Here is a 72,089-nt window from a genome sequence, read left to right on the forward strand (position 1 = left end):
AGTAATGCTAATGCTTCACATGTTGCTGCACCTCCTACTATTAATGGTAACATAATTGGTGTTGGCAATGTTTCCACTTCTAATGCAAAGCGCGAAAAACTGCCTGAAACTGCTAAAACTGCTGAAACTGCCTGTGATAAAACTGCTGAATTTTTTTCCAACATTGGGGATAATGATCCCATTTCTTTAGATCATAATGGTTTGGATTTTGATGATTGCCACATCTCTGAAGTTATGAAGTTCTTACAAAAACTTGCTAAGAGTCCGAATGCTAGTGCTATAAATTTGGCTTTCACGAAACATATTACAAATGCTCTCATAAAAGCTAGAGAAGAGAAACTAGAACGCGAAGCTTCTATTCCTAGGAAGCTAGAGGATGGTTGGGAGCCCATCATTAAGATGAAGGTCAATGACTTTGATTGTAATGCTTTATGTGATCTTGGTGCAAGTATTTCCGTTATGCCTAAGAAAATCTATAATATGCTTGACTTGCCACCATTGAAAAATTGTTATTTGGATGTTAATCTTGCTGATCATTCTACAAAGAAACCTTTGGGGAGAGTTGATAATGTTCGCATTACCGTTAAAAATAACCTTGTCCCCGTTGATTTTGTTGTCTTGGATATTGAATGCAATGCATCTTGTCCCATTATATTGGGAAGACCTTTTCTTCGAACTGTTGGTGCTGTTATTAACATGAAGGAAGGTAATATTAAATATCAATTTACTCTCAAGAAAGGTATGGAACACTTCCCTAGAAAGAGAATGAAGTTACCTTTTGACTCTATTATTAGAACAAATTATGATATTGACACTTCGTCTCTTGATAATACTTGATATACACTTTCTGCGCCTAGCTGAAAGGCGTTAAAGAAAAGCGCTTATGGGAGACAACCCATGTTTTTACTACAGTACTTTATTTTATATTTGAGTCTTGGAAGTTGTTACTACTGTAGCAACCTCTCCTTATCTTAGTTTTGTGCATTGTTGTGCCAAGTAAAGTCGTTGATAGTAAGGTTCATACTAGATTTGGATTACTGCACAGAAACAGATTTCTTTGCTGTCACGAATCTGGGCCTAATTCTCTGTAGGTAACTCAGAAAATTATGCCAATTTACGTGAGTGATCCTCAGATATGTACGCAACTTTCAATCAATTTGAGAATTTTCATTTGAGCAAGTCTGGTGCCTCAATAAAATTCGTCTTTACAAACTGTTCTGTTTTGACAGATTCTGCCTTTTATTTCGCATTGCCTGTTTTGCTATGCTTGATGGATTTTTCGATTCCATTGACTTTCAGTAGCTTTGTGCAATGTCCAGAAGTATTAAGAATGATTATGTCACCTCTGAACATGTAAATTTTAATTGTGCACTAACCCTCTAATGATTTGTTTTGAGTTTGGTGTGGAGGAAGTTTTCAAGGATCAAGAGAGGGAGATGATACAACATGATCAAGGAGAGTGAAAGCTCTAAGCTTGGGGATGCCCCGGTGGTTCACCCCTGCATATATCAAGAAGACTCAAGCGTCTAAGCTTGGGGATGCCCAAGGCATCCCCTTCTTCATCGACAACATTATCAGGTTCCTCCCCTGTAACTATATTTTTATTCCATCACATCTTATGTACTTTGCTTGGAGCGTCGGTTTGTTTTTGTTTTTGTTTTGTTTGAATAAAATGGATCCTAGCATTCATTGTGTGGGAGAGAGACACGCTCCACTGTTGCATATGGACAAATATGTCCTTAGGCTTTACTCATAATATTCATGGCGAAAGTTTCTTCTTCGTTAATTTGTTATATGGTTGGAAACGGAAAATGATACATGTAGTAATTGCTATAATGTCTTGGATAATGTGATACTTGGCAATTGTTGTGCTCATGTTTAAGCTCTTGCATCATATACTTTGCACCCATTAATGAAGAAATACATAGAGCATGCTAAAATTTGGTTTGCATAATTGGTCTCTCTAAGGTCTAGATAATTTCTAGTATTGAGTTTGAACAACAAGGAAGACGGTGTAGAGTCTTATAATATTTACAATATGTGTTTTATGTGAGTTTTGCTGCACCGCTTCATCCTTGTGTTTGTTTCAAATAACCTTGCTAGCCTAAACGTTGTATCGAGAGGGAATACTTCTCATGCATCCAAATCCTTGAGCCAACCACTATGCCATTTGTGTCCACCATACCTACCTACTACATGGTATTTCTCCGCCATTCCAAAGTAAATTGCTTGAGTGCTACCTTTAAATTTCTATCCTTTACCTTTGCAATATATAGCTCATGGGACAAATAGCCTAAAAACTATTGTGGTATTGAATATGTACTTATGCACTTTATCTCTTATTAAGTTGCTTGTTGTGCGATAACCATGTTCCTGGGGACGCCATCAACTACTCTTTGTTGAATATCATGTGAGTTGCTATGCATGTTCGTCTTGTCTGAAGTAAGGGAGATTTACCGCTAAAATGGTTAGAGCATTGCATAATGTTAGAGAAGAACATTGGGCCGCTAACTAAAGCCATGATCCGTGGTGGAAGTTTCAGTTTTGGACAAATATCCTCAATCTCATATGAGAAAATTAATTGTTGCTACATGCTTATGCATATAAGAGGAGTCCATTATCTGTTGTCTATGTTGTCCCGGTATGGATGTCTAAGTTGAGAATAATCAATAGCGAGAAATCCGATGCGAGCTTTCTCCTTAGACCTTTGTACAGGTGGCATAGAGGTACCCCTTTGTGACACTTGGTTAAAACATGTGCATTGCGATGATAATCCAGGTAATCCAAGCTAATTAGGACAAGGTGCGGGCACTATTAGTATACTATGCATGAGGCTTGCAACTTGTAAGATATAATTTACATAACACATATGCTTTATTACTACCGTTGACAAAATTGTTTCTTGTTTTCAAAATCAAAGCTCTAGCACAAATATAGCAATCGATGCTTTCCTCTTTGAAGGACCTTTCTTTTACTTTTATGTTGAGTCAGTTCACCTATCTCTCTCCATCTCAAGAAGCAAACACTTGTGTGAACTGTGCATTGATTCCTACATACTAGCATATTGCACTTGTTATATTACTTTACATTGACAATATCCATGAGATATACATGTTATAAGTTGAAAGCAACCGCTGAAACTTCATCATCCTTTGTGTTGCTTCAATACCTCTACTATGAATTATTGCTTTATGAGTTAACTTTTATGCAAGACTTATTGATGCTTGTCTTGAAGTACTATTCATGAAAAGTCTTTGCTATATGATTCATTTGTTTACTCATGTCATTTACATTGTTTGGATCGCTGCATTCATTACATATGCTTACAATAGTATGATCAAGGTTATGATGGCATGTCACTCCAGAAATTATCTTTGTTATCGTTTACCTGCTCGGGACGAACAGAAACTAAGCTTGGGGATGCTGATACGTCTCCGACGTATCGATTATTTCTTATGTTCCATGCCACATTATTGATGATATCTACATGTTTTATGCATACTTTATGTCATATTTATGCATTTTCTGGAACTAACCTATTAACGAGATGCCGAAGAGCCAGTTGCTGTTTTCTGCTGTTTTTGGTTTCAGAAATCCTAGTAAGGAAATATTCTCGGAATTGGACGAAATCAACGTCCAGGGGCCTATTTTTCCACGAAGCTTCCGGAAGACCGAAGAGGAGACGAAGTGGGGCCACGAGGTGGCCAGACACCAGGGCGGCGTGGCCCAAGCCCTGGCCGCGCCGGCCTGTCATCTGGGCCCCTCGTGACGCCCCCTGACCTGCCCTTCCGCCTACATATAGTCTTCGTCGCGAAACCCCCAGTACCGAGAGCCACGATACGGAAAACCTTCCAGAGACGTGATGTCTACGGGAGCTTCTATTCTTGTAGACAGTGTTGGGCCTCCAAGAGCAGAGGTTTGTAGAACAGCAGCAAGTTTCCCTTAAGTGGATCACCCAAGGTTTATCGAACTCAGGGAGGAAGAGGTCAAAGATATCCCTCTCATGCAACCCTACAACCACAAAGCAAGAAGTCTCTTGTGTCCCCAACACACCTAATAGGTGCACTAGTTCGGCGAAGAGATAGTGAAATACAGGTGGTATGAATAAGTATGAGCAGTAGCAACAGCACCAGAAAAGTGCTTGCTGGCGTGTGGTTGATGGTGGTAATATTGCGGACAGTACAGATGCAGTAGAACAGTAAACAAGCAGCGATAGCAGTATTGGAAACAAGGCCTAGGGATTATACTTTCACTAGTGGACTCTCTCAACATTGATCACATAACAGAATAAATAGATAGATGCTAGACTCTACACCCTCTTGTTGGATGATGAACACCACTAACTGTGTAGGATTACACGAACCCTCAATGCCGGAGTTAACAAGCTCCACAATATTCGATGTTCATATTTAAATAACCTTAGAGTGCATGACAGATCAACATAACCAAACCAAGTACTAACATAGCATGCACACTGTCACCTTCACGCTACGAAAGGAGGCATAGATCACATCAATACCATCATAGTAATAGTTAACTTCATAATCTACAAGAGATCACAATCATAATCTACGCCAAGTACTAACACGATGCACACACTGTCACCATTACACCGTGCAGGAGGAATAAACTACTTTAATAACATCACTAGAGTAGCACACAGATAAATTGTGATACAAAACACATTGCAATCATAAAGAGATATAAATAAGCACTTCACTATGCCATTCATAACAGTGAATAAGTATTCTGTGAAATATAGCCTAAGAGACCTACACGGTGCACACACTGTCACCTTTACACACGTGGGACAAGGAGTCTCCGGAGATCACATAAGTAAAATCCACTTGACTAGCATAATGACATCTAGATTACAAGCATCATCATATGAATCTCAATCATGTAAGGCAGCTCATGAGATTATTGTATTGAAGTACATAGGGAGAGAGATGAACCACATATCTACCGGTACAGCCCCGAGCCTCGATGGAGAACTACTCCCTCCTCATGGGAGACAGTAGCGGTGATGAAGATGGCGGTGGTGTCGATGGAGAAGCCTTCCGGGGGCACTTCCCCGTCCCGGCGGCGTGCCGGAACAGAGACTCCTATCCCCCAGATCTTGGCTTCGTGATGGCGGCGGCTCTGGAAGGTTTCTCGTACCGTGGCTTTTCCATCTCGAGGTTTTAGGTCGAGGACCCTTATATAGGCGAAGAGGCGGCGTCAGGGGGTCGAAGAGGCGGCGAGGAGATAGGGGGCGCGGGCCACCCCCAGGCCGCGCCGGCCACCCTCCTGGGGCCCCTGTGGCCCAACTCTGGTCCTTCCCGGGTGTTCTGGAAGCTTCGTGGAAAAATAGGATGCTGGGCGTTGATTTCGTTCGATTCCGAGAATATTTCCTTACTAGGATTTCTGAAACCAAAAACAGCAGAAAACAGCAACTGGCCCTTCGGCATCTCGTCAATAGGTTAGTTCCGGAAAACGCATAAATATGACATAAAGTGTGCATAAAACATGTAGATATCATCAATAATGTGGCATGGAACATAAGAAATTATCGATACGTCAGAGACGTATCAAGACGCCGCCGCCGCCAATCCCATCTCGGGGGATTCAGGAGATCGCCTCCGGCACCCTGCCGGAGAGGGGATTCATCTCCCGGAGGACTCTACACCGCCATGGTCGCCTCCAGAGTGATGAGTGAGTAGTTCACCCCTGGACTATGGGTTCATAGCAGTAGCTAGATGGTTGTCTTCTCCTCATTATGCTTCATTGTCGGATCTTGTGAGCTGCCTAACATGATCAAGATCATCTATCTGTAATGCTATATGTTGTGTTTGTTGGGATCCGATGAATAGTGAATACTATGTTATGTTGATTATCAATCTATGTGTTGTTTATGATCTTGCATGCTCTCCGTTACTAGTAGATGCTTTGGCCAAGTTGATGCTTGTAACTCCAAGAGGGAGTATTTATGCTCGATAGTGGGTTCATGTCTCCGTGAATCTGGGGGAGTGAGAGAAACCTCTAAGGTTATGGATGTGCTGTTGCCACTAGGGATAAAACATTGTTGCTATGTCCGAGGATGTAGTTATTGATTACATTACGCACCATACTTAATGCAATTGTCTGTTGTTTGCAACTTAATACTGGAAGGGGTTCAGATGATAACCTGAAGGTGGACTTTTTAGGCATAGATGCATGTTGGATAGCGGTCTATGTACTTTGTCGTAATGCCCAATTAAATCTCACAATACTCATCATATCATGTATGTGCATGGTCATGCCCTCTCTATTTGTCAATTGCCCAACTGTAATTTGTTCACCCAACATGCTATTTATCTTATGGGAGAGACACCTCTAGTGAACTGTGGACCCCGGTCCATTCTTTTACATTGAATATAATCTGCTGCAATACTTGTTCTACTATTTTCTGCAAACAATCATCATCCACACTATACATCTAATCCTTTGTTACAGCAAGCCGGTGAGATTGACAACCTCACTGTTTCGTTGGGGCAAAGTACTTTGGTTGTGTTGTGCAGGTTCCACGTTGGCGCCGGAATCCCTGGTGTTGCGCCGCACTACATCTCGCCGCCATCAACCTTCAACGTGCTTCTTGGCTCCTACTGGTTCGATAAACCTTGGTTTCTTACCGAGGGAAAACTTGCCGCTGTACGCATCACACCTTCCTCTTGGGGTTCCCAACGGACGCGTGCTGTACGCGTATCAAGGAGCTTGAGAGGATGTGGATTTTTCTTTGTTCCTCTTGGAGAAGACTAGAGATGGAAGGAGAGCCGCACCATCAGTCGCTTTGTCTCTTTCATGAAGAGGGGATTGTCTGTCCTCATCAGTCGCTTTGTCCGGTCCTTACATGATCCAACTTCACCACTTGACCTCTCGCAACATAACCTATATGGAATGCTTCAATGCTTTATGGGAGGGTTACTTTAGAAGAGGAAGAAGAGCATGCATGGAAGATCATTCAACGATCAGGTGACAACCAAGTTGTCATGATGTCACCTTGAGAAGACCAAAGAGAGCCTGATACGTCTCCGACGTATCGATAATTTCTTATGTTCCATGCCACATTATTGATGTTATCTACATGTTTTATGCACACTTTATGTCATATTCGTGCATTTTCTGGAACTAACCTATTAACAAGATGCCGAAGTGCCAGTTCCTGTTTTCTGCTGTTTTTGGTTTCAGAAATCCTAGTAACGAAATATTCTCGGAATCGGACGAAATCAACGCCCAGGTTCCTATTTTCACCGGAAGCATCCAGAACACACGAGAAGGACCAGACGGGGGGCACTGGGCCCCCAGACCATAGGCCGGCGCGGCCCAGGCCCTGGCCGCGCCGCCCTATGGTGTCGTCGCCCCTTCGACCCTCCTGCGCCGCCTCTTCGCCTATATAAAGCCCCTGGATCAAAAACCCTGATACGTTCGACGAAAACCACAGAAACCTTCCAGAGCCGCCGCCATCGCGACGCCAAGATCTGGGGGACAGGAGTCTCTGTTCCGGCACGCTGCCGGAGCGGGGAAGTGCCCCCGGAAGGCTTCTCCATCGACACCACTGCCATCTCCACCGCCATCTTCATCACCGCTGCTGCTCCCATGAGGAGGGAGTAGTTCTCCATCGAGGCTCGGGGCTGTACCGGTAGCTATGTGGTTCATCTCTCTCCCATGTACCTCAATACAATGATCTCATGAGCTGCTTTACATGATTGAGATTCATATGAGTTTGTATCACAATTTATCTATGTGCTACTCTAGCAAAGTTATTAAAGTAGTCTATTCCTCCTGCACGTGTGTAAAGGTGACAGTGTGTGCACCGTGTTAGTACTTGGTTTATGCTATGATCATGATCTCTTGTAGATTGCGAAGTTAACTATTGCTATGATAATATTGATGTGATCTATTCCTCCTACATATGCATGAAGGTGACAGTGTGCATGCTATGTTAGTACTTGGTTTAGTCTATTGATCTATCTTACACTATAAGGTTACTTAAACATGAGCATTATTGTGGAGCTTGTTAACTCCGGCATTGAGGGTTCGTGTAATCCTATGCAATGTGTTCATCATCCAACAAAAGTGTAGAGTATGCATTTATCTATTCTGTTATGTGATCAATGTTGAGAGTGTCCACTAGTGAAAGTGTAATCCCTAGGCCTTGTTCCTAAATACTGCTGCGTTACTACTGTTTGTTTACTGTTTTACTGTGTTACTATTGCTGCAATACTACCACCATCAACTACACGCCAGCAAGCTATTTTCTGGCACCGTTGCTACTGCTCATACTTATTCATACCACCTGTATTTCACTATCTCTTCGCCGAACTAGTGCACCTATTAGGTGTGTTGGGGACACAAGAGACTTCTTGCTTTGTGGTTGCAGGGTTGCATGAGAGGGATATCTTTGACCTCTTCCTCCCTGAGTTCGATAAACCTTGGGTGATCCACTTAAGGGAAAACTTGCTGCTGTTCTACAAACCTCTGCTCTTGGAGGCCCAACACTGTCTACAGGAAAAGGAGGGGGAAGTAGACATCAAGCTATTTTCTGGCACCGTTGCCGGGGAGGAAAGGTAAAAGGTACTCACACTCCGGATCTCGGCTACTAAGCTATTTCCCGACGCTGTAAGTACTCGAAGCTATTTCCTTTAGATCCTGCAATTGCAACTTTTTGTTTCTTGTTTACACTAGTTTGGCATAATGGACAAGAATGAGCTTCTATTTCTATTTCCTGATTTAAAACATGGATTGTTTGATGCGAAAATTAAAAAACCTATGGAATCTTATTTGCATGCTGGTAGTAATATTAGTATGAATGCTTTGAACACCATTGTTGATAATAATATAGAAAGTTCTAAGCTTGGGGAAGCTGGTTTTCATGATCTTTTTAGTCCCCCAAGCATTGAGGAGAAAATTTTCTTTGATGATACTTTGCCTCCCATATATGATGATTATAATAATAGTGGTATTTTGGTGCCACCTACTATGGAGAGTAAATTTTGTTGTGATTATACTATGCCTCTTACACTTGATGAGAATAATAATGATAGCTACTTTGTTGAATTTGCTCCCACTACATCTACTAATAAAATTGATTATGCCTATGTGGAGAGTAATAATTTTATGCATGAGACTCATGATAAGAATGCTTTATGTGATAGTTACATTGTTGAGTTTGCTCATGATGCTACTGAAAGTTATTATGAGAGAGGAAAATATGGTTGTAGAAATTTTCATGTTACTAAAATGCCTCTCTATGTGCTGAAATTTTTCAAGCTATACTTGTTTTATCTTCCTATGCTTGGTACTTTGCTCTTCATGAACTTGTTTATTTACAAGATTCCTATGCATAGGAAGCATGTTAGACTTAAATGTGTTTTGAATTTGCCTCTGTATGCTCTCTTTCGCTTCAATTACTATTTCTTATGAGTGCATCATTAAAACTGCTGAGCCCATCTTAATGGCTATAAAGAAAAGAACTTCTTGGGAGATAACCCATGTGTTATTTTGCTACAGTACTTTGTTTTATATTTATGTCTTGGAAGTTGTTTACTACTGTAGCAACCTCTCCTTATCTTAGTTTTGTGTTTTGTTGTGCCAAGTGAAGTCTCTAATCGAAGGTTGATACTAGATTTGGATTTCTGCGCAGAAACAGATTTTTATCTGTCACGAATCTGGGATTTTCTCTCTGTAGAAAAATCAGAAAAATATGCCAATTTACGTGCATGTTCCTCAGATATGTACGCAACTTTCATTAGTTTTGAGTTTTCTGATCTGAGCAACGGAAGTATTTATTAAAAATTCGTCTTTACAGACTGTTCTGTTTTGACAGATTCTGCCTTTTATTTCGCATTGCTTCTTTCGCTGTGTTGGGTGGATTTCTTTGTTCCATTACCTTCCAGTAGCTTTGAGGAATGTCCAGAAGTGTTAAGAATGATTGTGTCACCTCTGAACATGTGAGTTTTTGATTATGTACTAACCCCTCTAATGAAGTTTATGAGAAGTTTGGTGTGAAGGAAGTTTTCAAGGGTCAAGAGAGGAGGATGATATACTATGATCAAGAAGAGTGAAAAGTCTAAGCTTGGGGATGCCCCGGTGGTTCATCCCTGCATATTTCAAGAAGACTCAAGCGTCTAAGCTTGGGGATGCCCAAGGCATCCCCTTCTTCATCGACAACATTATCAGGTTCCTCCCCTGAAACTATATTTTTATTCCATCACATCTTATGTGCATTACTTGGAGCGTCTGTGTGCTTTTGTTTTTGGTTTTGTTTGAATAAATGCTTGTGTGGGAGAGAGACACGCTCCGCTGGTTCGTATGAACACATGTGTTCTTAGCTCATAATATTCATGGCGAAGTTTCTTCTTCGTTAAATTGTTATATGGTTGGAATTGGAAAATGATACATGTAGTAATTGCTATAATGTCTTGGGTAATGAGATACTTGGCAATTGTTGTGCTCATGTTTAAGCTCTTGCATCATATGCTTTGCACCTATTAATGAAGAAATACATAGAGCATGCTAAAATTTGGTTTGCATATTTGGTTTCTCTAAGGTCTAGATAATTTCTAGTATTGAGTTTGAACAACAAGGAAGACGGTGTAGAGTCTTATAATGTTTACAATATGTCTTTTATGTGAGTTTTGCTGCACCGGTTCATCCTTGTGTTTGTTTCAAATAAGCCTTGCTAGCCTAAACCTTGTATCGAGAGGGAATACTTCTCATGCATCCAAAATACTTGAGCCAACCACTATGCCATTTGTGTCCACCATACCTACCTACTACATGGTATTTTCCGCCATTCCAAAGTAAATTGCTTGAGTGCTACCTTTAAAACTCCATCATTCACCTTTGCAATATATAGCTCATGGGACAAATAGCTTAAAAACTATTGTTGTATTGAATATGTAATTATGCACTTTATCTCTTATTAAGTTGCTTGTTGTGCGATAACCATGTTTACTGGGGACGCCATCAACTATTCTTTGTTGAATTTCATGTGAGTTGCTATGCATGTTCGTCTTGTCTGAAGTAAGAGCGATCTACCACCTTATGGTTAAGCATGCATATTGTTAGAGAAGAACATTGGGCCGCTAACTAAAGCCATGATCCATGGTGGAAGTTTCAGTTTTGGACATATATCCTCAATCTCAAATGAGAAAATTATTAATTGTTGTTACATGCTTATGCATAAAAGAGGAGTCCATTATCTGTTGTCTATGTTGTCCCGGTATGGATGTCTAAGTTGAAGAATAATCAATAGCGAGAAATCCAATGCGAGCTTTCTCCTTAGACCTTTGTATAGGCGGCATAGAGGTACCCCTTTGTGACACTTGGTTAAAACATGTGCATTGTGATGATCCGGTAGTCCAAGCTAATTAGGACAAGGTGCGGGCACTATTAGTACACTATGCATGAGGCTTGCAACTTGTAAGATATAATCTACATGATACATATGCTTTATTACTACCATTGACAAAATTGTTTCATGTTTTCAAAATCAAAGCTCTAGCACAAATATAGCAATCGATGCTTTTCCTCTATGGAGGACCATTCTTTTACTTTCATTGTTGAGTCAGTTCACCTATTTCTCTCCACCTCAAGAAGCAAACACTTGTGTGAACTGTGCATTGATTCCTACATATTTGCATATTGCATTTGTTATATTGCTTTGCATTGACAATTATCCATGAGATATACATGTTACAAGTTGAAAGCAACCGCTGAAACTTCATCTTCCTTTGTGTTGCTTCAATGCCTTTACTTTGAATTATTGCTTTATGAGTTAACTCTTATGCAAGACTTAATTGATGCTTGTTTTGAAGTGCTATTCATGAAAAGTCTTTGCTACATGATTCACTTGTTTACTCATGTCATATACATTGTTTTGATCGCTGCATTCACTACATATGCTTTACAAATAGTATGATCAAGGTTATGATGGCATGTCACTCCAGAAATTATCTGTGTTATCGTTTTACCTGCTCGGGACGAGCAGAACGAAGCTTGGGGATGCTGATACGTCTCCGACGTATCGATAATTTCTTATGTTCCATGCCACATTATTGATGTTATCTACATGTTTTATGCACACTTTATGTCATATTCGTGCATTTTCTGGAACTAACCTATTAACAAGATGCCGAAGTGCCAGTTCCTGTTTTCTGCTGTTTTTGGTTTCAGAAATCCTAGTAACGAAATATTCTCGGAATCGGACGAAATCAACGCCCAGGTTCCTATTTTCACCGGAAGCATCCAGAACACACGAGAAGGACCAGAGGGGGGCACTGGGCCCCCAGACCATAGGCCGGCGCGGCCCAGGCCCTGGCCGCGCCGCCCTATGGTGTCGTCGCCCCTTCGACCCTCCTGCGCCGCCTCTTCGCCTATATAAAGCCCCTGGATCGAAAACCCTGATACGTTCGACGAAAACCACAGAAACCTTCCAGAGCCGCCGCCATCGTGACGCCAAGATCTGGGGGACAGGAGTCTCTGTTCCGGCACGCTGCCGGAGCGGGGAAGTGCCCCCGGAAGGCTTCTCCATCGACACCGCTGCCATCTCCACCGCCATCTTCATCACCGCTGCTGCTCCCATGAGGAGGGAGTAGTTCTCCATCGAGGCTCGGGGCTGTACTGGTAGCTATGTGGTTCATCTCTCTCCCATGTACCTCAATACAATGATCTCATGAGCTGCTTTACATGATTGAGATTCATATGAGTTTGTATCACAATTTATCTATGTGCTACTCTAGCAAAGTTATTAAAGTAGTCTATTCCTCCTGCACGTGTGTAAAGGTGACAGTGTGTGCACCGTGTTAGTACTTGGTTTATGCTATGATCATGATCTCTTGTAGATTGCGAAGTTAACTATTGCTATGATAATATTGATGTGATCTATTCCTCCTACATATGCATGAAGGTGACAGTGTGCATGCTATGTTAGTACTTGGTTTAGTCTATTGATCTATCTTACACTATAAGGTTACTTAAACATGAGCATTATTGTGGAGCTTGTTAACTTCGGCATTGAGGGTTCGTGTAATCCTACGCAATGTGTTCATCATCCAACAAAAGTGTAGAGTATGCATTTATCTATTCTGTTATGTGATCAATGTTGAGAGTGTCCACTAGTGAAAGTGTAATCCCTAGGCCTTGTTCCTAAATACTGCTGCGTTACTACTGCTTGTTTACTGTTTTACTGTGTTACTACTGCTGCAATACTACCACCATCAACTACACACCAGCAAGCTATTTTCTGGCACCATTGCTACTGCTCATACTTATTCATACCACCTGTATTTCACTATCTCTTCGCCGAACTAGTGCACCTATTAGGTGTGTTGGGGACACAAGAGACTTCTTGCTTTGTGGTTGCAGGGTTGCATGAGAGGGATATCTTTGACCTCTTCCTCCCTGAGTTCGATAAACCTTGGGTGATCCACTTAAGGGAAAACTTGCTGCTGTTCTACAAACCTCTGCTCTTGGAGGCCCAACACTGTCTACAGGAAAAGGAGGGGGAAGTATACATCAGAGCCATACTTCCCTCTCCGGTCATGTCCCACACAATTAGATATGGGGAACCCCCCGTACATGTGATACCATCATAGTATCAACATGACCAAGCCCTGCCGCCTAAAGTACAACCGTCCCTTCATGGCATGGGTTGTGTACCTGGACTCGTGGGTCTCAGTACGATGGGGATGTTGTCTCCTCTCCTTCACGAGTGAGAGCACTCCTTCATGCTACAAATATGCCCTCTACTAGAGGAAAAATGGGGCAAGCCAAGAAAAAAAAACAAGCCAACCAAGGAAACCAGAACACCCAAACCAAAACCCTAGAAACAAGAGCAAGACAGGCTGAGTTTCTTCCTCTCCCGCACTAGGAGATAACGAGGCGGTGAGATATTGTTTTTTCCTTTTCCACCGGTCATAGCTTGTTCTTACCCCGCAGGGAAGAACAAGCACCATCCAACTTGCCACCGAAAGCCAACACCTCATCGCAACACACCAGCACCTCACACATATTAATCCCATCGACACCATCAGGAAGTAAGGTTGCTACCGATGATCTATTCCCAGGGCCAAAACCTGCATAGCTCTTGTGAGCATGAGGTTGTTACCCCATCAAATCATGGTCACAACCTCAGGTGAGAGTACTTGATCGAGATATAAAAATTGACACGCTAAAGATGATGCCCTCGTAATAGTTAAAGATAAAAGACCATCTGGCGTCAAAATAATAATAATAATTTCCCACTTGCTGTCTTACGATATTGAAATATTACCTCCAAAGATAGTAAGTGATTCAAAGTCAGAAGCACATAATAGCTCACAAAAATATATAGTTTAAGTTCGTCGTGGGAATCACCATATACTATTAGTAAGCCCACTCAAATCATCTTCATTTCATCTCACACGTAATTTAACACATAAATATCCATCATCAACCCTTTTAATGTAATGTGTTAGTGTTAATTCCAAAAAGAGTTCTCCGTGTTTGTTGCTCGTTATTTTCTTCCATTACATAAACAAGGATGGTACAATGGTGGAACAATTTACATGAGTGCTAATGTTGCCTAAAGAGCTATAAACGAGGGCTAAATCATATTTTGGGTACTAACTCTCGACATAGATCTTATTTGTTTTGTTCGTATCTATTTCGCCGTCGGCAACAATTAATCCTACGCGACAGAACAAATTGTAAGAACAATTCTATGAAAGATTTCTTCTTTGCTCTACTACTGAAAAGAATCATTCAATACACATTGATGTTCTCAAGTCCCACGATAGCATGGCATTATCAATCCTTACAGCTTACAGTATGGCATGCACACGTCAACATGTGAGTTTAGTAATACTCAGTGGCTTTAGCTGGTGGCGGGTTGTTTGTGCTTTTAGGGCATAAGGCTCTGATGATATATTCTTCACCCATTGTTGGATTTGTAGGTGTTGAATGGTGGTTTCTGATTTTGTGATGCATGCTCTTGACAAATACTTGTTGAATAAAATCGATATAAAAAGGGCAATACTAGTAGTCTGGCTACGAGTCTAGGGTTAGGGTTGGCGACGCGCGGGCGATCGCAAGCCGCCACCCTACCAATCTCGGGAGCATTATGAGTCTTCGAAGGAATCAAGTCTCTGAGGTCAAAGGGAAGTCCAAGTCGGTCACGGAGCGGAGTCCCAGGGATCTACGACCGGTGACGGCCGCCAGGGAGAAGGAAAGCAGAACAGGTCTCGGGTCTTTTTTAGGTCTCGGAGAGGAGAAATCGCCCAACGCTTCTGTGGTTTTCGATAACCCAGTCTTTGCTTTCGATCCCGGTTCTGATCAACCCCTTGCGTGTGATCGGGCGATGGATTCTGCCAGCAATTGGGGCGATCATGGGGGAGGCAATGAGGCTCCTGCCCGCCCGAAGTTGTTGGTGAAAGCCTCGTCTGGAGCTACGCGTGATCGGAGCAGGGTGTCGGATCTTGGACGGGAGGCACCGGAGGTGGGCAATTGGCATACTGCGGAGAAGGATGGATTGAGGGATCTGGATGGGATCGTGGAAGGGGAGGTGGATATGGAGGACGATGAGGTGCTAGTTCTAGAAGATGTAGAGGAGGAGGATCCACCTGAGGTCCAGCAGCGATGGCGTCTGTTGGGCAGGTACATCTCGCAGAGGAAACCCGATATTGATGACATGACAACTCACTTTAACTCCAAGGTTTGGAGGTTGAGGACGGGGGTAAACTTTGCACCGTTGGGGAAGAACTGGTTCAAGATCACGCTGTTCTCGGAGGGAGATTTCAACTTCGTTATCCAAGGTGGTCCATGGATTTATCGTGGATACCCTCTCCTGGTGGCTAAGGTGCAGGGTGACCTGAAGCCGTCTGAGACGGAACTGAATACTGTGCCACTGTGGGTACAGGTTTATGATATGCCATGGAATCGCCAGAAGAAGGGCACTGCCACGCAGATTGGGAATAGACTGGGTAAGTATTTGACTGCTGATCTTGATGCGGATGGGAACAGCCCGTATGATTTCTTGAGGGTTCGCGTGGATATTCCGATCGATCAGAGGCTGAAACAGTCGATTACTACCCAGGTGAAGGGGAAGGACGAGACGGATACCTATGTTCTGCGATATGAGAGGGTGCCTTATTTCTGTTTTTGGTGCGGCTTCATTGGGCATGACGATACAGAATGTGAGAAGAAACGTATTGGTGTTCCCTCGTTGGAGTATGACTCCCGCCTACGGTGTTCACCGGTGCGGAAGTTTGAACGCAGACAAGCTTATGGTCCACCACAGAAACACGGCCAGGTGAAGAAGGGCCTGAACTTCTCGTCTAGTGATGAGAACTCTGCTACACTTGGGGTGCCTATGGATCGGCGTAGGAATAGCAATGTGGTCAGACACTCTGGAAATCACATTCCGTCGAGAATCGATGCATGGGATGGTATTGAGGAGCAGGAAAAGGAAGGATCTGCGGAGGTCGACAATGAGCTAGCACATAAAATAAACCACTTGAACTTGCCGCTTGTGTGTGTAGGTGATGAGTCACGTAGAGTACGAAGCTACAAGAAACCTGCTGTTAGGCCAGGCCGTGGTAGGGGCGCGAGTACAGGAGGTAGACAAGGGATTATGGCTGTGGAGAGCGGCCCAAAAATTATTGAGAATACACTGCCGATTGCCATGTATCCGGCGTTTCCTTCTGCGAGCTATCTGACAGGCCTTGGAAGTGAGGAGATGATACCACCTTTGAGAGGCCTGGGCTCCTTTGTCTTCTCGGCAGGGGATACTCTGATGTCGGATGCTGATTCCATACTTGGGAAGAGAGGCTCTCACCAGCAGGAGGGTGAATCTGTGGACCGCTCCAAAGACTGTGAGGAGGGAGGAACAGATATAGGGGAGGATTCACAAAGGAAGGGTCGGAGGAAAATTAAGGTAGATGCTTGTGATGGGTTGAGGGATGATTCGGAGGCAACCAGCCTAGGGGCCGCTGGTCAACTGACGGGTTCGCACGGCGCGACCCGTCAGGCGCAATGAATTACCTAGGATGGAACTGTCGGGGTGTAGGTGGCAAGCCGACAGTTCGAGATCTGGGTGAGATCACCCGTGCTACCAAAGCAAGTCTGATATTTCTTTGTGAAACACGCCAGAAAGCTGAAAAGGTCCGTCGGCTGCGAGGAAGGCTTGGTCTGAGGGGCTTTACAGGAGTTGACAGCGAGGGACTGAGTGGTGGTTTGGCTTTATTTTGGAATGACCAGATACATGTGGAGGTACAGAGCCAATGTGAGAGATACATTGATGTCCATGGCAGAATATCTGAGGATGATCCAGTATGGCGTCTGACTTGTGTATATGGTGAACCAAGGGTAGAAAATAGACATAATATGTGGTCCACTATGTGTAATCTAAAGCAACAATCGGAGCTGCCCTGGTGTGTGCTAGGAGATTTCAATGAAGCAATGTGGGCCTTTGAGCACTTCTCGGCGTCCCAGCGTTCGGAAACACAGATGTTGGCCTTCAGGGATATGTTGGAAACATGTGAGTTAGTGGATCTGGGCTTCTCTGGATTGCCATTTACATATGATAACAACAGACGGGGGCGTGGCAATGTCAAGGTCAGGTTGGACCGAGTGGTTGCCGACAATCAGTGGAGGAATTTGTTCGCGGATGCCAGCGTCGTTCATAAAACCTCGCCGTGCTTGGATCATTGCCCTATTCTTCTACAGTGCGAAAAGGAAGTGATCCAAACACAGCGCAAAAATTTCAAAAGATATGAAGTTATGTGGGAGCGGGAAGCTTGCCTCCCGGCATTTCAAATGCGTGGGCTGAAGCTGGGCCGAAGGCAAATCTGGGCCAGATTCATATGGGCCTGGCAGAGGTCATGCAGCGTCTGCAAGAATGGAGCAAAACCAAATTCGGGAGCGTCAAATTTCAGTTGGAGAAGTCCCGGACCCTCTTGGAAGAATTGCAGAATATGAATGCCGATAGAGAAGAAATCCGTGCTGTGGCTGACCAAATGAATGAATTACTGTATAGGGAGGAGATGATGTGGATGCAACGCTCAAGAATTGACTGGCTTCGAGAAGGTGATCGCAATACGAAATTCTTTCATAGCAAGGCAGTATGGAGGGCTAGGAAGAACAAAGTGAAGAAAATCGTCGACGACCAGGGTATCGAGCATGATGACCAAGCCATGATGGGCAAGCTAGTCAATGAATACTTTGACGGGTTGTTCGCTGCTGATAGCTCCCTGGACCCGGGCCTCATTCTCCCCTTAATAGAAACAAAAGTTTCGCCTGAAATGAATGCCAGATTGTTGGTTGAGTTTACAGACAAGGAAATATCGGATGCCCTCTTCCAAATTGGGCCTTTGAAGGCACCAGGAGCAGATGGATTCCCGGCCAGATTCTTTCAACGGAACTGGAGTACTTTGAAGGATGAAATAATTCCTGCGATCAAGGAGTTTTTCATAACCGGAGTTATGCCATCAGGTGTCAACGATGCTATCATTGTTCTGATTCCCAAAGTAGACAACCCAACAAAAGTGACTGATTTCAGACCAATAAGTCTTTGTAACGTGATTTACAAAATAGTCGCTAAGTGTCTGGTGAATAGACTGAGGCCGATACTCGATGACATAGTGTCCCTGAATCAGAGTGCGTTTGTACCTGGACGTTTGATCACTGATAATGCATTAGTGGCGTTTGAGTGCTTTCATTATATACAGCAAGAGAAGGATCCAGAGAAGAGCTTCTGTGCATATAAACTTGACCTCTCAAAGGCATATGATAGAGTGGATTGGAGATTCTTGGGGCAAACGATGATTAAGATGGGTTTTGATCGCCGGTGGGTGAAGTGGATCATGACGTGTGTCACCACGGTGAAATATCAAGTGAAATTTAATGGAGCCATCCTAGATTCGTTTGCACCGTCGCGTGGGCTTCGGCAAGGTGATCCCCTCTCCCCTTTCTTATTCCTTTTTGTGGCTGATGGTTTGTCTGCATTACTAAGGCGTGGAATGGAGCAACAAAGTATAACACCGATCAGAATCTGTCCCCGGGCACCAGGTGTGTCACATCTGTTATTTGCTGATGATACTTTGCTCTTCTTTAAAGCTACAGTGCATGAAGCCGAACAAGTGAAGGAAATTGTGGAGGAGTATGGAAGAGCAACCGGGCAGCTAATTAATCATAGCAAATGTTCTACCTTGTTTAGCCGTGGGTGTCCAGCTACCTTGCAGGAGGAGATTAGGAGCACCTTGCAGGTAGAGAAACCACAATTCGAAGCAAAATATCTTGGTCTTCCCACTCCTGAAGGTCGACTGAATAAAGGCAAGCTCCAGAACCTGCAGACAAAATTCACCAAGAGGTTCATGGAGTGGGGAGATGGTCTTCCATCGCAAGCTGCAAAAGAGGTGCTCATTAAGGCAGTCGCCCAGGCGATACCAACCTATATAATGGGTGTGTTTAAATTGCCTTTGGGATTGTGTGATGACCTAAACCGGATGATTTGCAACTACTGGTGGGGGTCAAGGAAGGGAGCACGGAAAACTCATTGGAAGTCTTGGGAGGCTCTGACACACCCAAAGAACCAAGGTGGTTTAGGGTTTAAGGATTTTCGTCTCTTTAACCAAGCTATTCTAGCTCGGCAAGCGTGGCGCCTTATAACTAAACCTGACAGTCTGTGTGCCTTGATCCTCAAAGCGCGTTATTACCCTAATGGCCGGCTTGAGGACACTGTTTTTGCAGGTAATGCGTCGTCGTCGTGGCAGGCGATCCAACATGGACTGAACTTGCTGAAAAAGGGGCTGGTATGGAGGGTGGGGGATGGTAGCCAGATCCGTATCTGGAGAGATCCCTGGCTACCTAAACCCTTCTCTTACCGACCACTTTCGGAGAGAGGGACCTGTAGACTGAAACGTGTCTCGGAGTTGCTGACGGAAACGGGAGAATGGAGAGTCGATCTCCTTCGCCGTTACTTCCGGAGCATGGACGTGGAGGAGATCCTGAAGATAAAGGCTTTGCCGAGAAGATGTAACGACGTCCTTGCATGGGCTCCTGATCGGCGAGGCATCTTCACCGTCAGCAGCGCCTATAAGGTGGCATGGGAGGCTATTCATCGCACGTCTACGTGCGCCGCGAGCAGGGCACCGGACGGCAGTCGAGCCATCTGGGACATGGTTTGGGGGTGCCCTGCTCCTCCCAAGGTACGCGTCTTTGCATGGCGGCTGGTTACAAATTCGTTGGCCACATGGGAAAATAAAAAGAAGCGGAATCTGGAAGTATCTGACATTTGTGTTCTTTGTGGAATGGAATGTGAGGACACATACCACACCTTTTGCAGATGTCCGTCGGCAAGATCGTTGTGGGATGCGATGCGAGAGGTTTGGCCTCTCAAGGAGCACATACCCAATACTGGGAAGGAGTGGTTATTCCAGGCACTGGACCAAGCCTCAGATCAGGAAAGGCTGATGATGTTGATGACATTCTGGAGAATTTGGCATGTGCGGAATGAGCTTGTGCACCAGAAGGCGGCGCCACCAGTTGAAGCTTCTCGGAGGTTCCTTTGTAGTTATGTTGATTCGCTGTTATGCATCAAGCAAGAGCCAATGCTTGACCCGATTAAAGGGAAGGCCATCATCCCTATTGGTACTGCGGCAAGATCTCGCAAGCACAAGGGAGTTGTGAAGCCTAGGAGCCACGGGGTGTGGTCGAAACCTCCGCAGGGATGGGCCAAGTTAAATGTTGATGGAGCTTGGGCTACAGCAACTCACACAGGTGGCACAGGAATGGTGTTGAGGGACGAAGAAGGCAATATCATTATCACGGGGTGCAGGTTTCTACAGAGCTGTGGGAGTCCACTCGAAGCGGAGGTGTTGGCATGTATGGATGGTCTAACACTTGCCCTGGAGAGAACGTCTAAACCGATCATCATGGAGAGTGACTGTCTGGAAGCAGTGTCTATGATTAATAGTGAGAGCACCAATAGATCTGAGGTAGCAGCACTCATTGATGCTGCTAAGCATTTGTGTAATCCTGATAGAGTAGTTCAGGTTAATCATATTAGTAGAGATTTAAATGGTGTGAGTCACACCTTAGCTAAACTAGGTTGCAAAGACCAACTCTCTATGGTTTGGATCCGCCATGGACCAGACATTATTAGACAACCCTGTAATCAGGATGGCACTCCTATGGAGTGAGTAATAAAAAAATTTCCGCAAAAAAAAGAATAAAATCGATATAAAAGTCGTATGTATCTTTTCGATGCAGAGGCCAGGGGTAGCCATTGCCGCATCACATGACTTTCAGAAGGACGAAATGGTAAGGAAGACACTCATAAAACAACAAGAATTACCAGCGGAATTAAAGGCTCCACAAGTGCACTCTCGACTACCATGAAGAAGTAGCACACCTACATGTTGTTGTGAGCTTGGTGACAATGTCGAAGCTCCTAAAGGTAGAAGAAGGCCAAAAGTGAGAGTTGGCTGGGGGAGGGACGAACATGCCAGCTAGGTTGCAAGAAAAGGACCCCTCCCCTAGATTCCACACGCACAAGGTACACAACACAATACGCTGTGGGGAAGGGGGTGTGATTAAGATATGGCAACAGACAGAGCCATCTACCAATCATTGCAAATCGGAAGGTAACAAAGGTCATGATTAGCACTGATTGATGCAAGTGGATCTTGGTTGTAATAAGTGCCTACCAATGGCTGTAATTTTTCTTTCTTGCCTTTGTAGGTGTTGCATTGATTATTGAAGCAACCATTTTCTTTGGTTAGACTGTGTGACAGGATCAGCTACAGTCATTCAGGAACAGCACACAATCTGACCGTATGTTTGTAGGATCTTTGACCTAGAAGACAACGTAATTGATCACTGTTGGTGAGAATATAGGAAGACAGAGTCATGATATAATAGTAAAAACCATAAGGAAGAAATGGGCATCACATATTTTGCCACTCATTGGATCAACAACTATAGATGGCATCCAACAGAAGATCAAAGATGATATGGATATCAATTCCACACAAAGGGGAGATAACATTTCGTCCTTTCTTTCCTCTCTACATTCATTCTCATGCTTCCCAAATTGCCATCTTGGGCTCCTCTAAGAATTCAGAAACTACCACTAGTTCCTTTCTACAGTTGGGGCATGCAACCAGGAGTCCATCACACAACCCCGGCCCCCATTTTGCCATCTTCAACACACACACAAACCCAAATTTATACAACAAGACACACTACCACTGCATCTACACCCATTTGTGGAGAGAGTGAAACGGAGGGAATTCATGTGGCAATGATTGTTTGATTCCGAGCTACTCCTCCTGCTGCTGCATGCGCAGGGAAAAAGAGAGCGGTGGGGGAGTAGCAGCAGTACCGGTACTACTACGGCGGCTGGCGTAGCATGTACAGAAGTGGCAGACACATTTATGGTTCAACCTTCATGTGGTTTACTGTCGCCGCCTGCCCTGCATTCAATCGCACCCAACAAGAAACCTCAGACGAAAACCTAGAAACGGTCGATTTCGATCGAAACCTGAAGAAACGATTGGTGATCTGGTTTCACTTGCCGTAGAAACCATGTGGGTCTTGGCTGCTCCCTCCCGCCATCTGCACCATGCTCTGGAGGTCTTGATGCTCCCAGCTGAAGCTGCTGCCTTGTAGCTCTTGCCCCTGGTGCTGGTGCTGGCCGGCCGGAATGGCGAACGGGTCGGCGGGTGAGCCGGCGTAGGAGAAGGCGGCGCTCCGGTCGTCGGACGGATAGGCCGGCATCGCCATCTGGTTCATCTGGAAATTACAAGGTTATTATCTGCCATTTTCGCCATAGAGAAGTTCTGACCCGCCACTTGACTCTACCCGTCTGATTTCTATATGAAAGGACATGTGTCATATGAACTCACGTCTTTAGACGGGATCTGATGCTCCTCGAAGTCCAGCTCAGGGTTCATCGTCGACAATTTCATGGACAAGAACTGAAACAACCAAAACCGATTTGTTAGTTTCTGTTCTGAAAGGAATTTCAGATGTGGAGCTGTTCAGTCGGTAGTTCTGAACTTCTGCAAACATTTATCATATTGGTTACTACCTCGACCTGACGCTGCAGCGACTGGACGTAGTTGATGATCTCGTCGAGCATCAGAGCCTTGCCGGTGATCTGTCCGCCGCACATTCCCATGTGAAGATCAATAATCAAGTGACACAAAAGCAAAACTAAAAACAAACCCTAATTTGACCGCCGTCGCAATAATTGGGCACTAAAGTAATCGTGCGCGCCACCTAAACCACCCACGCCCTCGACCGATTAACTAATCATCATCGTTCGAGCAAAGCAGGAGCCTAGCTCGCAGAACTGATTAATACCACTCCCTACTGCTGCAGGTTCTTCTTCTAGCTTGGACCACATGAGCCGGACACTACGGCCAAAACTGTTTACATGGTAGTAAATTACTGCCTCCAAAGTTCAGACTTTGCCATAGCATAGCTAGCTGGTCTCTTCTTTCTTACTTTCGGTGGAGGAATAGTAGCTGCTATCCATACTAGCACCAGAAAGTCCAACTGCTAGAACCTAGGAACTATTGAACTCCCTTAATTATAAACACTGCCTCACTAGTGGTTAACTACAAGTATAACAAGTGGAAGATGACAAGAACATCAAGTGCTATTTCGTTTGTTCAAAGGTACTACCTCCATCCTAAAATAACTGTCTCAGTTTTGTCTAGACACATTTTAGTTTTAGATACAAGTGGGATCTCTTTACAGAGATGTCTTCACAATTGGAGGATACAACAAGGGATCTTTTTTCCCAACATGAATGGCAGCGTGATCTGCGGATTGGCCCTGCTTTGCCTTAGCCACGCTTTATTTATTTTGTTGAATACTTCTTCGAGAGTTCTTTGTTTGGTTTGTAATAACTGAATTTTGGCAGCTGTGTGCATCCTATCTATGCAGAGGCTAGGTCTAATACTTGTTTTTGAGCAACAAAGTGTCCATTATCGAAAAAGATATTGTAGAAAAGTTGAGGCACTTAACTTAAGACATACGGAGTATTTTAGAAATCAGCACGGTCTCCGAAGTATATGTTGTATTTTACTACTATGCAAGATATTTTCATTATAACCGTCTAAGTTAAGAGAACATGACTTGCAGGAAATGGCTGCTGAGGCGTGTTCATACCTTAGTGCAGCCTGGCACCAAGGACTGCAGCAGCTTCATCCTCTCGCTGATCTTCTCCCTCCTCACCTACCGGTTAACAACCAACCAAAGTGTTCAGACAAGAGCAAATTGAATACTAACAACAAGAGATTCAAAAAAAAAAAATACTAACAACAACAGGGTAGTGGCAGTACTAATTTACAAGGTAGGTTAAGGCCTAGTTAATTAGCAAGTGATTACTTCATTTGCATTTTGATTTGGGATGTAAATGAGTATCTAGCTAGGATATGAGCTAGTAGAAAGGTAGTTAGCTAAGTAAGGTATAGCGTACCCTCTCGGCGAGGCTGTGGCTATCGGTTGCTTGCCCCCTCCTCGCCCTCACATGGATGTAGTCTTTGAACGGCTCGGCCTTCTCCTCATCCGTCTCCTCCACCGCAGCCACCTCGTTTTCGCCGTCGGCCACCCTCGGCCGCTTCGGGGGGCTCGCATTGATCGCCGCTGTCTGCATTGGAGTTATTTGGCATACATGAACACATTAGACCTTGGGACTGATTCATACCAAGATCACTGAAATGAACTGAGCGGAGGCAAATGGGGCCCGTACCGCAGGTAAAGAAGAGGCCTCTGCCTTCGCCTTGCCCTTCCCCGCGGCTGCCTTGCGCTTCCTAGCGGAGGCCTTCGTCGTCGCCGGCGGGTCCGGCATGACGGCGTGGCCGGCCGTCTTGGGGCTCGTATCCGCCTCGGCGGCGGAGGTGTTGTTTCCGCCGAGCGACTTGCTGCTGGACACCCGGGATAGCCTGCCGCCGCTCTCTAGCGCGCCGTAGCCCCGGAACGGCCCGCGCGGAGGGGAGCTGAGCGGCGTGCTGTAGCAGGAGTTGTTGGCGCTGGCGCCGTTGCAGATGCTGCCGAGCCGGCCGATCAGGTCGCCGATGGCCACCTCGTCCTCGCCCCCGCAGGCCGGAGAGGATACCAGGGAGCTCAGCGCCGAGTCGAAGTGCGCCGAGGAGTCCGCCCCCGGAAGCTGCTGGTCGGCCCACTGCAGCCCGAAGGCCATGGCCGCGGCGGCCTGGAGCCCTGACCGGGGCGCCGGCGCGTAAGAGGCGCCGAGGAAGGGCGCGGGGGAGAAGTATTCGCCCGGGAAGAAGTGCTCGTTGGCCATTGGAGAGTCGGAGTACGTGTGCGGTCGGGTGAGAGTAGTAGGAGAAAGAAGACGGGGAGGGAGAAGAAGACCGAACGAACCGGAAGGGGGTGATGAGAAGGTAGTTGACCGTTATATATGAAAACTGGAGGCATGTAACCGTATTGGGCGGTGTGCTGATACTGATGCCGGCCTTTGCGCGGTAAAAAAGACGCTCCGCGCCATACTGTACATATACGCCTTCTGATCGACGACGGTCCTTGAGAATGAATCCTTGTTTTTCATGCACGCGTAGGGATTGCACTCGCAGGGTATGGGTATGGGTAGAGCCATTCCATACCCGTACCCGTCACCTTTATTCTTACCCGTCACCGTACTCATACCAGTCAACGGGTACAAGTTTTTCCCATACCCGTCACCTGACAGGGTAAATGAGTACCCGCGGGTAAAAATACCCGCGCTTAAAACACATCAAATTGATTAAAAATATGACAAGGGTGAAGCGACCCTAAATAGGGGTTTAATCCTCACTAACCTACCAACGATTGTGAGACCGGGAAGCGTGAGGTTCAACCTAGCAACATGAAGACATGATTAGAGAAAAATGAAGTAGTTTAGAATATTGCAGTGGCCTACTTGTTAATTTTAGATGGGTACATGGGTACGTGGGTATGGGTTCTATGATCCCATACCCGTACCCACTCTACCCGATGGGTATGATATTTTTCCATTTACAAACCTATGGGTAATATTTTGTCCCAAACCCGTACTCCTATTGGGTTTTTACCTGACGGGTATGCGGGTCATGGGTACCCATTGGCATCCCTATGCACGCGCATATCTCTCTCAATTTTTTTTACTTTGTGGTTTAGTTAAAGTTAAATATCGTAAAGTTTGATAAAAAAAATAAAAGTATATAAACGTTCATAATACCAAGTGCATATAATTTGAAAATATACTTTATAATGATTATAAAACAATATATTTTACATTGTTGGTGTTATGTTTTTTGTAAATATTTGGTTGAAATTTTAAAAGCTTGACTTTGCCTAAACCCACAACACGAAGTATCACAAAATCACATGATCATCTGACAAAATCCATGGTAGGTTCAATTTATAAAGAACCACAATTAAAGAGTTATTGTGCAAAAACAGTACAACTCCCCGTGAACATAAAAGTGTGTTTTGTTTGGTAGACGGCTAATGAGACCTATTCTTTCATCTTTTGTGGGGCTTGGAGGTGAAAAATAGCCAAAGTACAAAATAACTCGTGTTATGCCCTTTCACGGAGCAGGCTCACCCTCGTTCCTTCAGAGGTGGAAACCTACACTAACTTCGCGATCTTATTTGCTAAAAAAAGTGATATATCTTCTCATTATGTACATCAAAAGTTACATAAGGCTTATTAGATTGAGCATAACAATTTCATAGGTTCCCCTTCCTCTCCTCTCATTGTTTCTCTCATCTCATATATCTTGTTTCTTTGTATGCTAAGGTTCAGAGGTTGCACTTTGCTGCCCCACACTGGGAAGATGCCTCCCAGCCCTAGAAAACCCATTAATGGTCGCACGGTAGTGCACTGGGAGTTGTGTGGTCCTGGTGTGCCACGTATCCTCGGCGTCGAGGTGTGGAGCTCTTTGTTCTTGATCAAAATGAACTCCATATTTTCTAGAGATTTTATTTCCTTAAGGGAGGTTTCTGAAATAAAACATTACACATATGATTTTTCTGCCCCAAAGTTAAATAGAAAGTAATCTATTCCAATTTTTTTTTTGGTAAATAGCAATAGAAACATTATATTGAACTTAAAAGAGCATATGTTTAAAACACATTAGCATCCCCAATTTTAATCCATACTCATCCACGAGTATGTAGGATGACAAAAGAAAATGACTCATGAAGTCTGATAACCTCAACATACCTAATTGAAAATAAGATGATATTAACAATCAACACCGTCACATTCTTAGTGAGACGAAAGGTCACTAAACAAAGGCCTCATCTGATTTCAAGATACTTCTCATCACGATAGGATTGCAGCATTTGACTCTCACATGCTAGCACATGACACAAAATTGTCATTCGTATGTGAGAATGTGAGTGTGAAATATGAAACTCTTATTTGGTGATAACATATCTTCTATGAGGTTAAATAATATTGATGATAGCGGATCAACTTGTAGGACCTCTGTGAGTCTGGAAGCAATGACCTATGTCATCATTTACCTTAATGCTGACACTACCTGACTGGCAAACTCGTTCACTCATTTACACCATTTAGGATCGAATCCTTTCATGGGCAATACTTGTTGAAAAAATGGCCATTTAACCTTGTCGTAGGCCGTGTCAAAATCAATCTTAAATAATACACCATCCATTTTCTTCCTATGAAGTTCATGGATCATTTCATGCAAAATCAGTACCCCTTCTAATGTATGTCTTCCTGGCATAAAGGTTGTTTGAGTTGGTCTAACAACTAAATGTTCAACCTTTATTACACGGTTAGTACAAACTTTTGTGACAATTTGAAAACTTACGTTTGAGCAAACGTATAGGCCTGTATTGTTGAATCTGAACCGCATTTTCTTGTTTTGGGAATAAGATAATGGTGCCATAATTTACTTGAAAGAGAGGCAAATCCCCTTGTTGGAATTCTGAAACAACTTCATAAGGTCATTTTTAATAACCTCCCAGAATGTTTGGTAAAACTCAGCACCATTTGGCGATTTATTCTTTTCCATTTGTATAATAGCTTCATCGACCTCCTTCTCAACAAAGTGAGCTGAGAGGATACTAGTTTCCTCGTCTGACAATTGTGGAATATCACCAATTGTATTTTCCACTAAGGAAAAATAATTTTGGGTGGGCTGCCCAAAAGTGTATTATAGCATTTTGTGATACAAGTCTTTAAATTTTTGTGCCCTATTACTGTACCGTCATCTTGATCTAGTTGGAAGATCTTCTTCCTTTGATGCTTGCCATTTTCTATTAAATGGAAGTACTTGGTATTATTTCCTCCTTCCTGAACATGCTTAATCTTTGCATATTGAGTCCATTTAAACTCGTCATGTCTACGCAGCTCAGTGACCTTCTCATGTGCTCCTCACATTACCTCTGTCTCGGAGGCATCAAGAGGGACAATTTCAGCTTCAATACCAAGACTATTAATGATCTCCAGAAGGCGTTGTAAAAACAATTTTGCCAAACTACCAGTTATAATGGAGTTGTAAAAACATGGCTGCCGCATACGCGATCCGTTCCTGGACAATGATGACTTTACTTTATATATGACATAATATTTGCGCCTTTAAGTTCACCCAACGTATTTTGTATTGTTAAACTATCACAAATGTTACATGTTAGTAGGTTAAGGGTGTGTATGGTGTATGCCTAGAGTTGTCCTGAAAAAGACTTGGCTAACGAAATTTTGGTTGATATCTTGATTTCCCATGATTTTGCTAATATTGGCTAAAAATAAACTAGACGTAGTGAAGCATTGGCGTGCCAAGAAGTTGGCAACCATCTAAAAACTACACCAACGTTTTGATCATAGTCAATAAATTGGTAATATTGGAAGTAAACCGAAACAAAAGGAGTTTAAATCAACAATAGGAAACACCCTTTTAGGTAACGCCGCATCCTGAGAATAATATCCGCCATTGTACAACATTGTGCACCACAAAAGTGATACAATCTCTAAGGTGTTGAAAACTTCTCCACCAAATGTATCGTTTAGAAGAGATCTCATCGGTCCCAGGCAAGCATATTAGAATGCTTTGCTACAACTTCCGACTTTGGTCCATTTGATGCAGGGGTCCGATGAATTTGCGATGGAATCGTCATGAGAGTGGTGAATTCTCGGTGAATTCTATGTACAAATTTTAATCTAACTAGAGGTGCCAGTTGATAACAATAAGGAAACTTGAAAAATAAAGATCCCGCTCAAAACTACGGTTTTCACGTGACATCTTCGTAAAGGGGAAATTCTTATCAAATATAATCTTGTAAAACATAATTGGCAGAGAATTAAAACGTGTGTCTTCTGTCACAATCACGAGACCATAAAACACTTATTCTTCTAGTGCAAATTTTTTTTTAGTATATGATCATTTACCTAGATAGATTTACCTTATACAACCATGGAGTGTTGCGAATATATTCGACAATCTACCGGTGCATAACTACTCTCCGTTCATGGTCGTCTCTACAACGAGTGGAGCATCGCGACCCGTTTATGAAGGTGTCTACACGGTTGTAGGATACATCGAAGGATTTTTGTACCCAACATGAATGATAACGTAATCTACGAATTGATCTTCCATCCTTTTACTTGCAGAGAGGCTCTGTTTTATTTTCATGCAACTCTTGGATTGGAACAGCTGTGTCCTCTGCCTTGTAGCCCTTTTGAAGAGCATTAATTTCACAAATAAGCGTTTAAAATGAAGCAGTATCAGTTCTTGGAAATAACACGGCATCTTACGCACGATTTACATGCTGTGTGCGCCATTGCGCCTCCATTCTCCTCAGCTCATGCTTGATAACTTCAGAATGGCATGTTGGGGCTGGGGCCGTGCAGCCAGCGAAACAGTGAGTTTAATAAAGGTTTTGGCGGCAGGCTGATCAAGCGGTTGGTAGAGCTGCTGAGACCATATGCGTGGGCGGCTCCATCGGCTCTAGTAAATGCCAGAATTGCACGGCCGAAATCCACCTTCTTCCCCCTCCCCGCCTTCATTGCCGCGCTCGATCGCTGCTCTGACAGGCACTGCAGTTTCATCTACCTCCATATCCAGAGAGAAACGCCACGACAGGGATTCCTGCAGCGACGGCTGCCTGAGCGCGCAAGGGCACTGTGGTCTCTGCTGGACGGTGGCATCGCTGACACCACTCCGGCTGCGGCTGCGGCGCGGGGGCAAAACATGGTACATAGCCCGAAGTTCATGGGTGCATAGTACGCCCGCTAGATACACAGTGACACAGAGTGATGATAATTCGGGAGAAGGCCTCGGGAGATGGATATACGTGTTCGGAAATGGATCGATGCACATCGGATGAAGATGGATCCTGAAAGCACAATACTGAAACTCCCCGTGTTAATAATTCGGGAGAAGGCCTCCGGAGATGGATATACGTGTTAGCATCTGCCATTGTAACCCGACCTCCGCATCGATCGATGCATTTAGCTTTTATTACTAAAAATTAGACAGTCCCGATAAGCGTAACCGTCTGACGACTCATGCCTCGCGACATTACCTTCACGGCTCCATCAGACTACCATTCACCCTGTGATAAAAGGCAGAAATAAAAAAGAAAATACACAACTAATAGACAAAGCCTTTAAGATCTTGGAATTTTCATCCTAGTGCCAAGCTTCGAACCACCACCTTCGACAAGGGCACGACACAAGCATGCATCGACGCCAAATCGTAATCAAGTGTTTTCACGTGCAAACCCTATGTTGAGGCCGCTTCTACCATCATCATTTATCCAGATAATGACTCGAGGCTAACATAATGTTGCTACAGTCACTCCTTTAGCCAGTACTGCACCACCTTCGATCGAACAATAAACATGCATGTCTTGATGTCGTCAGAATAGACGACATTGATGCCTCCTCATGGGACATCGTGCAAAGCCACCGCCAGCCATGAATGACTTGACACCCAACTAAATACATCGTGTGTAGAACTTGCTGAGTCAAATTGATGCAAACCTTGAAGTGGAAGGAGTGTGTCGTACTGCAGCTAGCCTCAAAACTCTACGGTCATAGAATATGACGTCCCATTCATCCATCGAATGTTGTCGACAGATGATATAGGGCTAGCTTAGATGAGGTGGAGAGCGATGGGGACATTGGATATCCTGGACGAGATTGGCACACGCGTGATGTACCCAGGGTTGGCTCCTCCGAGTGGATGTAAAGACCTACTTTTTTGCTTTGATTATATTAATAGATGTGTTTACAAGTCACCGGAGGCGAGAGTACAATTATGGAGGGATGAATGTGCCTAGGGTTTCTAACTCTAGCCAAGCCTTATATATGTGACTTGGCCTAGGCTTTACAAGATACGGATGAGTCGCCTAAATCCTGAGTTGACTACATCATCGCAGGATCGTCAACTTATTCTCCATGTCGGTCTTCTGTCGACTTTCTGGGCTTCCGAGTCGACCCACGTCCTTGTATGTGATCCCTTCCGAGAGGCGACCGCGAATGCATCTCACGGGTCATTTTGGTCTTGTACAACAACTCACTTAGATAAGCCTACCTGGTTAGGTATTTACTCGTCAAATGTGACACAAAGAGCTTTGAGACCATCATCAAATCAAAGATCCCTCCACCATGTTATCGACATGACAACGATGCTCACCGTCAGCGAAAGACAAGGCCACCTGACGTGGGCATTACCCTTCGGGTAAACGACATTGCGGCCCAACTGGAGGTCCATGAAGATACCCGATGGCAAGGTGGGCCACTAGGGCGGTGCCGAAGAGGATTCCTTGAAGAACAAGACGAAGAGGAGCCGAACAAGGAAAGTTTAGAGCTAGGTCTTTTGTAAACCTAGACGTACCCGGATAGATCTCTTGAGACCCGGCCTCCTATATAAAGGCCAGGAGAGGGGCTGCCGAGGGACACAATCAATCTTAGCAACTTTAGCCACCAGAAGTCTAGAGCTAGGTCGCCATAGCATTTAGCCTCTCGACGAGATCATAGCCGAAACCTTCGGCACCCCATTGTAACCCGATATTTTCATAATCAAGATCAGACAGGCAGGACGTAGGGGTGTTACCTCATCGAGGGCCCTGAACCTGGGTAAATTGCTCTCCCCGCTGGTCTGTGAACCGATGTCTCGTGTCAGCCTACAGGATTCCATCAACCCTAAGCCCCAACCGGAGGGCATTGTCGAGGAGCACCCTCGTCAATTGGCGCCATCTGTGGGAACCCTGTCCGCACAAGGCAAGTCATCGGCAGTACCAGTCACATCTGCGGTGTTCGTGTTAGAGTCACCAACACCGTCGGCCCCGAAAGATTCAATTCGTTGCGGGTCCTTCGAGTTCATGCCACATACTGCGGCGTCGCGTCCAATCTCCGCAGAATCACGCGACAACATGGATACTACTTTCGGTGGTGTTCACTTCATCATCGATTCCAGAGGGTTTCTTCGCCTCCCTAGTTCAAACGCATCGAGCCTAAGAACTTCGGTTCCAGAAGATATGATGCCAACAGCAGCTTCGGCAGTACTATTCAAGATTGCAGAGGAAGGAAGCCGGGGTGGCCTCGACGCCGTAGAGGAGCAAAGGAAACGACGAAGGGACTCACGTCGAGAAGAGGAGGAACAAAACGCGACTCGCCCCGACAGTACGAACAAGGATGCCACAACACGCAATCAAGCAGGAATCGCCTTCGCACGCCTTGCCTATCAGCCATGGAGCAACTTGAAGCACCGTGTTACCTACACTCCTACATCGACCCGAAAGACGGCCTTGAAAAATCCAGTCATTTTCTCAGAAATTGTCGGAAGTTCCTTGAAATTCGACAGTTCTGTGACGATCTTAGAGCGGAAGCTGCAGCAAGAGTTCATACAATGGAGAGAAGGGCGGCATCCTATAACTACCCGCCAGAGCCGTACATACCGGCAGGAGGATACAAGTACACGCCAACCGAGGTGTTTCCAGAGTCTCGCGGGTAGTTCAGCATGATCCATAAAACTAGCTTTTCGAAGAGGGAGGTTAAGAAGTTTTCGCGGGAAGTAAAGTACGCAGAAGTGGCTATGGTCGACATACCCGAATACATTGAATGGTCAGATCAAAGTATAACTTTTGGCAAGGAAGATCACCCGAAGGCCGTCCCAAGGCCTGGCCATGCAGCCCTAGTCCTTGAGGCACAGATTGGGGGATATAACATGAGCAAAGTGTTCATGGACGGAGGAAGCGGCCTGAATCTGCTGTTTGCCAGCACGATGAAAGCAAATGGGCCTAACAGTCGACATGCTAAGGGAGTCCGATACAGGATTCCACGGCATCATACCGACTCGACCCGCTTATTCCCTAGGCAAGATATCACTGGACGTAGTTTTCGGCACACCCAGCAACTTCAGGAAGGAGAAAATCAAGTTTGAAGTGGTCGACTGGGAATCCCAGTACCACGCCATCCTCGGCAGACTTGCATTCGCGAAATTCATGGCGGTACCTCACTACGCATACCTAAAGCTGAAGATGCCAGGCAACAACGGGATAGCAATAACCATACATGGAAGCTTCTCCCGCTCGGACAGCTGTGACAGAGATTTCCAGAAGATTGCCTCAAGGTTTGGGGCTAAGGAAAAACTTAACGCAGTCGATGCTATCACAGACCACACGAAGACACCGGCTGACAACCGAAAGGGGAGATCCGATGAGTTTGATGTCGCGAAGGAAGCAAAGAAGCTGCAGGTGCATCCCTCCGACCCGAAGAAGACGGTCAATGTCTCGGCAGACCTCACTGTCGCATAGGAAGGCGCGCTCATCGAGTTCCTCTGTGAGCACTGGGAAATATTTGCATGGGAATCATCCGACATGTCAGGTATTCCCAGGGAACTCGCTGAGCACGCCCTCAATGTTGACCCGAAGGCCAAACCAGTACAGCAGTCCATGCGCCGGTTTTCAGAACCAAAGAGAAAAGCAATCGGTGAAGAAGTTAATCGGCTCCGCAAGGCCGGATTCATTCGGGAGCTCAAGGAAGCCGAGTGGGTGGCCAACCCAGTCATGGTACCGAAGAAAGACACGACTGCTCTCCGCATGTGTATCAATTACACAAGCCTCAACAAGCACTGCCCTAAGGATCATTTCCCTCTACCTCGCATCGATCAGATAGTCGACTCCACAGCGGGGTGTGATCGCCTCTCCTTCCTCGATGCATACTCCGGCTACAACCAGATCAAGCTCAAGGAGGAAGATCAAGAGTTGACCGCGTTCATCACTTCGCACGGTGTTTTTTGCTACAACGTCATGACCTTCGGGCTGAAAAACGCGGGAGCAACATATCAGCGATGTATGCAAGCTTGTCTTGGAGAACAGATTGGAAGGAATATTGAGGTTTACATTGATGATATCGTGGTAAAAACAAAGCACGCCGCCACCCTCATCGATGATTTGCGGGAAACCTTCGACAACCTCGACAGGTATAAAATCAAGTTGAATCCGAAGAAACGCTTCTTCGGGGTGCCAGGAGGACAAGTACTCGGGTACTTCATTTCAGCCAGGGGGATAGAGGCTAACCCCCTAAAAAACAAAGCAATTCTCGACATGGAGCCGCCAAAGAATCTGCACCAAGTCCAGCAATTGGCAGGACGTTTGGCAGTAGTCAGCAGGTTCATTGCCAAGTTGGGAGAAAAAGCTTTACCATTTTATAGCCTGATGAAGAAGTCAGAAAAGTTCGAGTGGACGGATGAGGCGCATGAATCTTTTAACAATCTGAAGAAGATCTTATCAACGTCTCCGGTACTCGTAACCCCACATGAAAAGGAAACACTGCTCATGTACATAGCAGCAACAGTGCAAGTCTTCAGCAGCGTCCTAGTCGTCGAGCGTGCGGAGGCAGGAAAAGTCCACGGTGTGCAATGGCCCGTCTATTACCTCAGCGAAGTACTCACACCGGCGAAGCAAAGGTATCCCCACCACCAGAAGCTAGCATACGCAGTATGGAGAACGACTCGCAAGTTGCGCCACTACTTCACTGAGCATCCGATTATCGTCGTCAGTGAAGCACCATTAAAGAATATACTCACTAACCCAGAAGCCACGGGTCGAGTGTCTCAATGGGCCATCGAGATAGCGCCACATGACATAACCTATGTCAACCGTATGGCAATTAAATCTCAAGTCCTTCCTGATTTCATGGCAGACTGGATCCAGTCGCAAACACCGGCGGCACCCGACATGTCGGGCTCGTGGACAATGTATTTTGACGGATCTAAGCGGAGTACATGTGCAGGTGCAGGGGTGATATTGATATCGCCACAAGGGGACAAGATGAGGTACATCTTACGTATGAATTTCTCCCTGCCGACAAATAATGAAGCAGAATATGAAGCACTGTTGCATGGGATGAAAATGGCAAAGGCATGTGGCGCAACTCGCTTGGAAATCTACGGAGGCTCGAACCTGGTGGTACAGCAGTCGATGAATTTATGCGATGCGGTCAGCGACAACATGATAGCCTACCACCAGCTATACCAGAATATAGAAGCCAAGTTTGAAGGATGTGAACTTAAGCATATCGGCAGAGCCAGTAACGTGGAAGCTGACGCTTTGGAAAACATTGGATCCACGTGCTCTTCCATTCCAGACGGGGTGTTTTATGAAGTCATCACTCAACGATCGATAAAGGAAAAAGCATCGGCACCTCCAAAACCGCTAGCTGACGATTCAGAGACTGGTTCGCAGCAAGACGTTGAAGGGCCCCCGCCTCGACCTGCAGAGCAGGTCCTCCTACTCGAACCTTTGTGGACCAAGCCCTTTTTAGCATACTTGATAGATCAACAACTACCGGAGGATCCGGTGGAAGCAAGGAGAATTGTGAGGCGGTCGAAAGCCTTCACCATGGTAAACGGAGAGCTCTATAAGCGCAGTATCTCTGGTATATTTCAAAGGTGCATCGCCATCGACGATGGAAAAGCTCTGCTACGGGAAATACATGAAGGAACCTGCGGGCACCATGCAGGCAGCAGGGCCCTCGTGGCAAAAGCCTTCAGAGCAGGATTCTACTGGCCAACAGCAACCTCGGACGCACGGGACCTGGTCATGAAATGCGACCCTTGTCAGCGTTTTGCACCAAGACCTCACGCTCCCGCAACAGATTTGATGATGATACCACTTGCGTGGCCCTTCGCGCAGTGGGGACTCGACCAGGTTGGACCACTGCCGAGGTCATCGCCTGGAGGTCGTACATACCTGTTAGTCGCAGTCGACAAGTTTACCAAATGGATTGAAGCTGTGCCTGTTCAAAACCAGGAAGTCGAAACTGCCGTCCAGTTCTTCAAAGGAATAACTTGTCGATTTGGCATGCCTCACAGTATTGTCACTGACAACGGAACCAACTTTGACTCCAAAAAGTTCCGCAAGTTTTGCGACGATTGTGGCATCAAGTTAAAATTCGCATCGGTAGCACATTCCCAGACAAATGGGCAGGTCGAAAGGATCAATGGCCTCATTGGAGGTGGCCTCAAGAAACGCCTTACGGGTGCAGCTGGTGAAGGAGATATGCCCTAGAGGCAATAATAAAGTGGTTATTATTTATATCTTTATGTTTATGATAAATGTTTATATATCATGCTATAATTGTATTAACCGAAACATTAGTACATGTGTGATATGTAGACAACAAGAAGTCCCTAGTATGCCTCTTAAACTAGCTTGTTGATTAATGGATGATTAGTTTCATAATCATGAACATTGGATGTTATTAATAACAAGGTTATGTCATTGTATGAATGATGTAATGGACACACCCAATTAAGCGTAGCATAAGATCTCGTCATTAAGTTATTTGCTATAAGCTTTCGATACGTAGTTACCTAGTCCTTATGACCATGAGATCATGTAAATCACTTATACCGAAAAGGTACTTTGATTACACCAAACGCCACTGCGTAAATGGGTGGTTATAAAGGTGGGATTAAGTATCCGGAAAGTATGAGTTGAGGCATATGGATCAACAGTGGGATTTGTCCATCCCGATGACGGATAGATATACTCCGGGCCCTCTCGGTGGAATGTCGTCTAATGTCTTGCAAGCATATGAATAAGTTCATAAGAGACCACATACCAAGGTACGAGTAAAGAGTACTTGTCAGGAGACGAGGTTGAACAAGGTATAGAGTGATACCGAAGATCAAACCTCGGACAAGTAAAATATCGCGTGACAAAGGGAATTGGTATCATATGTGAATGGTTCATTCGATCACTAAAGTCATCGTTGAATATGTGGGAGCCATTATGGATCTCCAGATCCCGCTATTGGTTATTGGTCGGAGTGAGTACTCAACCATGTCCGCATAGTTCACGAACCGTAGGGTGACACACTTAAAGTTGGATGTTGAAATGGTAGAACTTGAATATGGAATGGAGTTCGAATATTTGTTCGGAGTCCCGGATGAGATCCCGGATATCACGAGGAGTTCCGGAATGGTCCGGAGAATAAGATTCATTTTATGTGAATTAAAATGATGCGAAAGGTTCTATGGAAGGTTCTAGAAGGTTCTAGAAAAGTTCGGAAGAAACCACCAAGGAAGGTGGAGTCCTGGAGGGACTCCACCTCCATGGCCGGCCAACCCTAGTGGGGGAGGAGTCCCAAGTGGACTTCCCCAAGGGGGGCCGGCCACCCCCCCATATGGAAGGGGGGAATCCCACCCCAAGTGGGATTCCCACCTTGGGTAGGTTTCCCTATCATATGGAAGGTTTTGGGTTCGTGTCTTATTCGGAGACTTGTAGTCGAACACTTGGGGCTTCCACCTATATAATGAGGGGCCAAGGGAGGGGGCCGGCCACCCCAAGACTACAAGCTGGCCGCCCCCCTTGAAGTGGCCGGCCACCCCCTCCCAAACCCTAGCCGCCCCCCTCTCCTCCATATCTCCCGCGTGCTTTAGCGAAGCTCCGCCGGAGTTCTCCACCACCACCGACACCACGCCGTCGTGCTGTCGGATTCAAGAGGAGCTACTACTTCCGCTGCCCACTGGAACGGGAGGTGGACGTCGTCTTCATCAACAACCGAACGTGTGACCGAGTACGGAGGTGCTGCCCGTTCGTGGCGCCGGAGGGATCGTGATCAAGATCTTCTACGCCCTTTTGCAAGCGGCAAGTGAACGTCTACCGCAGCAACAAGAGCCTCCTCTTGTAGGCTTTGGAATCTCTTCAAGGGTGAGACTCGATAAACCCCTCGTTGCTATCGTCTTCTAGATTGCATCTTGGCTTGGATTGCGTGTTCGCGGTAGGAAAATTTTTGTTTTCTATGCAACGTTATCCTACAGTGGTATCAGAGCCGTGTCTATGCATAGATGGTTGCACGAGTAGAACACAATGGTTTTGTGGGCGTTGATGCTCTTGTTATCTTTAGTTTGAGTACTTTCATCTTTGTGGCATAGTGGGATGAAGCGGCTCGGACTAGCTTTACATGACCGCGTTCATGAGACTTGTTCCTCGTTCGACATGCAACTTGTATTGCATAAGAGGCTTTGCGGGTGTCTGTCTCTCCTACTATAGTGAAGATTCAATTTACTCTTCTATTGACAACATTAGTATCAATGTTGTGGTTCATGTTCGTAGGTAGATTAGATCTCTCCCGAAAACCCTAAACCACGTAAAATATGCAAACCAAATTAGAGACGTCTAACTTGTTTTTGCAGGGTTTGGTGATGTGATATGGCCATAATGTGATGATGAATATGTATGAGATGATCATTATTGTATTGTGGCAACCGGCAGGAGCCTTATGGTTGTCTTTAAATTTCATGTTGAGTAGTATTTCAAAGTAGTTGTAATAGTTGCTACATGGAGGACAATCATGAAGACGGCGCCATTGACCTTGACGCTACGCCGACGATGATGGAGATCATGCCCGAAGATGATGGAGATCATGTCCGTGCTTTGGAGATGAAGATCAAAGGCGCAAAGACTAAAGGGCCATATCATATCACATATGAACTGCATGTGATGTTAATCCTTTTATGCATCTTATTTTGCTTAGATCGCGACGGTAGCATTATAAGATGATCCCTCACTAAAATCTCAAGATAATAAAGTGTTCATCCTTAGTAGCACCGTTACCATGACTTGTCGTTTCGAAGCATCTCGTGATGATCGGGTGTGTTAGAATCAACAAGTGCATACAACGGGTGCAAGACAGTTTTGCACATGCGGATACTAAGGTGGCCTTGACGAGCCTAGTATGTACAGACATGGTCTCGGAACACGTGATACCGAAAGGTAGAGCATGAATCATATGGTTGATATGATGAACACTTTGAGTGTTCGCCATTGAAATCACACCTTGTCTCGTGATGATCGGACTTAGGTGCGGTGGATTTGGTTCGTGTAATCACTAAGACAATGCGAGGGATATTGTTTTGAGTGGGAGTTCACTTAGTCTTTAATTATGTTGAATTAAAATTTGAACTCATTTTGTCATAAACTTAGTCTAAACTTTTGCAAATATATGTTGTAGAGATGGCGTCCCCAATCAATTTTAACCAGTTCCTAGAGAAAGAAAAACTTAAGAGCAATGGTAGCAACTTCACCGACTGGTTCCGTCATGTGAGGATCTTCCTCTCTGGCGAAAATCTGCAATATGTGCTTGATGCACCGCTAGGTGACCCTCCTGCAGAAACTGAAACCGATGAAGTAAAAGCTGTTTACGAGACTCGGAAAATTCGGTACTCTCAAGTTCAGTGTGCCATCCTGTGCAGTCTGGAATCCGATCTTCAAAAACGTTTTGAGCACCACGATCCTCATGAGTTGATGAAAGAGCTGAAAGCTATTTTTGAGACTCATGCGGCCATGGAATGCTATGAAGCATCGAAACAATTCTTCAGCTGCATGATGGAAGAAGGCAGCTCCGTTAGTGAGCACATGCTCGCCATGACCGGGCATGCGAAGAAACTCAGTGACTTGGGAATAGTGATTCCTAACAGACTGGGGATTAATCGTGTCCTTCAATCACTGCCACCAAGTTACAAGAACTTTGTGATGAACTACAATATGCAGAACATGAACAAGGAGTTACCTGAACTCTTTGGCATGCTAAAAGCTGCTGAGATTGAGATCAAGAAAGAGCACCAAGTGTTGATGGTCAACAAGACCACCAGTTTCAAGAAACAGGGCAAATCTAAGGGAAAATTCAAGAAGGGTGGCAAGAAAGCTGTCACGCCTCCTATGAAACCTAAGAACGGCCCTAAGCCTGATGCTGAGTGCTATTACTGCAAGGAGAAGGGACACTGGAAGCGTAATTGCTCCAAGTATCTGGCTGATCTGAAGAGCGGCCTTGTCAAGAAGAAGAAAGAAGGTATATCTGATATACATGTTATAGATGTTTATCTCACTGGTCCTCGTTCTAGTACCTGGGTATTTGATACTGGTTCGGTTGCTCATATTTGTAACTCGACACAGGAACTAAAGAATAAACGGAGACTACTGAAAGATGAAGTGACGATGCACGTTGGAAACGGATCCAAGGTCAATGTGATCGCAGTCGGCACACTTCCTCTACATCTACCTTCGGGATTAGTTTTAAGCCAAAATAATTGTTATTTTGTACCTACGTTGAGCATGAACATTATATCTGGATCTTGTTTAATGCAAGACGGTTATTCATTCAAGTCTGAGAATAAAGGTTGTTCTATTTTTATGAATAATATCTTTTATGGTCGAGCACCAGAAAAGAATGGCTTATTTCTGTTAGATCTCGATAGTAGTGATACGCATATACATAACGTTGATGCTAAGCGAATTAAATTAAATGATAATTCTACATATATGTGGCACTGTCGTCTTGGTCATATTGGAGTGAAACGCATGAAGAAACTCCATAAAGATGGATTACTTGAATCACTTGACTTTGAGTCACTTGATAGATGCGAAGCATGTCTAATGGAAAAAATGACTAAGACTCCATTTTCTGGTATGATGGAGCGAGCTACTGACTTATTGGAAATCATACATACCGATGTGTGCGGACCAATGAGTGTAGCATCGCGCGGTGGTTATCATTATGTTCTAACCTTCATAGATGATCTGAGTAGATATGGGTATATCTATTTCATGAAACATAAATCCGAAACTTTCGAGAAGTTTAAGAAATTTCAAAGTGAAGTAGAAAATCAACGTAACAAAAAGATTAAATTTCTACGATCTGATCGTGGAGGTGAATATCTGAGTTATGAGTTTGGCATGCATTTAAAGAAATGCGGAATACTTTCACAATTGACACCACCAGGAACACCTCAACGAGACGGTGTGTCCGAACGTCGTAATCGAACTCTCTTAGATATGGTTCGTTCTATGATGTCTCTTACTGATTTGCCGTTATCATTTTGGAGTTATGCATTAGAGACAGCCGCATTCACTTTAAATAGAGCACCATCAAAATCCGTAGAAACGACACCGTATGAATTATGGTTTAATAAGAAACCTAAGCTGTCGTTCCTGAAAGTTTGGGGTTGCGAAGCCTATGTAAAGAAGTTACAACCGGACAAGCTAGAACCCAAAGCGGAGAAATGCGTCTTCATAGGATACCCTAAGGAAACTATAGGGTACACTTTCTATCACAGATCCGAAGGCAAAATCTTTGTTGCTAAGAACGGAACCTTTCTTGAGAAAGAATTTCTCACTAAAGAAGTGACTGGAAGAAAAGTAGAACTCGATGAGATTGATGAATCTATACTCGTTGATCAGAGTAGCGCGATCCGGAAGTTGTACCTGTACCGCCTACACCGGCAACAGAGGAAGCTAATGATAATGATCATGAAACTTCGAACGAGGAAACTACTGAACCTCGCAGATCGACAAGGGAACGTGCCACTCCTGATTGGTATGATCCTTGTCTAAATGTCATGATTGTGGATAACAATGATGAGGACCCTGCGACGTATGAAGAAGCGATGATGAGCCCAGATTCCAACAAATGGCAAGAAGCCATGAAATCCGAAAGGGGTCCATGTATGATAACAAAGTATGGACTTTGGTAGACTTACCTGATAGCCGAAAGGCTGTCGAAAATAAATGGATCTTCAAGAGAAAAACAGATGCTGATGGTAATATTACTGTCTATAAAGCTCGACTTGTCGCAAAGGGTTTCCGACAAATTCAAGGAGTTGACTACGATGAGACTTTCTCACCTGTAGCGAAGCTAAAATCTGTGAGGATTTTGTTAGCAATAGCTGCATTTTTTGATTATGAGATTTGGCAGATGGATGTCAAAACGGCGTTCCTTAATGGAGACATTGAGGAAGAGTTGTATATGGTACAACCCAAAGGTTTTGTCGATCCTAAAAATGCTGACAAAGTATGCAAACTTCAGCGTTCAATCTATGGACTGAAGCAAGCATCAAGAAGTTGGAACCGACGCTTTGATAAGGTGATCAAAGACTTCGGGTTTATACAGTGTCATGGAGAGGCCTGTATTTACAAGAAAGTGAGTAGGAGCTCTGTAGCATTTCTGATATTATATGTAGATGACATATTATTGATCGGAAATGATATAGAACTATTAAGCAGTGTAAAAGGTTATTTGAATAATAGTTTTTCAATGAAAGACCTTGGTGAAGCATCGTATATATTAGGCATCAAGATTTATAGAGATAGATCAAGACGCCTAATAGGGCTATCACAGAGTACATACCTGGACAAGATTCTAAAGAAGTTTAGAATGGACGAAAGTAAGAAAGGGTTCTTACCTATGTTACCAGGCAAGGTCTTGAGTAAGACTCAAGGACCGGCTACGGCAGAAGAAAGAGAAAGGATGAGTAATATCCCCTATGCCTCGGCAGTAGGATCTATCATGTATGCCATGCTATGTACTAGACCGGATATAGCACATGCTGTTAGTTTGACTAGCAGATATCAAAGTGATCCAGGAATGGAACACTGGACAGCGGTCAAGCATATCCTGAAGTACTTGAAAAGAACTAAGGATATGTTTCTTTGTTATGGAGGTGACCAAGAGCTCGTTGTAAGTGGTTACACCGATGCAAGTCGGAACACTGATCCTGATGACTCTAAGTCACAATCTGGGTACGTGTTTATATTGAATGGTGCTGCGATGGCTGGGCAAGCTCGAAGCAGTGCACGGTGGCGAAGTCTTCAACAGAATCAGAGTACATAGTGGCTTCAGAGGCTTCATCAGAAGCGGTATGGATGAAGAGGTTCATTGTAGAGCTCGGTGTGGTTCCTAGTGCATTGGACCCATTAATCATTTACTGTGATAACATGGGTGCCATCGCCAATGCACAAGAGCCAAGGTCACACAAGAGGCTGAAGCATATCAAGCTGCGTTACCACTCGATTCGCGAGTACATCGAAGATGGAGAAGTAAAGATTTGCAAAGTACACACTGATCTGAATGTAGCAGATCCGTTGACTAAAGCTCTCCCTAGGGCAAAGCATGACCAACACCAGAATGCCATGGGTGTTAGGTATATTACAATGTAATCTAGATTATTGACTCTAGTGCAAGTGGGAGACTGAAGGAGATATGCCCTAGAGGCAATAATAAAGTGGTTATTATTTATATCTTTTTGTTTATGATAAATGCTTATATATCATGCTATAATTGTATTAACCGAAACATTAGTACATGTGTGATATGTAGACAACAAGAAGTCCCTAGTATGCCTCTTAAACTAGCTTGTTGATTAATGGATGATTAGTTTCATAATCATGAACATTGGATGTTATTAATAACAAGGTTATGTCATTGTATGAATGATGTAATGGACACACCCAATTAAGCGTAGCATAAGATCTCGTCATTAAGTTATTTGCTATAAGCTTTCGATACATAGTTACCTAGTCCTTATGATCATGAGATCATGTAAATCACTTATACCGGAAAGGTACTTTGATTACACCAAACGCCACTGCGTAAATGGGTGGTTATAAAGGTGGGATTAAGTATCCGGAAAGTATGAGTTGAGGCATATGGATCAACAGTGGGATTTGTCCATCCCGATGACGGATAGATATACTCTGGGCCCTCTCGGTGGAATGTCGTCTAATGTCTTGCAAGCATATGAATAAGTTCATAAGAGACCACATACCACGGTACGAGTAAAGAGTACTTGTCAGGAGACGAGGTTGAACAAGGTATAGAGTGATACCGAAGATCAAACCTCGGACAAGTAAAATATCGCGTGACAAAGGGAATTGGTATCGTATGTGAATGGTTCATTCGATCACTAAAGTCATCGTTGAATATGTGGGAGCCATTATGGATCTCCAGATCCCGCTATTGGTTATTGGTCGGAGTGAGTACTCAACCATGTCCGCATAGTTCACGAACCGTAGGGTGACACACTTAAAGTTGGATGTTGAAATGGTAGAACTTGAATATGGAATGGAGTTCGAATATTTGTTCGGAGTCCCGGATGAGATCCCGGACATCACGAGGAGTTCCGGAATGGTCTGGAGAATAAGATTCATATATAGGATGTCATTTTATGTGAATTAAAATGATGCGGAAGGTTCTATGGAAGGTTCTAGAAGGTTCTAGAAAAGTCCGGAAGAAACCACCAAGGAAGGTGGAGTCCCGGAGGGACTCCACCTCCATGGCCGGCCAACCCTAGTGGGGGAGGAGTCCCAAGTGGACTTCCCCAAGGGGGGCCGGCCACCCCCCCATATGGAAGGGGCGAATCCCACCCCAAGTGGGATTCCCACCTTGGGTAGGTTTCCCTATCATATGGAAGGTTTTGGGTTCGGGTCTTATTCGGAGACTTGTAGTCCAACACTTGGGGCTTCCACCTATATAATGAGGGGCCAAGGGAGGGGGTCGGCCACCCCAAGACTACAAGATGGCCGCCCCCCTTGAAGTGGCCGGCCACCCCCTCCCAAACCCTAGCCGCCCCCCTCTCCTCCATATCTCCCGCGTGCTTTAGCGAAGCTCCGCCGGAGTTCTCCACCACCACCAACACCACGCCGTCGTGCTGTCGGATTCAAGAGGAGCTACTACTTCCGCTGCCCGCTGGAACGGGAGGTGGACGTCGTCTTCATCAACAACCGAACGTGTGACCGAGTACGGAGGCGTTGCCCGTTCGTGGCGCCGGAGGGATCGTGATCAAGATCTTCTACGCGCTTTTGCAAGCGGCAAGTGAACGTCTACCGCAGCAACAAGAGCCTCCTCTTGTAGGCTTTGGAATCTATTCAAGGGTGAGACTCGATAAACCCCTCGTTGCTACCGTCTTCTAGATTGCATCTTGGCTTGGATTGCGTGTTCGCGGTAGGAAATTTTTTGTTTTCTATGCAACGTTATCCTACAGCTGGAGCATGGGTCGAAGAACTACCATCTGTGCTTTGGAGTTTGCGTACCACACCCAACAGATCAACCCAGTACACCCCGTTCTTCTTGGTGCACGGAGCCGAAGCAGTGTTGCCAGCCGATGTCCGGTTCGAAGCCCCTCGGGTGACCGCATACACGAAAGCTACCTCCAATATCGCGTTGCAGGATGCTGTGGACCTCCTCGATGAAGCTAGGGATATTGCCTTAGCAAGAACAGCGGTGTATCAGCAGGCGCTGTGAAACTATCACAGTCGACAAATACGCAATCGAAGCTTCAATGTTGGAGATATGGTATTGCGACTGAAGCAGGAGAGACCTTCGAAGCTCAAATCCCCATGGGAAGGCCCGTTCATCATCACTAAAGTGATACCAGGAGGAGCTTACCGGCTCAAGAATCCAACTTCGGGAAAAGACGTCGAAAATCCATGGAACGTTGCACATTTGCGAGGTTTCTACGCATAGGATATAATCATCCCCCTCCTGTTATTCGACAGCTCTTAAAGCCGGTCTTATATTATGAATAAAATTCTAATCAGGTTTTCTACCTTTATTGTTCCAGGCCTCATCATCCGAGCAAATTGTTCGGGGCCCTTGTTATTGGCTCTTACTCCCATCGGGAGCGTTGGCCAGAAACACGTGCGCGCAGTGTCATTAATTAAATACTCCCATCGGGAGATAAGGTTAATGGCACACGACAAACCATCCAAGCCTCAAGAAAATACGCGAGCGCTGCAGATGATGGACCTACTGTATCATAAAAAAAGGCTCAAACCGGTGCACCGCGTGAGGATGCCAAGCGTCTAAATCCCTCGATTATTTGACGGGTGTCGCTCTTATAGAACTTACATATCGACTCCGCAATAAACTTGCAATTACAACGGAGTCGTCGGGTGAGCGGGTTGACTTGATCACTCAGCCGCCCCCAACAGAAAAATTATCAATCGAATTAGCAAATTCACCAAAAGTACATGATGTACAAAATACACATTAAATTTATATGAGACTATCCCTTGCAGGTACAAGGTTATTACATACATATATTCATGACAGGCCTCTGTGGTCCTCTCGGGCCCTTAGATCCCTTTCAATACATGTTTCCATCTCAGAGATGATAGTATACGCAGGATTTCTGGCAACATCATAGTACTGGTCTAAACTCCTATTGGTGTTTGCGATGGCCTCCAAATCTAAAGTCGGATGACATGCTAACACTGAAGCAAGGGCGCGGTCAGCACCACCCAGGAGCTCTTTTCGCACCAAGAGCCGAATCCTCTCAGGGGTCTTGAATCGAGTTAACAGAGCAGATAAAGTTTCGGGTGCTTCGTCCAGAGGAAACAATGTTCTCCAAACCATCGAGAGATAGGCGTGTAACTTGTTGAAGTAATAATGCACCTTCTCTGCCCGATGTTCGAATTTAGCCACGGCGGCAGCTTTTGGTCGGTTGGACCATAGCTCATGCTTCGGGTGAGCAACATCGGCCATTGCTTCAATCTTCTCATGGATCCTCTTGTTCTCCTCATCTTTGTCAGGAGCTGCGACTGTCAAGAGACAAATATCAGCGACAAGACATTTAAACTTCGATAAAAATTGAAGGATGGATAGACACTTACAGCTCAAGCTTTCAGTAGCAACACGGAGACGATCGAGGGCATGCTGTTCAATCGCGGCCGCAATCTCACCTTTTCTTTTCACCAACGCCGCCATCGCGTGAAGGGTGGTAATGTCTTTATTCAATTGAGATATTTGATCGCGTAAACGACGAACAAGATCGGATTCGTCATTAGCCGAAAGATTTAAAGAAGGATAGGCACGAGAAGAAGAAGACGAAGGCATCTGCAGCATAAGTCGCAGTTCAGAACAACATTAATAAAAACTCTCATCGGGAGCGCAGCAGCGTATATATTACATTCAAAAGATTGTTGGTACTGGTAACAGAGCCAAAAATAAAAAAGGACTAGGCTAAATTTTATCGGGCCTTAATTACAGACTGATAAAGCAAGTTGTCATTCAAGGAATAGCCGATGATGAGCCAGGGCAGCTTCGGGTGCAGTCTTGGCCTTCGCTTCGTCAACCAGCTTGAGGAGTCAATTAGCACACGTTACTACTGATTGCTTGAAGGGCTCCAGATTGATTAGACAATCATTGTTATCTACAGGCAATGCCTTAGACAACTTTTCTAAATCTGAGCCCAACCCATGACCCATCAACAGCTGGAAAGTAAGTACCGCCCCAAACAGACGGGAACGATGTTTAAGTACCTCCATAGGTTCTGAAGGATCAATGAGGAAAGCATCCGCCATCTCGCCAAGGGTCTTGTCATGCTTCATCTTTGGGAATATCATCGAGAATAACCTCGACAATGCCCCCTTGGTTCGTTGCAATACCCCAAGAACTTGGATGTTGGATTCAGCCGCGAGTGACAAAGCGTCAATCATGGAATCCTCTCGAAGTTTGTGAGCTCGGTTGATGTTCAGATCGGAAGCGCCTGAAGGAAGACAGATAAGCAGCTTGGAAGAGAATATTGGGAAAAAGATATACGTGGAAAAAACTTACCGATTAAGTTTGCAATGGATTCACGGAGGATGCCTTCCTTCTCATCGGCAGCAATCGCGGCTTTACGCCTAGCATCTTGATCATCCTTCATTTTTTGCTTCAGCTTCTTCAGCTCCTCTTTTAGCAGGATATTTTCATTCTGAGCATCAGCAGCGAGCCTGTTAGCCTCCAACACCTGGTCAGCCGAAGTCTTGATGGACTTCTGAAGATGAGCGTTTTCGGATTCCAGGTGGGTGAATTGCTCGGCGAACTCTGCCACAGCGTCAACCGTGGCATAAATTGGCTGCAAAGCAAAGGATCAATAAATTTCAGTCGAACATGAAAATGCATCAGAAGTCAAAACAGATACACCACTTACATGGTCGCGAACAGCTGACGGAACGGAGATGTTGCCAGAAGGAATAACATTCGACACCGGGATCTTCTCCACGACCGTCCTTGAGGGCGGCGTTCGTCTGGCAGGCAAAGGATTTGATTCCTTGCCTAATTCGGGTCTCCCGGAAGAAAACTTAGCCCTCTTCGCGAGAGGAAAATCGTCATCATCATCAGAGCTGCTGGGAAAGCAAGGATGTTAAATCGTACAGAATAAAGGAAGGCTTCGAGAGGACAGGAAGTTACAAAAGAGAAATAATTACACACATGTCTAAGTCATCTTCGGCAGCAAAAAAGCCTGCCGAACTTTTCGGGGCAGAAGGAGGCGATGTAGTTTCATCGGCATCATTATCTTATCCGCTAGGACTCGATTCAGCCGTTGTAATCAAGTCATCGTTTATCCTCCTGCATCGCCTGCTCTTGGTAAGGATGTCGTCCTCGGGGGCTTCTTCCTCGTGGACGTCGCTGTCCTCAAGGGCATGTTGAGCATCATCGGTCTCCTCGGAATCCTCATCATCCTCTGGCTCCACACCAATTTCGAGTGTGGGAGGATAACATCGGGCCACGGTGGAGGCCTGTTAACAAGAGAGGATCAGTGGAAAATTGGAGAACAACACGATAAAAGCAAAAAGAAATGAATACGGTAAAAAATACCTTAGTTGGAAGGTGTGTCAGATCATATGGAGAGCGAGCCGAAGTCATGACAATGGTGTCCTTCATACTGTAGCAAGTAAGGCGCCGCACTTCGTCATGAAGGTCGTCATCCGATAGGTCGGCAGAGCTTACTCTCGACTTGTCGCCTTCCCCAGTGTACATCCACAACTGGTGAGGACGGGACATCAGTGGCTGCACCCGATGTTTTAGAAACACTGAAACTACTTCAGTGCCGCACATTGTCAGGCCTCCTGCGTTCTTCAAGTCAACGACTTGTTCGAACAGCTTGTCGGCTAGAGCACTTCTGTAAGGAGACAGGGTGTTTCGCCAAAACTTCTTCGGCTTAGCCACTAAGACATCTACAAAGGGAGGAAGGTTGGAACGCCGCCCAGGCACTGGAGTGTCTCGCAGGTAGAACCATTTGTGGCGCCAGCCCTGGACGGATTCTTTCATCGGGAAGTTAAGATAATCAACTTCTTTTCTGACGACAAAGCCAACGCCGCCGATAACGGGGGGGCCATTGTTGTCGTTATGACGCTTGACATAGAAAATTTTCCTCCAAAGACCCCAGTAGGGATCGATGCCGAGGAAAGCTTCACAGACAGTGATGAAAATAGAAAGGTGGAGAATGGAATTTGGGGTCAGCTGCCAGAGCTGGATCCCATAGAAAAACAGAAGGGAACGAAGAAACTCATGCGCAGGAAGCGAAAGCCCGCGAAACAGAAAGGCGGCGAACATGACAGTAAAGCCCTTGGGGGGATTTGGGCGAGAGGAAGGACCTGGAAGACGAATATCATCGTCGGAAGAGGAGATGAAGACGAGGGAGCGGAGCTTGCTTACCTCGCGATTGGTAATAGTTGAGGCGCCCTGTAATGTCCCAGGTTTAGAGACGATCGAGGGGTAGATTTTAGAAAGGGATGTGCATTGCATCGTAAATTCTGGGGAAATTTCGCGCTTTTAAAACAAAACTGCATCGAAGGGGGACAAGTTTCTCTCTCGACACCTTACAGGGTTAGGGTTTCGAGAGTGCGACAAACTTGCTCCTCACTTAACTAATTTAGGGTTTTGAGAAGAGAGAAGAGATAGTGCATTACAACTTAAGTTGCATGATTGAATTCAAACACAAGTTGCATTTGAATTTCAAATTCAAACATCATAAGAATATCTCATAATTCAAATTTGAGGTAATTCATTAAACAAATTATAAATAATCAAGATATAAATAGAACAACTATTATACAAAGCTCATTAGAGAAAATTGGAGCTTTATTGATAATCACACATGATACATTGTCATTACAATATTCAGAATTGAAATAAGAAATGTTACAACACATTACATGAATTGAATAAAAGGAAAAAAAGAAAGATTACAACTTAATGAAATTTCCTAAACTACAAGTTGATCTTCATGAAATCCTTGATCAAGATGATCTTGCACTTCATCTTGATCATCTTATTGTTCCCTGCACACAAACAAAGCACAAACAAAGGTTATGCCAAGTGGCAAAGCCACTTGGTAGATTAGCAAGAAAAATATGAAATTGTGAGGATATGACCAAGAACCAGCCGAGCTGATCCACTCACAAGCACCAGGTACACACACACACTAGCTGCTCACACAGCTAGTGTGCATGCACAACAGCACCTCACACACAGGGAGAGTCACCAACAAGTGCCAGGCACTGCTGTCGACCAGAGAAGCAAGGGGCCAGGCAGATAAAAGCTTTCCACAGTAAACCCTAACCATTCCATCGACACAAGCTTCTGGGTAAGTACACCAAGAACATAAGAACATCAAGAGAAGGAAGAAGAGTCACTGCTGTTCAACCTACTCAAACAGTCACAGAAATTAATCAAGCACCACAAGCTGGTAAGGAGGAGCAGGGCAAGCAAACCAAGCATCACAGAAGCAATCTTCTACACCAACAACTTAATCTAGGAGCTGGAGTGAGGTATAAACAAGAAATCATGGGCAAACATCTGTTTTGCTCATAAATAAGCATGTGCATAACACATACACAAGCCAGAGGGTAAGATTACCCTGTGTGCATCATCATTTGGTGTTAAACCATTTGATGCTAGCAAAAAGGGGATTAAGCCATAAGAAAATCATCCTAGGGAAGACATGGTCAAGCCCAGTGTATTATCACTGAGGCAAACCAAAGAATCCAGCAAGGATTGATCCACAGCTAGCCTAGCCCAACTCACCTAGCACTACATGGTTTACTAACTATCAGACAGATTGAGTCTATTCTTGTTTGTCAACAGCAAAGATCACTGGAAATCCAACAAGGAATTGTCCAGTGATGGATTCACAAAGCCACAGCAAGCCAACAAGGGTGGGAGCTACCTAACAGCAAAGAATTGCTGTCAAGGTCACCTCTACCACTGAAACAGCCCAAATCACAAGCCTTGCACAGTTATCATCACCCAGAAGGGTTCAAATGGAGGGCTAGGGTACACAACCAAGTGTTGGCATCCATCTAGCCCTGCCACAATTAAAGAGATGATCATAACTGCAAGCAGTTCACATCATTTATCCATTCAGCAAAGCAAGTCAACACAGATAAATGAAATACACAAGCAATTGATGCACCACAGCCTTGCAGATGATCCAATGGATCATTGCAAACATCAACTGATGCTTGAGCAAGCACCATCACACACCAGGCCAAGCCTGTGTGATGCACACACAGCACAGAGTGAGCAACAGTGAGGCACAGACACCAAAGAGCAGCTTTTACAAGCAACTGGTGATCATATGAACACCAGAAGCTTGCTAGAGCATGCTACAACATGCTAGAACCCATTCCAAGTATTAACACATGGACAGATAATTAAATCAAACATATAACTTAACAATTGCATCACAGATAAGTGAATTAGGCAGCACAATTGTATCCAGAAGCACTCCATCAAAGGAGGGAGCAGTTAATTTAACAGCTAGGCTCAATTGAGCATGTCCATGAATTAGAGCACAGATAATAGCACATCAGGAGCACTGGCACTTGCCAAAGGCAAGGATCATGCAGCATGATCAAGCCAGGGGCAAGCAATTGCATATACAGGAGAGGCATGGTATACAGAGCAACAACAGAAGCCACTAAATTAAACAAAGCACCACAGCATGCTCATGAGCATGAGTTGCAACAGCAAGTAATGGAGAAAGAACAGCACAGCACACCAGATAGAATCCATGGCAGCAGCACAGCAACAACATACGCATGGCAGCACAAGCACAGCAGCAGTGGCGCAGCAGCATGCCTAGCCTAGCACGGCGCAGCAGATAGCACAGCACAAGGGCTGGCATGGCGCAAGGCCACAGAGGCGTAGCAGCAGCACATCGGCACGACCAGCATCTCTACGAGGAGAAGCATGCCAGTGGCCGAGCTAGACGAAGAGGAGGAGGAGAGAAGAGGGTAGAACAGGTAGCAGAAGAGGAAGAAGGAGAAGTGGACTTACAGGTGAAGCGGGAGGAGCTCGGCCATGGCGGCACGGCGGCACACGCCGGGCAAACGGCGGCGCCAGGCCAAGCCTAGCCAGGCACCACCTCGCCGCAACGCCAGCACCACCACTGCGAGGCACACGGCCGCGCCACAGCGCCAGGAGCGTCGGCGGCGATGAAATCGCCGCGGCACACCACGGCAGGCGAGCAGAGGCTATGGGGACGAGTCGAGGAGGCAGCGAAACATAGATCGACGCGGTGGATCTGAAGCGCCATCGAACGGCGGTTCAGATGCGCCACATATCACCGCCGGCGATGGCCGGAGTTGGCCGGAGTAAATCGGCGAAGGCGGCGGCGACGCGGGAGTCGCGAGAGCGAGGGGGCTAGGGTTCGCGAGGGAGAGAAGGGAAAGGGGACGGGTGCGTCCGACCGAGCCCAACGTGCGGCTCGGGTTAGGGTTAACCACTGAGCCACCCTGACATGTGGGCCCAGGGGCATTTTTGGTTTTTCACAATTCCAATTAAAACAGAAACTTTGAAAATGCATAGAAAATGTTAAATAACTCTAAAAAAATAATTAAAAATATGAAAACCACTCAGAATAAAATTCTCTATCATAATAAAATATGATATGGAATTTTTGAAGACAAACAAGATTAAGTTAAAATTTGATGATTAAAATAATCATTTAAATCACACCTTATATTTTCAATAATTGAAATAAGTCCATAAATACTTTTGGACTTTAAAAACACCTTGACAACATTTCAAGGTAGTATTTTACCCTAAACAGAGTATCCCTAAATCATTCTTAGTATTAACCTCTCACATGAAATGATAAAAACACCGGAAGGGGGGAAACAACCCTAAAAACTGAATCATGCATAATTGCTTCTTTAACCATTGCCCTTATTGGACAATGATGCTATTTTTCAGCAACAGAGGACAAGGGTCAGTCCACACCATCCAACTGCAACACTTTGCAGTGTGCAGGCAAGTTCATCACTTTCTCATGTCATTCGAGTACTTTTACCAAATTACTTGCAAAGTACTGTGTTTACCACTATTGCATCAAAAGCAAAACCACTATTTTCATAACTATGAATATGACTAAGTGGTGGGCAATGGAACCATGGAATGTGTTGATATGGTGGAGGTTCCATTGCAAGGGTTTATATCCATCTAGGATTAAACAACAAATGTCGTCCAGTGATTCTTGTGCCGTAAAACCCGTGTTAACCATAAGATCTGGAGTGGGACGGAATAGTCAATCGTATTTCCACCTCTTGTACATCAACGGATGCGCTTACCGTAGCGGTTGTATCTTGCGGAGCAATTGGAGGGTGGGGAGCCCCTTCTAATTCCCCACGGTATTGCAATTGCTTACCGTAGCGGTTGCTGCTTGCGGAAAAACTAGAGGGTGGGGATCCCCTTCTAATTCCCCACGGTAATGTGGTCTATGATGGGTTGCAGCTACCGGCGAAGGAGTTTGGTTCGATCCCAGACTGTCGTCGTGGCGGGGTCCATCCTTAAGTGGTGTAAGAGGACCGGCGAGGACCCAGGGTCGGGGTATGCAACAAAGGGTGGGTGTGCGAGGTAGCGGAGGAATATGATTGGCTATGACCTTATACCGGGCCTCACACCGAAGGAAGTGTGGACGGGAAAGCTGCCCGGTTGGCACCAAGGTTAAGATCTCTTATGGGTAAAGCAACACACCTCTACAGAGTGTAATGAATCGTGACCTGCCACTCCCTGTTCCGGGATTTGGAGCTATGACAGCTTGGGAAAGGAACTCCATGAAGTTCTAGTAAACCGGTGAAGGCTGACGGACATAGTTCTTTGAAATAAAAGCAACCTCTTGAAGAAACGTTTATCAAAACCTGCATTGGTATTAGACTTTCTGGTCTAATATTGTAGCTAGTGCATTAAACACCTCTTTTCTATAATGAACTTGTTGAGTACGCTCGTACTCATACCACTCTTAAATCCCCTGCTTAGATTGTCTGAACCGACTGGAGGAGGACAACGACGACCCTGAAGGAGCCGAAATCATCGGCTATGAAGAACCAGACCTCTCTGGAGGTGTTGAAGGTGTAGACTACCTCATAGTCTACGGAACTGGGGAGGGTTCCGGAGGAGAGCACGTGTAGACCTACCAAGTAGTAGTAGTATCCGAGCAGTACGAACTCTTAGTACTTAACTATTCGAGGAGAATAAATGTATAACCTAGTAAGACTTTTATATTGTATGTTAAGTTGGGTTCGCCTCGAACCCAGGAGTATCCCTCTTAGGACCCAAGAGGAGCTCCGAGATGATATGTACATGATGCTTGTAATAATAAATGAATGAGTTATGGACCTGCTATGTTCTTTTGTACTACTCTGAGGGATGTAATATTTGCGGATTGGTACTTCGTGAATGTTATATCAATGACTGGCATACTACAACATGCAGTGGTATGCAAGGTCACCACAGTTGGTATCAGAGCAAAAGCTTTGACCTTAGGTTGGAACCTAGTAAATGGGACAGAACGTTAGGAGTCAAATAGGATTATTAAAGAATTCTCTAAAAATATGGTGTATATTCACTTGAGAATAGAACAATCATATCTTTTAGTGCGATAATTCTTTATTATCTCTATTATGATGCATCATGACTGATACATCTCCAACGTATCGATAATTTCTTATGTTCCATGCTACTTTATTGATGATACCTACATGTTTTATACATACTTTATGTCATATTTATGCATTTTCCGGCACTAACCTATTAACAAGATGCCGAGGAGCCAGTTGCTGTTTTCTGCTGTTTTTGGTTTCAGAAATCCTAGTAAGGAAATATTCTCGGAATTGGACGAAATCAACACCCAGGATCTTATTTTTCCACGAAGCTTCCAGAACACCGGGGGAGATACGAAGTGGGGCGACGAGGCGGCCACACACTAGGGCGGCGCGGCCCAAGCCCTGGCCGCACCGGCCTGTTGTGTGGGCCCCTCGTGGCGCCCCTAAACCTACCTCTTCGCCTATAAGAAGCCTTCGTCGATAATAGTTCCAGTACCGAGAGCCACGATACGGAAAACCTTCCAGAGACACCGCCGCCGCCAATCCCATCTCGGGGGATTCAGGAGATCGCCTCCGGCACCCTGCCGGATAGGGGAATCATCTCCCGGAGGACTCTACACCGCCATGGTCGCCTCCGGAGTGATGTGTGAGTAGTTCACCCCTGGACTATGGGTCCATAGCAGTAGCTAGATGGTCGTCTTCTCCTAATTGTGCTATCATTGTTGGATCTTGTGAGCTGCCTAACATGATCAAGATCATCTATCTGTAATACTATATGTTGCGTTTGTTGGGATCCGATGAATAGTGAATGCTATGTTATGTTGATTATCAATCTATCATCTATGTGTTGTTTATGATCTTGCATGCTCTCCGTTGCTAGTAGAGGCTCTGGCCAAGTTTTTGCTTGTAACTCCAAGAGGGAGTATTTATGCTCGATAGTGGGTTCATGCCTCCGTTAAATGCAGGACGATGTGAGAAAGTTCTAAGGTTGTGGATGTCTTGTTGCCACTAGGGATAAAACATCAATGCTATGTCTAAGGATATATTTATTGATTACATTACGCACCATACTTAATGCAATTGTCTGTTGTTTGCAACTTAATACGGAGGGGTTCGGATGATAACTTTGAAGGTGGACTTTTTAGGCATAGATGCATGCTGGATAGCGGTCTATGTACTTTGTCGTAATGCCCAATTAAATCTCACACTACTCATCATAACATGTATGTGCATGGTCATGCCCTCTCTATTTGTCAATTGCCCAACTGTAATTTGTTCACCCAACATGCTTATTCTTATGGGAGAGACACCTCTAGTGAACTTTGGACCCCGGTCCATTCTTTTACATCGAATACAATCTACTGCAATACTCGTTCTACTGTTCTCTGCAAACATCATCATCCACACTATACATCTAATCCTTTGTTACAGCAAGCCGGTGAGATTGACAACCTCACTGTTACATTGGGACAAAGTACTTTGGTTGTGTTGTGCAGGTTCCACGTTGGCGCCAGAATCCCTGGTGTTGCGCCGCACTACACTCCGCCGCCATCAACCTTCAACGTGCTTCTTGGCTCCTACTGGTTCGATAAACCTTGGTTTCTTACTGAGGTAAAACTTGCCGCTGTACGCATCACACCTTCCTCTTGGGGTTTCCAACGGGCACGTCGACTGCGTGCTAGCATCAAGACAATTTTCTGGCGCCATTGCCGGGGAGATCAAGACATGCTGCAAGGGGAGTCTCCACTTCCAATCTCTTTACTTTGTTTTTGTCTTGCTTTATTTTATTTAGTACTTTGTTTGCTGCATTATATCAAAACACAAAAAAATTAGTTGCTAGCTTTACTTTATTTACTGTCTTGTTTGCAATCTCCATATTAAAAACACAAAAAATTAGTTATTTGCATTTACTTTATCTAGTTTGCTTTATTTACTATTGCTAAAATGAGTAATCCTGAAGTTGAAGTTCGTTCGTTTAAGCAACAAGGGGGAGAATGTTTAAAAGATGCTTGTTATAGAATTAGTGATGCCCATAATAGGTGCACTGAGAAACACTCCACCACTATCCTACTCAGGAATTTTTATGTTGGTATCTCTAGCTGGAATAGGTATGTTCTTGATTGTCTCGCGGGAGGTAATTTCCTAGGTACCCCTGCCTTAGAAGCTAGTTGCATTATTGAGAGTCTATTTGGAATACCACCTGTTAATGAAGTTAAAATTGAAATCTCTCTTGAAGATGTCATGAAAAAGTTGGAAACCATAGAGCAAAACCTTCCAAGTATTGAGACTAAACTGGAAGAATTACTTAATAGCACTGATAAACTTGACAAATCTCTAGGTGGAATTAATGAGAGAATCACCATCCTAGAAGCTTGTGCTACTCATGATAATCAAACCCAAAGGATTAGTGAACTTGAATAAGCTATGGGAACCTTGGGTTCAACTTTTTCATCTATTAAGTTTAGAGAGAAAGCTTATGTGGGTAAGGAGCAAAAGTTCATGTATGTCTCTAAGGTGCCTAAACCAAAAAACTATTATAGGCCTAAAATTGATAAAGCTCTTAATACCACTATAGAAAAATGAGCATCTAAGATACCTAATGGGATAAATTGTGAAAATGATGTTGATGCTTCGTCTCTTGATAATACTTGATACACACCTTCTGCGCCTAGCTGAAAGGCGTTAAAGAAAAGCGCTTATGGGAGACAACCCATGATTTTACTACAGCACGTTTGTTTTATATTTGAGTCTTGGAAGTTGTTACTACTGTAGCAACCTCTCCTTATCTTAATTTTGTTGCATTGTTGTGCCAAGTAAAGTCTTTGATAGTAAGGTTCATACTAGATTTGGATTACTGCGCAGTAACAGATTTCTTTCTGTCACGAATCTGGGCTGAATTCTCTGTAGGTAACTCAGAAAATTCTGCAAATTTACGTGAGTGATACTCAGATATGTACGCAACTTTCATTCAATTTGAGCATTTTCATTTGAGCAAGTCTGGTGCCTCTTAGAAATTCGTCTTTACGGACTGTTCTGTTTTGACAGATTCTGCCTTTTATTTCACATTGCCTGTTTTGCTATGCTTGATGGATTTATTTGTTCCATTAACTTTCAGTAGCTTTGTGCAATGTCCAGAAGTGTTAATAATGATTATGTCACCTCTGAAAATGTGAATTTTGATTATGCACTAACCCTCTAATGAGTTGTTTTGAGTTTGGTGTGGAGGAAGTTTTCAAGGATCAAGAGAGGAGGATGATACAATATGATCAAGGAGAGTGAAAGCTCTAAGCTTGGGGATGCCCCGGTGGTTCATCCCTGCATATTTCAAGAAGACTCAAGCATCTAAGCTTGGGGATGCCCAAGGCATCCCCTTCTTCATCGACAACATTATCAGGTTCCTCTAGTGAAACTATATTTTTATTCCGTCACATCTTATGTACTTTGCTTGGAGCGTATGTTTGTTTTTTGTTTTGTTTTGTTTGAATAAAATGGATCCTAGCATTCATTGTGTGGGAGAGAGACACGCTCCGCTGTTGCATATGGACAAATATGTCCTTGGCTTTACTCATAATGTTCATGGCGAAGGTTGAAACTGCTTTGTTAATTGTTATATGGTTGGAAACGGGAAATGTTACATGTGGTAATTGGTAGAATGTCTTGAATAATTTGATACTTGGCAATTGTTATAGATCATGTTTAAGCTCTTGCATCATATACTTTGCACCTATTAGTGAAGAAATACATAGAGCTTGTTGAAATTTGGTTTGCATGATTGGTCTCTCTAAAGTCTAGATATTTTCTAGTAAGGGTTTGAGCAACAAGGATGACAGTGTAGAGTCTTATAATGCTTGCAATATGTTTTTATGTGAGTTTTGCTGTACTGGTTCATACTTGTGTTTGCTTCAAATAACCTTGCTAACCTAAGCCTTGTATTGAGAGGGATTACTTCTCGTGCATCCAAATCCTTGAGCCAATAACTATGCCATTTGTGTCCACCATACCTACCTACTACATGGTATTTCTCCGCCATTCCAAAGTAAATTTCTTGAGTGCTACCTTTAAATTTCTATTCTTTATCTTTGCAATATATAGCTCATGGGACAAATAGCCTAAAAACTATTGTGGTATTGAATATGTACTTATGCATCTTATCTCTTATTAAGTTGCTTGTTGTGCGATAACCATGTTCCTGGGGACGCCATCAACTACCTTTGTTGAATATCATGTGAGTTGCTATGCATGTTCGTCTTGTCTGAAGTAAGGGCGATTTACCATGAGTTGAATGGTTTGAGCATGCATATTGTTAGAGAAGAACATTGGGCCGCTAACTAAAGCCATGATCCATGGTGGAATTTTCAGTTTTGGACAACAATCCTCAATCTCTTATGAGAAAATTATTTGTTGTTGAATGCTTAAGCATTAAAGAGGAGTCCATTATCTGTTGTCTATGTTGTCCCGGTATGGATGTCTAAGTTGAGAATAATCAAAAGCGAGAAATCCAATGCGAGCTTTCTCCTTAGACCTTTGTACAGGCGGCATAGAGGTACCCCTTTGTGATACTTGGTTAAAACATATGTATTGCGGTGATAATCCAGGTAATCCGAGCTAATTAGGACAAGGTGCGGGCACTATTGGTATACTATGCATGAGGCTTGCAACTTGTAGGATATAATTTACATAACACATATGCTTTATTACTACCGTTGACAAAATTGTTTCTTGTTTTTAAAATAAAAGCTCTAGCACAAATATAGCAATTGATGCTTACCTCTACGAAGGGCCATTCTTTTACTTTTATGTTGAGTCAGTTTACCTATTTCCTCCCATCTCAAGAAGCAAACACTTGTGTTAACTGTGCATTGATTCCTACATACTTGCATATTGCACTTGTTATATTACTTTATGTTGACAATATCCATGAGGTATACATGTTACAAGTTGAAAGCAACCGCTGAAACTTGTATCTTCCTTTGTGTTGCTTCAATGCCTCTACTATGAATTTATTGCTTTATGAGTTAACTCTTATGCAAGACTTATTGATGCTTGTCTTGAAAGTACTATTCATGAAAAGTCTTTGTTGTATGATTCAATTGTTTACTCATTGTATTTACATTGCTTTGGATCGCTGCATTCATTACATATGCTTACAATAGTATTGATCAAGATTATGATGGCATGTCACTTTAGAAATTATCTTTGTTATCGTTTACCTACTCGGGACGAGTAGGAACTAAGCTTGGGGATGCTGATACGTCTCCAATGTATCGATAATTTCTTATGTTCCATGCTACTTTATTGATGATACCTACATGTTTTATACATACTTTATGTCATATTTATGCATTTTCCGGCACTAACCTATTAACAAGATACCGAAGAGCCAGTTGCTGTTTTCTGCTGTTTTTGGTTTCAGAAATCCTAGTAAGGAAATATCCTCGGAATTGGACGAAATCAACGCCCAGGATCTTATTTTTCCACGAAGCTTCCAGAACACCGGGGGAGATACGAAGTGGGGCGACGAGGCGGCCACACACTAGGGCGGCGCGGCCCAAGCCCTGGCCGTGCCGGCCTGTTGTGTGGGCCCCTCGTGGCGCCCCTAAACCTACCTCTTCGCCTATAAGAAGCCTTCGTCGATAATAGTTCCAGTACCGAGAGCCACGATACGGAAAACCTTCCAGAGACGCCGCTGCCGCCAATCCCATCTCGGGGGATTCAGGAGATCGCCTCCGGCACCCTGCCGGAGAGGGGAATCATCTCCCGGAGGACTCTACACCGCCATGGTCGCCTCCAGAGTGATGTGTGAGTAGTTCACCCCTGGACTATGGGTCCATAGCAGTAGCTAGATGGTCGTCTTCTCCTAATTGTGCTATCATTGTTGGATCATGTGAGCTGCCTAACATGATCAAGATCATCTATCTGTAATACTATATGTTGCATTTGTTGGGATCCGATGAATAGTGAATGCTATGTTATGTTGATTATCAATCTATCATCTAAGTGTTGTTTATGATCTTGCATGCTCTCCGTTGCTAGTAGAGGCTCTGGCCAAGTTTTTGCTTGTAACTCCAATAGGGAGTATTTATGCTCGATAGTGGGTTCATGCCTCCATTAAATCTGGGACAGTGACAGAAAGTTCTAAGGTTGTGGATGTGCTGTTGCCACTAGGGATAAAACATCAATGCTATGTCTAAGGATATATTTATTGATTACATTACGCACCATACTTAATGCAATTGTCTGTTGTTTGCAACTTAATACTGGAGGGGTTCGGATGATAACTTTGAAGGTGGACTTTTTAGGCATAGATGCATGCTGGATAGCGGTCTATGTACTTTGTCGTAATGCCCAATTAAATCTCACACTACTCATCATAACATGTATGTGCATGGTCATGCCCTCTCTATTTGTCAATTGCCCAACTGTAATTTTTTCACCCAACATGCTTATTCTTATGGGAGAGACACCTCTAGTGAACTGTGGACCCCGGTCCATTCTTTTACATCGAATACAATCTACTGCAATACTTGTTCTACTGTTCTCTGCAAACATCATCATCCACACTATACATCTAATCCTTTGTTACAGCAAGCCGGTGAGATTGACAACCTCACTGTTACGTTGGGACAAAGTACTTTGGTTGTGTTGTGCAGGTTCCACGTTGGCGCCGGAATCCCAGGTGTTGCGCCGCACTACACTCCGCCGCCATCAACCTTCAACGTGCTTCTTGGCTCCTACTGGTTCGATAAACCTTGGTTTCTTACTGAGGGAAAAATTGCCGCTGTACGCATCACACCTTCCTCTTGGGGTTCCCAACGGGCACGTCGACTGCGTGCTAGCATCAATTACTAATATTATATTCTTTCTATTCCACAGCCAACTATGGCAAGTTCACGTTCGGGACGTAACGTGAAAGTGATGGAGTCAACATTGAGTGACTATGACGGAGGACTCGCAGACATTCTTCATGCCATGTTACTTGAATTTGGGTGCGATCCCCAGATCCAAGTAATGAAATACATGTACTACGACGGTACAGTATTGGCGAAGTGTAGGGTAGGACTAAGACTTCCAGAATCCCTAGGAATGAGTATAGTGATGCCAGCAGGTGAGGCTAGAACTATCCAAACAGCCTACCACATAGCCATTATGAGAGCCATCACTGATATTCGGGAACATAAGACGAAAGAGCTTATGGGTTCCGAATTCGCACACATTCCTCATATGGAGGAGGAAGATGATCCTATGCTTAACCACTTCAAGCTTGCAAAACGCAAACCAGCAGAAGCCGCTAAGTACATGGATAACAGCCGCAACCTTCTGTCATTGTTCTTTAAGTTGAACCGACATCTGTCTGGGGCAATTGATACAATGTTAGAAGAGTTTACTGAACCCAAGGAGGAGGCGAAGGGAAAAGAACCAATGGAGGGTGAGGTTCACACACCAGTTTATTCAGCTGGTGATTACATTAGTATTGACCATCCTGAACAACAAACCACACCCATTACACCTAGGTACTATCCTAGTAGTTCCCATGGAGGATATGAGGGTGGAGAGGAATCCGGAAACCATCAACGTTCCGAGACTCCTATAGAGAACTCAACAGGTTGGCGTTGGGGGTCAGACACAGGAACCTCTGGCGATCCAGTCAGAGGTAATTCTGAGATGGGGGAGGATGCCAGAACCCAGTTCCAGAACTATCAGTATAATAGGGGAGACTATGAGGAGTACCCTATACTGATTGAGTCAGATACTGATGGTGGAAATACCTATGGCGGAGTCACAGGGGAGTACACCCGATGGGTGGATTATGATGTATTGAATAATCAGTTCATGAACACAGATTTCTCCCTGGGATCATCCTCTAATTCCGACTACAAGCCAACAGGAAGACCCTATGTTCCAGATTCTGTCAGGAGGACTACACGTTCGACCGGATGGAAGCCTGGGATGTACCGGGAGTAAAGCACGACTAGAGACCACCATGGGAGGCGAGACTACAATACAACAGTACCACATGTATTGTAGTGTGTAATATTTTGTAGAAATTTGTACATATACTTCAATAAGTGAGTTTGCATACTCACATCGTCACTGAGTATTGTAATAAAACCACTTAAGTATGTATATACATGGTATATGTTTTGTATGATTTGGATTTGCTTCTTGATTTCCATTGCGTGACTAGTTCTGTGCACAAAGTTGAGCTCAGAAAACTTGCGCATGGAGTAACTATGAGTACCACTTTGTGTTGCAGAACTAGGGGAATATGTCGGGAGCGACGGGTGAGGAGAGTGAAGCACAACGCCTCGAGCGCGAGGCCAAGCAGAAGGAGGAGGCTGATGAAGCAGCCAGAAACCAGTTTCCACCACCACCACCACCCATGAAGCAGCAGAACTTCCTCCAATACATGCAAATGTTGGAGGAAAGACAACGTATGACTATGGAGCAGAAAAACAAGTTCTTCCAGGAGCTGCTTCAACAGAACAGGGTGGAGAGGCCAGATAATCAGGGAATCACTTTGTCAGACTTCCAGAATACTAAGCCAATATCCTTCGCATACGCGCCCGAACCTATGGACGCGGAGGATTGGTTAATGGACACTGAGCGAAAGCTCAATACTGTTGGATGCAACGACCTGCAGAAGGTCAGGTATGCAACACACTTGTTGTGTGGACCCACCGCATCATGGTGGGATAACATAGTAGCCGTTTATCCGGCTGAGAAAGTATTTACCTGGGAAGAGTTCAAGAGGAAGTTCAGGGAATCCAATGTCCCTAAGAGTATAGTGGAACTGAAGCGTCGAGAATTCGAGAGTCTCGAGCAGAAAGATAAGGCCATCCCGACTTATGTCAGGGAGTTTTCAAAGTTGTCTCGGTATGCAGTTGAGGAGGTCAACACCGAGGACAAGAAGAAGAGGTTCTTGCGGGGATTAAGTCCCCAGTTCAAGGTACAGCTCAGAATGATGAGAGCAACCGAGTTCCAGGAGTTGGTGGATGCAGCCATCACTCTTGAAGATGATTTCAAGCAGCTCCAAGAGGAAAAGAGAAAGAAGGCCAAATTTGAGCAAAAGAGATATGTCAGCAACAAGCCTAACACTGGCTTGAGTTTCAAACCAAGGTACAACAACAACAACAACAACAATAACTGGAGGAATCAAGGATCCCAGGCCGCAAACTAGATCGTTTGCCGCATTTGTGGATTTAGAGGGCATCTCTCACGAGATTGCAGGAAACCCAAGATAATATGCTTTGGGTGTCGGCAGGAGGGGCACATGATGAAGGATTGCCCTAATAAAAAGAACGGAGGAGGTCAGTTAGGAGGAGGAGGAAACCGAGGCGGGAACACCGGAGGGAACTGGAAGAACAAGAAGCCCTTCGGCAAGTTGAACTGCACCAGCTTGGAGGAGGTGGTGAACTCCGATCAGGCAGTGATAGGTACGCTTCAAATACTTACTCATCCTGGCAAAGTACTTTTTGATACTGGTGCAACTACATCATTCATTTCTCAACAATTCATCATCAAACATGGGATTAGTTGCACTAAGTTAGATACACCCATAACCATACTTTATGCGGGGTGAACGATAGTAGTAACCCATACCAAACAAGGACAAGTCATTATGATCAATAAATGTGTGTTTGACGCAGACATGTTCATTTTACCGATGAAGGACATTGATGTCATTCTTGGTATGAACTGGTTAGAGGCAAATGGAGCATTGATCGACTGTGTGAACAAAACAGTGTCTTTGAAAAGCCCCGATGGAAGTAGAATGATCTACCAAGGAGATAAGCATACACAGATTGAAGTAGAGCTACAGTTGAATAGCATGAAGGAAGTAAAGCTGGAGGATATACCTGTAGTGAATGAATTCCAGGATGTTTTTCCTAAGGAATTACCTGGAATGCCACCCGATAGGGAGATAGAATTTACTATCGACCTAATTCCAGGAATAGCTCCGATTGCTAAAGCACCATACAAGATGGGGCCTAAGGAGTTGAAAGAACTCAAGGAACAATTGGATGACTTGGAACAGAAAGGATTCATTCAGGAGAGTATCTCACCATGGGGATCACCTGTTATCTTCGTGGATAAAAGAGATTGAGGCAGAAGGATGTGCGGAGACTACGGGAATCTGAATAATGTTACTATCAAGAACAAGTACCCACTTCCTAGAATACAAGATCTATTTGATCAAGTTAGAGGCGCGGGAGTCTTTTCCAAGATTGATCTAAGATCCGGTTACCATCAGATAAAGATCAAGAAGGAGGACGTTCCGAAAACAGCCTTTGGCTCAAGGTACGGACATCATGAATACCTAGTAGTACCTTTTGGATTAACCAATGCCCCAGCAATCTTCACGAATCTTATGAATAAGATCTTCATGCCATGCCTAGACAAGTTTGTCATCGTATTCATCGATGATATCTTGATCTACTCCAAAGATAAAGCTGAACATGCTGAACATCTGAGGATAGTGTTGCAAACACTAAGAGAACATCAACTCTATGCCAAATTCAGCAAGTGTGAGTTTTGGCTAGATCAAGTAGAATTTCTTGGTCATGTTATTAGCAAGGATGGGATAGCTGTTAACCCAAGCAAGGTAGCAGCAGTTTTAGACTGGGAAGCACCCAAGACTGTCAAAGAAATCCGCGGATTCTTAGGAATGGCTGGATACTATCGGAGATTCATTGAAGGATTCTCCAAGATAGCAGGACCGATGACTAAGCTGTTAAGGAAGAACACACTGTTCGTGTGGTCTGATGAGTGTGAAAAGAGTTTTCAAACTCTGAAAGAGAAACTCATCACAGCACCGGTGTTAGCAGTCCCGGAAGTTGGCAAGGATTACACCGTATACTGTGACGCATCCAAGCATGGATTGGGTTGCGTACTCATGCAAGATCGGAAAGTAATATCTTATGGATTGAGGCAACTCAGACCTCATGAAGTGAACTATCCAACACATGACTTAGAATTAGCAGCAGTAGTATTTGTACTTAAAACATGGAGACATTTTCTCTATGGAGCCAAGTGTGAGCTCTATACGGATCATAAGAGTCTCAAGTACTTCTTCACTCAGAAGGAACTCAATATGAGACAGAAAAGATGGCTTGAACTAATCAAGGATTATGATTTGACCATCAATTATACTCCAGGAAAGGCTAATGTTGTAGCAGATGCCTTGAGTAGAAAGAGCACTGGAGGAGTGGAACAAGAATTATCACCGGAGTTGAGGAAGGAAATAAGCCAAGCCCAGATACAACTTTGGGAGAAAGAAGCTCATGAAGGACTATCGGCTTTACAAGTAGCCGATGAGCTAAGTGTTAATCTGAAGAATGAGATAATCATGGGTCAATTGGACGATCCATTCATTGTGGAGGAGATGAGAAGGATTGATGAGAGAAGACCATCAGAATTTCACCGAGGAGAGTCGGGATCATTATGGTTCCAGAAAAGGATTTGCGTTTCGGATATTGATGAGATCAAGGAAGTTATACTCCGGGAAGCACATCTAACACCATACTCTATACATCCGGGAAGTACAAAGATGTACATGGACCTCAAGGAATTATTCTGGTGGAATAACATGAAGAGAGAGATAGCACAATACGTGGCAGAATGCCATACCTGCCAAATAGTGAAAGCTGAACATCAAAGTCCGGCAGGAAAGTTACAACCTTTACCAATCCCAGAATGGAAATGGGAGGAAATAGGAATGGATTTCATCACCGGACTACCCATGACTAATAAAAAGAAGGACATGATATGGGTAATCATGGACCGGTTGACGAAAAGCGCACACTTCTTAGCAGTAAACCAGCAGGATAAAGGAGAGAAACTCATCGATCTTTACATTAAAGAGATCGTGAGTAAACATGGAGTGCCCAAGAAGATCGTGTCAGATCGAGGATCCGTGTTCACATCAGCATTTTGGAAGCAACTACATGAAGCTTTAGGATCCAAGTTAGACTATAGTACCGCCTATCATCCCCAGACGGGAGGACAAACAAAGAGAACAAACCAGATATTGGAAGATATGCTTAGGGCTTGTGCCCTAGACTTCGGAGGATCATGGGAGGAGCACTTACCACTCGCAGAGTTTTCATACAATAATAGCTATCAAAGGAGCATCAAGATGGCACCATTTGAAGCTCTGTATGGAAGGAAGTGTAGCTCACCGATATGTTGGTATGAGGCAGGATCAAGCAAGGAATTCAACCCTGATTATGTCAAAGAAAAGCAGCAGATCATTGACATTATAAGAGATAGGCTTAAAATAGCTCAAAGTAGACAGAAGAGTTATGCCGATCAAAAGAGAAGAACATGGGAGCCACAAGTTGGAGACATGGTATACCTTAAGGTAAGTCCGATGAAAGGTCTTCAGAGATTCAGAGTAAAGGGAAAATTGAGCCCTAGATACATCGGACCTTTCAAAATACTGAGTCAGAACCGAGGGTTAGCCTTTGAATTGGATCTACCGGGAAGGTTAGCTCAAGTTCACAATGTATTCCATGTGTCTCAACTCAGGAAATGTTTAAAGACCCCAGATGAGCCAGTATCATATGATGAGCTCAAGTTACAACCAGACTTGACCTACATTGAGAAGCCAGCTAAGATTCTCGAGGAGAACTGGAAACAACTTAGGAATAGAGCCATTAAGTACTGCAAGATTCAATGGAAGCATCACCCCGAGAGGGAAGCCACCTGGGAAAAGGAAGAAGACCTGAGGAAATCATACCCCGAACTCTTTAGGTATTACAACCACAACTTCGGGACGAAGTTTTCTTTAAGGGGGAAAGGTTGTAATGTCCCAGGTTTAGAGACGATCGAGGGGTAGATTTTAGAAAGGGATGTGCATTGCATCGTAAATTCTGGGGAAATTTCGCGCTTTTAAAACAAAACTGCATCGAAGGGGGACAAGTTTCTCTCTCGACACCTTACAGGGTTAGGGTTTCGAGAGTGCGACAAACTTGCTCCTCACTTAACTAATTTAGGGTTTTGAGAAGAGAGGAGAGATAGTGCATTACAACTTAAGTTGCATGATTGAATTCAAACACAAGTTGCATTTGAATTTCAAATTCAAACATCATAAGAATATCTCATAATTCAAATTTGAGGTAATTCATTAAACAAACTATAAATAAACAAGATATAAATAGAACAAATATTATACAAAGCTCATTAGAGAAAATTGGAGCTTTATTGATAATCACACATGATACATTGTCATTACAATATTCAGAATTGAAATAAGAAATGTTACAACACATTACATGAATTGAATAAAAGGAAAAAGAAAAAGAAAGATTACAACTTAATGAAATTTCCTAAACTACAAGTTGATCTTCATGATCAAGATGATCTTGCACTTCATCTTGATCATCTTGTTGTTCCCTGCACACAAACAAAGCACAAACAAAGGTTATGCCAAGTGGCAAAGCCACTTGGCAGATTAGCAAGAAAAATATGAAATTGTGAGGATATGACCAAGAACCAGCCGAGCTGATACACTCACAAGCACTAGGTACACACGCACACACACTAGCTGCTCACACAGCTAGTGTGCATGCACAACAACACCTCACACATAGGGAGAGTCACCAACAAGTGCCAGGCACTGCTGTCGACCAGAGAAGCAAGGGGCCAGGCAGATAAAAGCTTTCCACAGTAAACCCTAACCATTCCATCGACACAAGCTTCTGGGTAAGTACACCAAGAACACAAGAACATCAAGAACGGGAAGAACAATCACTACTGTTCAACCTACTCAAACAGTCACAGAAATTAATCAAGCATCACAAGCTGGTAAGGAGGAGCAGGGCAAGCAAACCAAGCATCACAGAAGCAATCCTCTACACCAACAACTTAATCTAGGAGCTGGAGTGAGGTATAAACAAGAAATCATGGGCAAACATCTGTTTTGCTCATAAATAAGCATGTGCATAACACATACACAAGCCAGAGGGTAAGATTACCCTGTGTGCATCATCATTTGGTGTTAAACCATTTGATGCTGGCAAAAAGGGGATTAAGCCAGGATAAAATCATCCTAGGGAAGACATGGTCAAGCCCAGTGTATTATCATTGAGGCAAACCAAAGAATCCAGCAAGGATTGATCCACAGCTAGCCTAGCCCAACTCACCTAGCACTACATGGTTTACTAACCATCAGACAGATAGACAGATTGAGTCTATTCTTGTTTGTCAACAACAAAGATCACTGGAAATCCAACAAGGAATTGTCCAGTGATGGATTCACAAAGCCACAGCAAGCCAACAAGGGTGGGAGCTACCTAACAGCAAAGAATTGCTGTCAAGGTCACCTCTACCACTGAAGCAGCCCAAATCACAAGCCTTGCACAGTTATCATCACCCAGAAGGGTTCAAATGGAGGGCTAGGGTACACAACCAAGTGTTGGCATCCATCTAGCCCTGCCACAATTAAAGAGATGATCATAACTGCAAGCAGTTCACATCATTTATCCATTCAGCAAAGCAAGTCAACACAGATAAATGAAATACACAAGCAATTGATGCACAAGAGCCTTGCAGATGATCCAATGGATCATTGCAAACATCAACTGATGCTTGAGCAAGCACCATCACACACCAGGCCAAGCCTGTGTGATGCACACACAACACAAAGTGAGCAACAGTGAGGCACAGACACCAAAGAGCAGCTTTTACAAGCAACTGGTGATCATATGAACACCAGAAGCTTGCTAGAGCATGCTACAGCATGCTAGAACCCATTCCAAGTATTAACACATGGACAGATAATTAAATCAAACATATAACTGAACAATTGCATCACAGATAAGTGAATTAGGCAGCACAATTGTATCCAGAAGCACTCCATCAAAGGAGGGAGCAGTTAATTTAACAGCTAGGCTCAATTGAGCATGTCCATGAATTAGAGCACAGATAATAGCACATCAGGAGCACTGGAACTTGCCAAAGGAAAGGATCATGCAGCATGATCAAGCCAGGGGCAAGCAATTGCATATACAGGAGAGGCATGGTATACAGAGCAACAGCAGGAGCCACTAAATTAAACAAAGCACCACAGCATGCTCATGAGCAAGAGCTCTTGAGTTGCAACAGCAACTAATGGAGAAAGAACAGCACAACACACCAGATAGAATCCATGGCAGCAGCACAACAGCACAACAACAGCATACGCATGGCAGCACAAGCACAACAGCAGTGGCGCAGCAGCATGCCTAGCCTAGCACGGCGCAACAGATAGCACATCACAAGGGCTGGCATGGCGCAAGGCCATAGAGGCGTAGAAGCAGCAGCACATCGGCACGGCCAGCATCTCTACGAGGAGAAGCAGGCCAGTGGCCAAGCTAGACGAACAGGAGGAGGAGAGAAGAGGGTAGAACAGGTAGCAGAAGAGGAAGAAGGAGAAGTGGACTTACAGGTGAAGCGGGAGGAGCTCGGCCATGGCGGCACGGCGGCACACGTCGGGCGAACGGCGGCGCCAGGCCAAGCCTAACCAGGCACCACCTCGCCGCAATGCCAGCACCACCACTGCGAGGCACACGGCCGCGCCACGGCGCCAGGAGCGTCGGCGGCGACGAAATCGCCGCGGCACACCACGACAGGCGAGCAGAGGCGATGGGGACGAGTCGAGGAGGCAGCGAAACATAGATCGACGCGGTGGATCTGAAGTGCCGTCGAACGGTGGTTCAGATGCGCCACATATCACTGCCGGCGATGGCCGGAGTTGGCCGGAGTAAATCGGCGAAGGCGGCGGCGACGCGGGAGTCGCGAGAGCGAGGGGGCTAGGGTTCGCGAGGGAGAGAAGGGAAGGGGACGGGTGCGTCCGACCGAGCCCAACGTGCGGCTCAGGTTAGGGTTAACCACTGGGCCACCCTGACATGTGGGCCCAGGGGCATTTTTGGTTTTTCACAATTCCAATTAAAACAGAAACTTTGAAAATGCATAGAAAATGTTAAATAACTCTAAACAAATAATTAAAAATGTGAAAACCACTCAGAATAAAATTCTCTATCATAATAAAATATGATATGGAATTTTATAAGACAAACAAGATTAAGTTAAAATTTGATGATTAAAATAATCATTTAAATCACACCTTATATTTTCAATAATGAAAATAAGTCCATAAATACTTTTGGACTTTAAAAACACCTTGACAACATTTCAAGGTAGTATTTTACCCTAAACAGAGTATCCCTAAATCATTCTTAGTATTAACCTCTTACATGAAATGATAAAAACACCGGAAGGGGGGAAACAACCCTAAAAACTGAATCATGCATAATTGCTTCTTCAACCATTGCCCTTATCGGACAATGATGCTATTTTTCAGCAACAGAGGACAAGGGTCAGTCCACACCATCCAACTACAACACTTTGCAGTGTTCAGGCAAGTTCATCACTTGCTCATGTCATTCAAGTATTTTTACCAAATTACTTGCAAAGTACTATGTTTACCACTATTGCATAAAAAGCAAAACCACTATTTTCATAACTATGAATATGACTAAGTGGTGGGCAATGGAACCATGGAATGTGTTAATATGGTGGAGGTTCCATTGCAAGGGTTTATATCCATCTAGGATTAAACAACAAATGTCGTCCAGTGATTCTTGTGCCGTAAAACCCGTGTTAACCATAAGATCTGGAGTGGGACGAAATAGTCAATCGTATTTCCACCTCTTGTACATCAACGGATGCGCTTACCGTAGCGGTTGTATCTTGCGGAGCAATTGGAGGGTGGGGAGCACCTTCTAATTCCCCACGGTATTGCAATTGCTTACCGTAGCGGTTGCTGCTTGCGGAACAACTGGAGGGTGGGGATCCCCTTCTAATTCCCCACGGTAATGTGGTCTATGATGGGTTGCAGCTACCGGCGAAGGAGTTTGGTTCGATCCCAGACTGTCATCGTGGTCGGGGTCCATCCTTAAGTGGTGTAAGAGGACCGGCGAGGATCCAGGGTCGGGGTATGCAACAAAGGGTGGGTGTGCGAGGTAGCGGAGGAATATGATTGACTATGACCTTATACCGGGCCTCACAACGAAGGAAGTGTGGACGGGAAAGCTGCCCGGTTGGCACCAAGGTTAAGATCTCTTATGGGTAAAGCAACACACCTCTGCAGAGTGTAATGAATCGTGACCTGTCACTCCCTGTTCCGGGATTTCGAACTGCGAACG

The 72,089-nt window shown here is 44.5% G+C and overlaps 3 protein-coding genes across 5 annotated transcripts; 2 read left to right on the top strand and 1 right to left on the bottom strand.

The window, feature by feature from the left end:
* The first annotated feature begins 17,031 nt into the window (after positions 1 to 17,031).
* On the top strand, positions 17,032 to 21,750 carry LOC127329007 (uncharacterized). The gene is made up of 4 exons (XM_051355554.1): positions 17,032 to 17,840; positions 18,035 to 21,050; positions 21,268 to 21,318; positions 21,739 to 21,750. The coding sequence occupies exons 1-4, from the start codon at positions 17,032 to 17,034 to the stop codon at positions 21,748 to 21,750; spliced, it is 3,888 nt and encodes a 1,295-aa protein (XP_051211514.1).
* A 244-nt stretch (positions 21,751 to 21,994) lies between these two features.
* On the bottom strand, positions 21,995 to 25,413 carry LOC127334276 (transcription factor bHLH62). Of its 3 annotated transcripts, none has more exons than XM_051360694.2 (7): positions 24,761 to 25,413; positions 24,488 to 24,658; positions 24,178 to 24,243; positions 23,090 to 23,158; positions 22,905 to 22,976; positions 22,575 to 22,791; positions 21,995 to 22,467 (listed from the first exon to the last, which is right to left on the bottom strand). In XM_051360694.2, the coding sequence occupies exons 1-7, from the start codon at positions 25,313 to 25,315 to the stop codon at positions 22,439 to 22,441; spliced, it is 1,179 nt and encodes a 392-aa protein (XP_051216654.1). In that variant the 5' UTR covers positions 25,316 to 25,413; the 3' UTR covers positions 21,995 to 22,438. The 3 variants fall into 3 exon arrangements, with proteins under 3 accessions (XP_051216654.1, XP_051216653.1, XP_051216655.1); XM_051360693.2 differs by having other exon boundaries at positions 21,995 to 22,472; positions 24,761 to 25,412; XM_051360695.2 differs by having other exon boundaries at positions 21,995 to 22,791.
* Positions 25,414 to 34,575: 9,162 nt separating this feature from the next.
* LOC139835697 (uncharacterized) lies at positions 34,576 to 45,553 on the top strand. The gene is made up of 3 exons (XM_071825559.1): positions 34,576 to 35,263; positions 35,354 to 36,511; positions 45,294 to 45,553. The coding sequence occupies exons 1-3, from the start codon at positions 34,576 to 34,578 to the stop codon at positions 45,551 to 45,553; spliced, it is 2,106 nt and encodes a 701-aa protein (XP_071681660.1).
* The last annotated feature ends 26,536 nt before the right edge of the window (positions 45,554 to 72,089 follow it).

The sequence above is a fragment of the Lolium perenne genome, chromosome 2 (genome assembly GCF_019359855.2).
Source record: "Lolium perenne isolate Kyuss_39 chromosome 2, Kyuss_2.0, whole genome shotgun sequence".
Taxonomy (NCBI): domain Eukaryota; kingdom Viridiplantae; phylum Streptophyta; class Magnoliopsida; order Poales; family Poaceae; genus Lolium; species Lolium perenne.

Bases quoted from the DNA above. Each gene is read 5' to 3' on its own strand.
- LOC127329007 (XM_051355554.1), top strand. From the start codon at position 17,032: ATGAATTACCTAGGATGGAACTGTCGGGGTGTAGGTGGCAAGCCGACA. The intron at 17,841-18,034 runs GCAAATCTGGGC...ATTACTGTATAG, and splicing joins GGGCTGAAGCTGGGCCGAAG to GGAGGAGATGATGTGGATGC. The intron at 21,051-21,267 runs GTTAATCATATT...TTTTCGATGCAG, and splicing joins ATCCTGATAGAGTAGTTCAG to AGGCCAGGGGTAGCCATTGC.
- LOC127334276 (XM_051360693.2), bottom strand. From the start codon at position 25,315: ATGGCCAACGAGCACTTCTTCCCGGGCGAATACTTCTCCCCCGCGCCC. The intron at 24,244-24,487 runs GTACGCTATACC...GTTAACCGGTAG, and splicing joins GCCACAGCCTCGCCGAGAGG to GTGAGGAGGGAGAAGATCAG. The intron at 22,473-22,574 runs GCAAGTGAAACC...GATTGAATGCAG, and splicing joins AGACCCACATGGTTTCTACG to GGCAGGCGGCGACAGTAAAC.
- LOC139835697 (XM_071825559.1), top strand. From the start codon at position 34,576: ATGGAGCCGCCAAAGAATCTGCACCAAGTCCAGCAATTGGCAGGACGT. The intron at 35,264-35,353 runs GTGCAGGGGTGA...ATAATGAAGCAG, and splicing joins TAAGCGGAGTACATGTGCAG to AATATGAAGCACTGTTGCAT. The intron at 36,512-45,293 runs GTGCAGCTGGTG...GTTATCCTACAG, and splicing joins CCTCAAGAAACGCCTTACGG to CTGGAGCATGGGTCGAAGAA.